We start from the raw sequence: 61,510 nt of genomic DNA on the forward strand, positions 1-61,510 counted from the left end.
TAGTAGTTAGTGTTGGTAGATAACTTTTTGAATGTTAAAAGCAGTACACAGGAACTATTTTTGTAATCCTAGCATTCAGACCATGGTATTCCCGATCTCTACGTATGGGTGTGAAAGTTGGACAGTGAAAAAAGCTGAGAGGAGAAAAATCAACTCATTTGAAATGTAGTGTTGGAGGAGAGCTTTGCACATACCATGGACTGTGAAAAAGACAAATAATTGGGTGTTAGAACAAATTAAACTAGAACTGTCACTAGAAGCTATAATGATGAGACTGAGGTTATCATACTCGCTGGATCATCACCTTGTAGTGGTGAGTGGGCTTGTGTGTTCCAATGAACCCTATGAAGCAATGCTGTCGAGAGTCATGTACTCCCATCAGGGTCATCCACGATGGTAAGGTCAAAGGGGAGGAACCAGACAAAGAACAATCCAAGAATGTCCTCAATGGCAGAACAGGTGGAGGATAACAATGTGTATGTTACAACGGCTGTGAAGGCGGATAAAGGCTGCAGCAGATAAAAGACTTCCAATCGTCGTGGTATCCATGCCATTGGATCAAAGCCTTTTTTCTGTCAAGATTGTGGGTTGATCGTGGTGCACAAATCTCCCCACATAAAACAAATTCACGCACAGACATCTTCCAACCAAAACAAAACAAAACAAAAGCCCCATGGCAATCGGCGAATGGCAACAGGGGCAGGACTGTGAAATCCGAAAGCCCTAGTCATGGACCAGCACATGGGTGGTGGATACAGACTCAGTCATCCTGGCTCAAGGACCGAGGCAGTTGAGTAGTTTGGCAGCTATATTCATCACTGAGCAGTCCTATTCAGGAACCACTCTGCTCACCCCATATGGGGAGGGGGCTAGAAAAGGTGCCCTAAACATAGTCTGCCTCATCTCTCTCCCTGACGGGACCACCACGTCCAGTGGGATCACCACTTAGTGGTCGCAAAAGACAAATGAACTTTGGAACGTGGAATATACGGACATTGCTGGACAATACAGATAGTGAACGTCCTGAACGCAGGACTGTCATCATTGTGAAGGAGTTGAGACATTTTAATACTGACATAGCAGCACTCCAAGAAACTCGAAGAGCAGGAGAGGGACAACTGAAGGAAGAAAAAGGAGGTTACACTTTCTTCTGGGAAGGACTGCCTGAACAAGAACGACGAATACATGGAGTAGGCTTTGCTATTAAAAATGATCTTGTGAAGCTCTTGTCAGAAGTTCCTACTGGCATTAAAGAACTCCTCTCAACTCTCCGATTAAAACTCGCCAAAAACCAGCAGGCAACTATTCTAAGTGCTTATGCACTAACATTAGATGCTGATGAAGACATCAAGGAAATTTTTTATACCCAGCTGGACACCATCTTATCAGAGATACCTAAGGAGGATAAAATTATCCTCCTGGGTGATTTCAATGCAAGAGTTGGGCGTGATTGGGAAAGGAATTGGCAATAGCAACCTGAATGGCATTCTACTTCTGACTAAATGTGCAGAGCATAATCTTGTTATTACAAACACACTCTTTCACCAGAAAGATAAATTTAAAACATCATGAAAGCACCCTCGGTGGAAGCACTGGCATCTCCTGGATTACGTAATTGTCCGTCCCAGAGATCATTGTGATGTACTCCTCACTCTGGCCATGACTAGTGCCAATGACTGCTGGACAGATCACTGATTAATTCGATCCACTATGGCCATTAATATTGTTCCTCAACGTAGGCTCCAAAGAAGAAAATCAAGGTGTAAAATGAACATCCACACCCTTCAAGATCCTATTAAGCGAGCCTGCTTTCAAACAACTCTCAAGAAACATCTACCTACGGAACTCCCTGAAAACGTCAAAGAACACTGGAGTAAACTGAAGACTTCACATTATTGCACCATGTGAACAAACTATTGGATACCCAACTAAGAAACATCAGGACTGGTTTGATGAGAATGATAGTGAGATTGAACATATCATTGACAAGAAAAGGAAAGCCTTCTAGATATGGCAAAAAGACATTAACTGTGCTGCTAAGAAAAAAATATATGCCAGTGCAAAGGCTGAGGTCCAAAGAAGAACTAGAGAACTTAAGAACGCCTGATGGATAAAGAAAGCTCAAGAAATCCAGCATTTTGCAGATGCTCATGATGCACGGGACTTTTTTAATGCCACAAAGGCCATCTATGGACCAACAAATTATGGTACAAATCCCTTAAGTTCAATAGATGGTACCAAACTTCTAAAGGACAAACAGTCTATTGCACTGCGTTGGAAACAGCATTACCACGACCTCCTTAATCATAACTCTTATGTGGCTGGTGAGGTCTTCTCGCAAATCCCACAACAACAAATTAGAGATGAGCTTGCAGTATCCCCTAATTTGGATGAAGTCAGTAAAGCCATTAATCAAATGAAGAATAACAAAGCTAGTGGTCCTGATGGGATTCCTGCTGAAGTCTTTAAAGAAGGTGGGCCTGAATTTACACAACTTAAAAAGCTCATCGAAAAAATCTGGATGGAGGAGATCCCGGAAGACTTTAGGGATGCCATAATTATCACTCTTTTCAAGAAGGATAGAACAGATTGTGGGAATTACCAAGGCATCTCTCTTCTAGCTACTGCAGGTAAAATCCTTGCAAGGATCCTCGCAAATCGCCTCCTACCTATCTCAGAAGACATCCTCCCTGAATCCCAAAATGGTTTCTGCCCTTCCATGGGGACAGTGGACATGATCTTCACTGCATGACAGCTTCAAGAAAAATGCAGGGAGCAAAACTGACCTCTGTATATGGCGTTTATTGATCTGACTAAGGCCGTTGATACTGTAAATCAAACTGCTCTCTGGACCATCCTTCTGAAAATTGGATGCCCTGATAAATTTGTGAATATTTTGCGACTCCTCCATGACAACATGATGGCGACAATTTTGGATAACAATGACTCTCAAAGTGATCCATTCAAAGTGGGATCAGGCGTCAAATAGGGATGTGTCATTGCTCCCACCTTATTTGCTATTTTCATTGCCATGATTCTACACCTTGTTGAGGGGAAACTTCCCACTGGTGTGGAAATCACATATCAAACAGATGGAAAGCTTTTTAATCTCAGTAGACTAAAAGCAAAAAGTAAGGTAATTACAGCCTCCGTCGTAGAACTTCAATATGCCGATGATAATGTAGTCTCCGCACATTCAGAGGAAGATCTTCAAACTATCCTAAATGTCTTTGCAGAAACATATGAACAGCTTGGCCTCTCGCTTAACATCAAAAAACCCAAAGTGCTTCATCAGCAAATGTGAACCAATCCCTCTGTAGCACCATCAAACCAGCTTAATGGTGTGACGGAGAATGTCAATCACTTTTCTTATCTTGGCAGCCATCTCTCTGTAAAAGCTGACATCGACACTGAAATTCAGCATCGTGTGAGCTCTGCAAGTGCCGCATTCTCCCGAATGAAGCATAGAACATTCGAGGATTGGGATATTTGCAGGGAGACCAAAATGCTTATTTACAAAGACATTGTACTACCGACTTTACTGTATGCCTGTGAAACATGGACCATTATAAACGCCACTCCCAACTTCTTGAAACATTCCACCAACGCTGCCTCCGGAAAATTCTGCAAATTACTTGGGAAGATAGGCAGACTAATGTTAGCATATTGGAAGAAGCAAAGACCACCAGTGTTGAAACAATGATCCTCCAACATCAACTTCACTGGGCTGGCCATGTTGTTCGAATGCCTGATCACCGTCTTCCAAACCAGCTACTTTACTCCCAACTTAAGGATGGAAAACGGAATATCGGTGGACAGCAAAAGAGGTTTAAAGATGTTCTCAAAGCTAATCTAAAAAAATGTAACGTGAGCATCAAGAACTGGGAAGCCTTGGCCCATGAGCGTCCCAATTGGAGGTCAGCCGTTATCAAAGGTGCTATGGACTTTGAAGAAGCACGAGTACAGGGCAAAAGGGACAAACGAGCTAAGCAGAAGGCATGTTAAGCAAATCCTCATCATGACCATAGTCCATCTGGAAACCTATGTCCTCATTGTGGGAGGCTGTGTGGATCCAGAATTGGCCTCCACAGTCACTTACGGACCCACTGTTAAAGACCTTACCCTGGAAGACAATCTTACTCGGCCACAAGTGATTGCCAATGAATGAAAATATGACTCTGGACACATGAGAAGACATGATTCACTAGAAAAGACAATGCTGGGAAAAACAGAAGGGAGTAGAAAAAGAGGAAGACCAAAAAAAGATGGATTGATTCCATAAAGGAAGCCACAGACGTGAACTTACAAGATCTGAACAGGGTGGTTCACGACAGATGCTATTGGAGGTCACTGATTCATAGGGTCGCTGCAAGTCTAAATCAACTTGCAGGCATGTAACAATAACAAAGCAACCACTCTGAAAAGCAGGGGTGGTTAACTTTTTGCCTTCCAGATGTTGGATTACAGCTCCCATCATCTCTGACCTTTGGCCATGCTGGCTGGGTCTGCTGGAAGCTGGAGACCAACAATATCTGGAGGGTGGGTGGGCACAAGGAACAGAAGTGCTGATACTGTGAAATGTTCTCCCTAGAGAGGTCTCATCCCTATGCTTTCCAGGGCCTGGTGAAGACCTGGCTCTGAAAAGGGGGGGGTTGTGCTGAACCAATAGTCTCTTCTCACTTCTGATTCAATTTTTATATTTTCTATTATGTCGTTCTTGATACTATTAGTATGCTTACCCCACTTCTCCAAGTGATGAGAGGTTAGAGGGGTGCAGTGCTTACACAGGTTTGGTTTTCTTTAGAAAGTTAATGGAGTCTTATTGGCTTTCTGTTATATTTACAAATGTACAGGTTGAACACAGGTGGACACAGAGCTTAAACACTCCAACAGACAACTGAAGTTTACTGGTTTTTACAACAGATCTTCAGGGAGACAAGGCAGCCCCTCCAAAGAATGCTTTTAGTGTACAGTCCAAAACTCAGCTGTCTTCCATCTTACTGCACACCAACACCTGGATAACCAAAACACATGGAGACTTAGTGAAAGCCAGCGTGATGTAGTGGTTAAGAGTATTGGACTAGGAACTTGGGAGACCAGGTTCAAATCCCTGTTTGGCCATGAAGATCACTGGATGACCCTGGGCCAGTCACTGCCTCAGCCTAACCCACCTCACAGGGTTGTTGTGATGATAAAATCGATAGGGAGAGAACCATGTTTGTATGCCACCTTGAGCTGCTTGGAGGAAAGGTGGGATATAAAAATAAAAATAACATTAAAAATAACATACTTATCTGGGCGGGGAGGCCTGGCTTCTGTCCCCTTACATGCAACTCGTAGCCACTCATGAAAATGATATAACAATTTGTTCCCCTAGAAACACATGATGGAACATCAGGACTATCAATGGACTTTGTCAAATCTAAGTTGGTTAGATATTAATTCATAGCAACCCAAAGGGATGGACCTACTCACAGAAATCTGACAGGAAACCCTTAACAATGCTGTCTTGTTTTCTATTTTTATGTTGTTAGCCCTAGTGAAAGAAATGCTGGATATAAACTTTACAAATAAATAAAAATTCAAAACCATTATCCCCTTCTTGCTGAGGCCAAGGTGATAGGGCTTTGCCTAAGGACACTTTGTGAGTTCATGACAAAGGACAGATTTCAACAAGGGATTTTCTGGCTCAAGCTCTTAGTCACAATCTCCGTCATTGCTTCTCAATCCATAAGTTATTGTCTTTCTCTGGTAACAAAAGATTCAAACAAGTCTATGTCAGTGAAAGGAATTCTCGAACACTTAGGAGTTACATGCCTGTCTACTCACATGACTCAAAATCTGGGAGAAAAAATGGCTATTTTTCATCACAGTTTCTCCAAGAGTACAACGCCCCCCATTTTTAGGTTTCCCCCTACTAGATATCGCCACTCACCATTGCCTAAAATACCAATATCAGGATTTGCCTAAAATACCAATATCAGGATTTTTTTTTTAAAAAAAATGTCCTTTGGCAGGGTAAGCTTGCAGCCTGGCAGTAGACTTCTGACAATGGCTCCCTCTTGTGAGAAAACTGTTATATTGCAATGGACATCAGAGGATGCTGGGTCCAGAGAAGATGAAATGTCAGCTGTGTGGCTTGTGTTTCACTCTGCCCTGTGTTGTCCTAGCATAAAAGTCTCTCTTTGGTCCTGTGCTAGACTTTTGTAGTTCTCAGTTGTCCACAGAAAGACAGAGACCAATGTTGGAATTAATGCTAACAGGACCCAAGCATTTAATCACAGAACATCTAATGTCGCTCTACATCACCTCAGTGTCCTCTAGCCAACCATATTGCTATGATTACCACCACTAAATCACCAAATGAAATATAGTAGCACATAAAATCAGGAAAATTGCAATGAGGTAACTTTAACAAAGATATAACAGCAGCTCAGAATGGACTGATATGAAATGAGAATGAAATGGCAGAGAAGACTATTCTGGTTCATGCTCCAAGCAGATGATCACATTTTTAATGCTCCCCAACATTTTTTTAATAAAAAAAGCTCTCTTCAAGATGAGAAGAGGCTAGGTTATAGCCACGCTCTGTCCAATGCACTAGTCTTTCTTGCTTTGTTTTCTTCTAGCACGGAGGATTTTTAAATGGGGGCAAACCTTTTTAAAAAATGACATTCCTTTCACCTTCAGCTTGAAATGGTAAAATCCACTCTAGCACTTCATTATTTGATCATTTCATTTTGCTGCATGTGTAGATTGGATCATGGAGAAAACTGAACCCCACAGAAATGGTGCTAAGATAATTAATGGTTGGTATATTTGTCTTAGATGTTAAAATGTGTAAGGTTATATTTATTTTTCCATCTACTGGCCTTTTTTCATCCATCCTTGGAGCCTGTTTACATGATCAGTTATGCTAGGATTGCAACCTCATGACTCACTTCAGTTCCCTGATCTGTTTATACACTGAAGGAATGACTCAAATGCTGAAAGGGAGGGAAGCCTTTTTAAAAAATTAAGGGTTCCTGATTCATCTCCTATCCAGGAATAATCAAGTCATGGAAGTACAAAATTACTATCTCCGGTATGCACAGATGGCTGGATTGTGGAGCTATCTAGAAACATAATGAAGCATGAATATGGTGGGATAATCAGCAAGGCTACATAGTGGAACTTTCTGAAAGAAACCCTTTTCTGTTGTTACACTCACCCCATGTCTTCTGACTTGTGAGAAGTTCCATAGGCGCAACACTTACCCGGGCTAGTTTCCCTTAGAAGGACATCATGGAGGCTTACTGGTATTTGGCAATATTTGAGTTTATTTACAAATATACAGGTTGAGCATAGGTGGAGACACAACAGTGAAAGCACTCCTGCAAGAAGCCACAGCCACTGTTCCATACCAGATCTTCAGATAGTGGCAGCTCCCACTTTCCAGAGCTTGCTCTCTCCCTGTGGCTCACTCAAAAAATGGTCTCCTAAAACATTTCTATCGCTTTCCTCACTCACATCTTTCATTGGGTCATCTTCTTTAACCATCTGCTCATCTTCCTGGGCCATTAGCTTAATTTCACTAAAAGAAGATGTGCCTGACAAATTTGCCACTATTACTGAACATCTGCAACCATTCTGGCCCTCTCCTGGCTATTCCCTGCCCAAACTCACAACGAAAGGTAAACAGCACCATAAAGGTTTAATTAAAGCTGAATTTTCTTTTAGGTAAAGGATTTTCCAGGCTGGCTACACCTAGCAACTGGATGTTCAGTGGGATGGATTTCTTTCCTAGCAGAACATTGTTAGAAAGATTCAGTGGATGGATCTTATTCGCTCAGGGTCTGACCAATCACTTACATTCCTTCTTTTGCCCACCCCCATCCTCCTTTTCATGAAGGATGCCCCTGCAAAGCTCTGCACCCGATGTGTTACCCAACTTTTATTTTGCTATCACATCTGGTGTGAGAGGTCATGTAACCATCGCTTGTTTTGAGTTTCATTGACAAGGTCATGAAACCACAAACTGTTGTGATTTCATGACACAGTCACAAGAAGACAGAAGAAACTACAAATAAGGCAACATTCCACAAATATTTCTTAAAGCTGATTAAGAATAGCTTCATAAATGAGAGCTAGGTGATAGATGAATGTGGTGCACTTGGTTCAAATTTCTACTTGCCTAAGAAGCTTCCTGGGTGATCCTGGGCCATTCACTATTTCTCAGTTTACCCAACCTAAAGGTTGTACAGTCAAAATACAGTACAGCAGAATATAAATGTGGCAAATAAATATTCAGGCAACTGTTAGCGACCCTTGTTCCACTCTTCCTTCAGCTGCCCCTGACCTCTCCCAGGCTACCCTTTTAAAGCAGGGATGGGGAAACTGTGGCCTTCTGGATTATGTTGGACTCCAACTCCCACCAGTTTAAGCCAGTCCAGCATGGCCGATGGTCAGTGATGGTGGGAGCTAGAGTCCAATGACATCATATGGAAGACCACAGACTTCCCTCCTTTGCTTTAAGGTAAGATTCTGAAGGAGCAACCACCATGGAGCTAAGTTCCTTTGTTCCTAGGCACAACAGTGTGAGCAGCCCTCTGTTCATCAGCTGCTACTCACCACAGACCAGTGGCAAAAGTGCTTGCATGCTGCAGTATATCAGAAATATTAACATTATTTCTATTAAAGACCAAGTGTTCAGTGAATGGAACAGCTGTGACTCATTTTTTAAAAAAATTAAGAATTTTCAGGTTAATGAATTAATTAAATTAAAAAATAGTTACAGAGCAAGTCTTTGGGGTCTCAATATAAAAATAAATAAACCAAAAATATTTCCCTCATACATTTTCTATATGACTATCGTCTACAACAAATACACATTGTCTCTTGAATGTTCTGACTCTTTATCCTTTATTGTGCAGGCAAAAGGAAGACCGCCAAGACCTCAGACTCCATCATCAGGAAATGGATAGCCAAATCTGAGCAAAGAATATCAAATAGACTTTGTCTTCATGGAACTAGTCTCTCTCCTTGCCCTGCACAAACATTTTAAACATAACTTCTTTGTTTAAATCTCCTTGCAAACAGGAGAGCCTGTTTGCCAGTCACCTATGCAGAGGGTAAATTCCTACATGCACCTGTCTAGATGCACACAGCCTCTGGATTTCAGATACTATATACACAAATCTTAAGAACAGCAAGTACTCATCACCTGGAAAGAGGGTCCTCTGTGACATTTCAAAGCAATAGGTAGACAATTGGTGGCAAAGCAACAGGTAGGACTGATCATGCTGTGTACTTTTCATCCCCTTGTTTTAGAGCTTTGTGGTAGTGAGTGTAATCATGATACAGTTCCTTGAAAACTTCTCTCACTCCCACTGGTAGAGATACATTTAAAAATTTGATATCGCGTTCCAAACAAAGATCTAGGATGTGATAAATCCCCTCAGTTAGATGTTTCTTGACAGCTGGGTGCAACGTTACCTAGAAAGAACACAAATGACTTATTAAAGCTTGTTACCAGGTTATTCTCACACACACACATCATGCAGAAGTGCTGAGATGATGCATTCGCTTATTATCCCTCCTGCTGTAAGACACAGATCACCTGGAGTACAAACACATCGCCCCTAATATTGGGTTGTCTTCAACGCAGTGCTAGGTTAGTAGTTCTGTCAGCGTGAGGATTTCTCCTTGTTCAATGGAACTTTCCTTTCTTCCACCGGTGCCCCCCAAACCTGTTCTAGGGCTTCCCCCAATGCTCTGGAGCAGATTTGGAGAGGACACAGGGTGTGTGCTGGGGGAGGAGAGGAAAAGGTCCTGTTGTACTAATGGTAATCCTTGTGCTGATAGGACAAGTTAGTTTTGTAAGACTACTGAATTTTTCAGCCAATCTCTATATAGTAGGGCCCTGCTTTACAGAGCTTCGCTTTAGGGCGCTTCGCTCATGCGGCGGTCTCAATTAGACGCAATTGGACTAAAGCCCCACTCATACGGTGCTTGTTCCACTTTTACGGAGGTTTTCTGGCATCGCGCACCATTATTCAATGAGTTCCGCTTTTCAGCGGTTTTTGCTTTTCGGCGGGGGTCCGGAACGTAACCCGCCATATGAGTGGGGCCCTACTGTACTCAAATGTAGTACATTTTTATTGTTAAGTGTTTTGTTGTCATGAAATTTTAATTTGTTTTTATTCCTCATTGTAAATCACTCTGACAACTTCGCTATAGGGCAGCATATAAATATAGTACATACATACATGCAGCTATATATATTAATGCCTATCCTTTTAATCAGGGGTGGGGAACCTGTGGCAAGTCAAACATGGTCTGGAGCCCTTACTTTGTTTGCCACAGTCCGTTTGATTTTAATGCTTGAAGCAATCCCTATAAATCCATTAATCATTTGTGATAATTAGATTTAGTAGGGGAGGAGTTAAAAAAAGCTTTTTGTAAAAACAATTAAGTTTAAAAAAAGAAAGATGTGTAAAAAAGTGATACAATCCCATTCCAAACAAACCACAGTGAAAGTACTCCAAATGGTCCACTCTGAAAATACTACTTAGTCATTTTTGAAATCATCCTTTCATTTCAAGACAATATATCCAACGCAAGCAGTTCATCATTATATACCACAATGCTATAAAAATTAAGAACAAGTTCCACACTGATGAACGTGGCAGAAGACACAGAAGAGACCATACATTTTATTGGACCAACTTTGCTTTAACAAAATTCCAGCACTGAAAATGATGCCTGCACACGCACGCACACTTTTCTACCTTCATCTCCTCAGGCAGGATGTGCATTCATACATTATCCTCTTAAACGAAAAAAACTAAGCCCACCAACAATAAAAACCTTCCCCCAAAACATTGACTATTTTCTTCCAACAATTCCTTCCAGGTTTCCCACAATCTCTACTGCCAAATGTCACCCTGGCAGCATCTTACTGCTGAGGCTACTAGCTTCTAGAGGGGACAATGTTATTTTTGTCACAAAAAGATTCTCTTTCTCCTTCTCTCCGTGTGCCGAATGCCTGAATTAGCCTCATGCTTACAGACCTGTTGTACTAAGTACCTAGCATAACAGCAATTAAACTAGAGGCTGTCCTTAAAATCCCAGCTTTCCTTCTCTTCCTCAGGCAAGTAATAAACTCTTTTCTAATGAAGTGAACTTCTAATGGCTGTGACAGTGCATGCAATACAGTGGTGGAGGACAAGAGGAAGCTGAAGAATAATATGATTTACACTCATCATCCAAGGTGACCAATAAAACACGATTACTGAGGAAATGGTTCATCTTTATATGGACCTTATTTATGGGGTTCCAGCAGCCAACAACTGACCTCAATTTTGCACTGTAAGAACTACTACAAAGTTTCTCCTCAAGCTGAAAACATTGCGGCAAACTCAAACAGCTGCCATGCTGGTACTAAACATTTGTAGAGTAGACAAACAGCAAGAAAAAAATTATTCTGATATCTTGGGTGTCAAAGGCCAGGCAGTAATCCAGTCTTGAGATTTTATTTGTTATTGTTATGTGCCTTCAAGTCGATTACGACTTATGGTGACCCTATGAATCAGCTACCTCCAATAGCATCTGTCGTGAACCACCCTGTTCAGATCTTGTAAGTTCAGGTCTGTGGCTTTCTTTATGGAATCAATTCATCTCTTGTTTGGCCTTCCTCTTTTTCTATTCCCTTCTGTTTTTCCCAGCATTATTGTCTTTTCTAGTGAATCATGTCTTCTCATTATGTGTCCAAAGTATGATAACTTCAGTTTCATCATTTTAGCTTCTAGTGATAGTTCTGGTTTAATTTGTTCTGACACCCAATTATTTTTTCGCAGTCCGTGGTATGCACAAACCTCTCCTCCAACACCACATTTCAAACGAGTTGATTTTTCTCTTTTCCGCTTTTTTCACTGTCCATCTTTCACATCCATACGTAGAGATCGGGAATACCATGGTCTGAATGATCCTGACTTTAGTGTTCAGTGATACATCTTTGCATTTGGGGACCTTTTCTAGTTCTCTCATAGCTGCCCTCCCCAGTCCTAGCCTTCTTCCAATTTCGTGACTATTGTCTCCATTTTGGTTAATGACTGTGCCAAGGTTTTGATAATCCTTGACAAGTTCAATGTCCTCATTGTCAACTTTAAAGTTACATAACTCTTCTGTTGTCATTACTTTAGTCTTCTTGACATTCAGCTGTAATCCTGCTTTTGCGCTTTCCTCTTTAACTTTCATCAGCATTCGTTTCAAATCATTACTGGTTTTTGCTAAAAGTATGGTATTGTCTGCATATCTTAAATTATTGATATTTCTCCCTCCAATTTTCACACCTCCATCTTGGTCCAATCCTGCTTTCCGTATATGTTCTGCATGTAGATTAAATAAATATAAAGGTAAAGGTGTCCCCGCACTTATAGTGCAAGTCGTTTCTGACTCTTAGGGTGACGTCCTGCGACATTTACAAGGCAGACCGTATGTATGGGGTGGGATTGCCAGTTCCATCCCTGGCCTTTCTTTACACCCCAGCCTGAGCTTGGAAAAGTTACTTTTTTGAACTACAACTCCCATCAGCCCAATCCAGTGGCCATGCTGGCTGAGGCTGATGGGAGTTGTAGTTCAAAAAAGTAACTTTTCCAAGCTGTGACCCCAGCATATGCCGGGTACTCATTTTACCGACCACGGATGGATGGAAGGCTGAGTGGACCTCGACTCCTTTTACCGGAGATTCGACTTCCTCCTTTCGTTGGAATCGAACTCCAGCCGTGAGCAGAGCTTCGACTGTGTTACCACCGCTTACCACTCTGCTCCATGGAGTATCTTAGATTAAATAAATAGGGTAATAAAATACACCTGTCTCACACCCTTGCAGATGGGGAACCAGTCAGTTTCTCCATATTCTGTCCTTACAGTAGCCTTTTGTCCAGAGTATAGGTTGGGCATCAGGACAATCAGATGCTGTGGCACCCCCATTTCTTTTAAAGCATTCCATAGTTTTTCATGATCTACACAATCAAAGGCTTTGCTGTAATCTAGAAAGCACAGGGTGAATTCAAACCCCCTCACCACGTTAAGGTGTGCATCCTAGAGGGAGATATTTTATTTACTTTTTTAAAATGTTTATAAACAGCACTAGAAGGGGTACGTATCCAAAGTAGCACTAAGTCAGGGTCTCATCAGCACCAGGATTTCCGCTTGCGCAACAGGGCTCCCCCCTCCCATATTTCCCCTAAATCTGTTATAAAGGTTCCCCTAACCCTCCAGAGCAGATTTGGGGAGGGTGCAATGGGAGGATGGGGTAAATCTTGCTGCTCCAGAGGAAATCCTGGCACTAATGAGACACATTAGTTAGATATTATCCCTATGATCGTAATAGTGAAAACATCACCCAACGCCTTTGACTGTAATTTGTTTTCAGTTTTTAATATTGTATTTTGAATTGCTGTACCCCACCCTGAGGCCTTACAGCGAAAGGCAAGTAAGAAATCGAATGGATAATGATAATATGTGCCATGTGTGGGCTACCCTTAAAGCTGGTTCAGGATCTGGAACTAGTGCAGAGCACAGTGTTTAGGTTGCCGAGTGGGGTGACTACCCCAAGCACCTGACATGCTTTTGAAAGAATTACACTGGCTGCCAGTTTGTTATTGAGGCAAACTTTACGTTCTTATGTTAACATATAGAGGCCTAAACAACTTGGGACTTTGATATCCGAAGGAACTCCTCCTGTACAGACCTACCCATATGCCAAGAACTTTAAATAGGGCCCTTCTGGCTGCACGGCAACTTGCTGATGGTCCATCTTGCAACAACCCAGAGGACAGCCTTTGCTGTTGTGGCCTCCAGCTTATAGAACTGCCTCCTGCCAGAAATAAAGCAAGCACCGACCTTGATACTCTTTCTATGATTGCTAAAGGCATTTCGTTCATCCAGGCATTTGTGGGTTATTAATACTGATATTGGACTGGTGTACTGTAGATTGCAATGTATTTCATTGTATTTAATAAGTTGATATTATTGGAATTGTATTGTATTGCTGTAGATATGCTAGTATCATTGAAAAAGGGCAGTACAGAAATGTTTTAACTAAAAATAAAATAAATATTTTTTAAAATAAAAACAAATGAGAATAATAATTTGTACATTTGGGGGTGGGCTTACTCCCATTTACAATTCTCCCTCCGCTTATTATTCTCGGAACTGGAAAAATGAGTGCTGGGATTAATATATAAAGTAGGGACTAAATGATTAATAAACTTTGCATTAAAAGGGGTTTGTTTGGAGGGGCAAACGGAGAGAGAGAAAGACAGCAACAGATATGCAAAGAGAAAAACTGGAGTACAGGTAGTTTGCTTAGAAGTAAATAGTTCAAGATCCAAAGGCAGCAAAGACACAGGTTCAGATGTAAGGAACATGCTTCAGGCTTGCACACTCCTCCTTCCCTCCCTCCTGCACCGTCCGATTCATTGTAACCACACTTTGCCAAGGTGCCTGAATCAGGCAAACTATGGTTGCCACACAGCGTAGGTCACCTCCAAACCAGAACTGGAACCCCCACTTTAAACAGAGATTTCAGAGTATAAGAAAAGCCCTGCTGGATCAGGCCAAAGGCCTATCTAGTTCGGCATCCTGCTCTTGTCCTGGCCAACCAGATCCAACTAGTAGCTAGTTTCCAATGTGGACATCATGACAAACTATGGCTGTTGAAAGTGAGGAAGTGAAAGAGGGAGGTCTCACTATGTGAAGGAAGGATGAAACATGCAAGTCTGAAGTACATTCTCAAAAGCCAAACCATGGCCAAGATGTCTGAACTGAACCACTGTTTGAAATTCCCAATGTAGAAGAAAACGTGTAAGCTGGGAAACTTTGCAAGAGGTAGGTTAAAATGCAGAATTGCTATGCAGTTTATTTTCTCTTTTAAATAGCCCCTTAACTGCCCCCCTACAAGATTCCAGATGGTTGATGAGGAATTTGAAAAGGAAGATCATTAGGACTTCCTTCTGAATAAATATGCATAGGATACTGCCGTTATTGACAAAGAAGTAAAAATCTCAATTACAATCAAGGACAGGGAGGCAACCATGACAATTTACTTCCAAGCAAGGAGGACTGTAATATCTCAGTTATCTTCCTGTAGGTTAAGGCAATATTTAAGAGCCTAATAATGATAAAACTAGGTGTGCTGCGGCAGCCAAAGACATCCAAACCCTAAGAAATATTAATCTTGATTGCAAGCATCTCTTAACATTCCAGAATCTTTTTGCTGTCTCTTTATGGCATTTGTCACGTAAGAAACATAACATTGTTCCCACCCCACCCCAGCTGCCCATGTCATTTCATTATTGTCTGCTCTTTCCTGTTTTTACAAATAAATAATAAACAGCTGCTTATTACCTTCTGCAGTTCAATTACATACTGGGCCACAATGAAGGGAGATAACATAGTGAACTCTTTAGTTTTTGCAGCAATGTAAGTATACATCCGCTCCACCAAGTGGACACACTTCAGTACAACTTCAAATTCATCTGTGGTCCCTTCAAAAACAAAGATTAAAGTTTGAGATTACGCTTTTTAAAAAGTGCTTTTAAGAATAATTCCCTGAAAAATGCAGGAACAAACCAAAATCAGCACAACAGTCTCTGCAGTTTGCTAAACTGTACATGAAGTGAGGCAAATAAAAGGGATGAATAGAAATTATGCATACGAGTTGAGAACATATGAACATAAGAAGAACCTGCTGGATCAGGCCAATGACCCATCTAGTCCAGCATCCTGTTGTCACAGTGGCCAACCATATGCCTATAGGAAGCCTGCAAGCAGGACCTGAATGTAAGAGCACTGTCCCCTCCAAGTTTCCAGAAACTGGGATTTGGAAACATACTGCCTCCGCTTATGAAGGCAGAGCATAGTCATCATGGCTAGTAGCCACTGACAGCCTTATCCTTCATGAATTTGTCTAATCCTCTTTTAAAGTCATCCAAATTGGTGGCTGTCACTGCCTGTTCTGGGAGGAAATTCTATAGTTTAACTGTGTGAAGTACTTTCCTTTGTCTGTCCTGAAACTTCCAACATTCAGCTTCATTGAGTGTTCACAAGTTCTAGTGTTATGAGGGAGAAAAACTTCTCTATCCACTTTCTTCATGCCATGCATAATTTTATACACTTCTATCATGTCTCCTCTGGCTTGCTTTTTCTTTAAACTAAAAGCCCCAAATGCTGCAACCTTACCTCATAGGTGAGTCAGTCACTCCTCCCCTTGATCATTTTGGTCGCCCTTTTCTGAACCTTTTCCAACTCTACAATATACTTTTTGAGGTAAGGTGACCAAAATTGAACACAGAAGAATGAGATGGTGCAACATTAACTCTCTCCTGACGGGCAAACTTTAACCCCATTAAGGAGAAACAAACCAACATGACCCTGCATGGTGCTCGAAGGACTTAGCTTACAATCCCATATACCAGAAGTAGTAGGCAATCCTTTTTTTTTTCTTCCTAAGTAGGGCCTTTGCCCCATATGAAAAGCTAGTTAAGAGGCCACAGCCAATGGTGGGCACACAACCCTTTCTCTCTCCTGTGGTTGTCAGGATATGTCCCTGCCCCAAGGAGTGGGGTCTTCTCCTGGACCTCATGCTTCATCTTTGAAATGCAGCATAAAGTTGCAGGCAAAAAGAAGCACCTCCATCGCCCCTCCAGCCCAAAGCTGATGCTCAAATGGGGGTAGAGGTCACTGCGCCTGCCAAAGGGTCCAGCCCTGACCCCCTGGCAGGGGCAGAGACAAGCTTCCCTGCCTCTGCCATTCTCCTCCTGCTTCAACTACCAGGTGTGTGCTTCCCTCAACCAAGATTTTCCCCAAGGTGGATGAGAGCCCTGGATGCCACTTCCCGAAGGCATATGGAGCACCTGCAGGAAGTGCAGGAAGGAATGCGGGAAGTGGCATTAAGTGCTCCCTTCCGCCCAATCTTTCTCAGGGAACCAGGAAACTTACTTTTCAATTGTCATGTATGTTATTGTACTGTACAGTAAATGGGACTGCAGAGAAACAAGACATTTTACAGTGATTGCATCCAGCTAATTAGTGTTATCAGTAAAACCTTCCAAATGAATAAAACCCCTGCTTGAAGAACAGAAACTTTGCTCCTCCTGAATATTATACACTAGAAGCAAATTAAAGGCACAGGTTTCTATATCCAAATATACACAGGAGCTTCAATATATTCAAGTGGAGCTGTTCCATAGCTTTTAACATGCCTAGGCACTAAGATCTTCAAAGGAGCCCTCCTGTTGGTGCCACAACTTGCCTTGACCTATCTGGGATCAACCAGGGATGGGTACTCTCTGAAGTGGTGCCTGCATTGTGGAACAGTCTACCCATGGAGATCTAGAGGACACCTTCAGTAATGTGGTTCTGCCGGCAATTAAAAACATTGCTGCTCACCCAGGAATTTTGGCTTGCTTACTCTGTTCACTGTGTTTATCGTACGATTTATGCTCTGTCTATTTTGCTTTAATGAAGCTTATGCTATTGTTTTAATATTGAAGTACGTGCTTTGGTATGCTATGTGAAAAGCAGTGTAAAAATATTTTGAAAAATGAATTAATTCAGAGTGCTGTATTTGACCTATAAAGCCTTACGTGGCTCAGGACACCTATACCTCATGGACTGGCTTTTTCCATATGAACCTACGGGGACCCTATCGTTATCATCCAGGTGCCACCTCCAAGAGAAATTTGGAGGATGGCAATGAGAAAACAAATCTTTTCAGCAGTAGCCCCCATCCCATCCCCATTTGTGGAACACTCTCCCCAGGGAGGCTCACCTGGTACTGACATCATCTTTTCAGCACCAGGTAAATATCATATTTTTATCCCAGGCATTTGGGCATTGATAATGTACTGCTGTTGCGACCTTTTTCTGACAGCAGTTGGTGTTTACCCTACTGGTGGGTGGGAAAGGATTATTCTCTTTTGTGACTGATTATTGTGGGTGGGTGAACTTTTTAGAGTATTTTTAAATTGCTGTATTTTCTACATGTTGTATTGTTGGTATCATTGCTGCTGGGAGTCACTTTGGGACTTCTTTGTTTATGGGAATTGACAAATAAATCAAATCTATTATATATCTTGGAAAGTTGTTTGTCAATTCCTTATCCACCTGGACACCTCTTAAGATATCATAATCAAATTTTGCATGATGGCTCCTGAGATCAAGGAGCAGATTTTCGTCTACATTTGGATACAATTGGAAACCATTCTGAATCAAGATAGCAAGCTGAATCTTTCAAAACTGCTCTGATTTTAACCACTTATTTCAAAACTGCACTATTTTTTAGGTTTCTTAGAATTTCCATACAATGCTGGGTAGGAGCCTGCAAGTTTATAATAAAAACCTCTTGCTTGGTAGACTTCTCCACTCACTTAAGGGTTGGAAATATGTTCCCGTCACTGTTCACAGAAGAACTCCAGGTCATCTATGCATCGGTTGCAATCCAAAGCACACTTACTAATGAGTAAGCCCAGTTGAGCAAAAGTGGGACTTATTTTACAGTAAACATTTTTATGGCTACACATATTACATATAGGCTGTTGCATTACGCAGAAGCATTTTGCCCACAGGATAGGATAGGATCATAGCACAGGATCAGAACGGGATACAAAAATAATAAATATCAGACCTCTGTCTCCTTTCTGTCTCCCCTCATGCATAGCTGAAATAACCAGTCTGTGGAAACTGTTCAGGAAAGATGCAGCTGCTTTAAGCATCACCTGCAAACCAATTAAATATGACTTTAAAGCACCAGGACAAAGGATAATCTGTATATTAACGTTAACACATATTCATTCACTTGCAAAATTTATCACCTTTCATCATAAAATGATCACAGGGGTGACTTCCGGGAAGGGTGACTTAGCCTGTGCCTGCTTTTGAGACGGGCTCCTGCCTCAAAAGAAGCTTATTCAGATATATCAGTCAGATTTTTTTTTTTTTTGACTGATTAAACTTCTCCCGGGTAGGGAGAAACGAAGAGATTAACCTCAAAGCCTATTTTTGTTGGGACGACCAGATCTCATTAATTTATGGGACGAGGTCCAGCCGACGAAGGTGGGACGGATTTTCAACAACAAGCTCTATCTGATAAAGCGAACGTTCATCTTATCTTCTAAGAGAGAACGCACTAACAGGCAAGCACCCTTCTTTCTATATTTTTCTTTTACTTGACTTAAATTGTTGCTGTTTAAAAGAGATTTGCCAGATTGATCGGTTTTTGACATCTCACTGGGGAGCCATAACTTCTCTCTGCTACTCACTAATTAATAGCTTATCTCTGTTTTTGTTGCAAAAAGCTGTCCTGGATTTGCATTCTAAAGATATACACAGAAGAGGGATTTCTATTCCAGATTTTTATTTTGAAGAATATTATATTGTCTGAGACTACTCTCTTTTTGGTCTATTTTATTTTGACGAATCTGTTTCCTGACGACCGCCATTAATTGTTTCGATCCTGGGAACTGCATTTTGTTTACTTAAGCATGGAGAGATAAGGCTGTCTGCTCTGTTTATACTGTGATGTCACCAAGTTTGGAGTATTAACCCAATTGTTGCTGAAATAAGAAGTGGTTTTCCTATATTTTTCTTTTAAAATGGCAATTAAGAAAGTGGCTGAGAATCTGGAAATAACTATGTTTCAGAAAATAATGGATGAGATTGAGATAACGAAACAAAACCTGCGACAGGGTTGTAAGGAGCTGAAAATTGAATTGAGTAAAATGAAGCAGGAGATTAAAGATATAGGGGTCCCTGTGAGAGAGGTGACCCTGGAAGGGGTCCCTGTGAGAGAGGAGACCCCGGAGATTGGAACAAACGTGGAACAGGAAAAAGATTTGGAGTCTATGGACTTTAGAAACAAAATCTATTGTTTGGAGACACAGGAGATTAAAGACATAGGGGTCCTTGTGAGAGAGGAGACCCTGGAGACTGGAACAGGGGTCCCTGTGAGAGAGGAGACCCTGGAGACTGGAACAGGGGTCCCTGTGAGAGAGGAGATCCCGGAGATTGGAACAAACGTGGAACAGGAACAAGATTTGGAGTCTATGGACTTTAGAAATAAAATCTATTGTTTGGAACTCAATGTTATCTCTGAAGAAATTAATGAAGATTCTAGAGATAAAGTTATCAATGGCATGGATAATCTTCTGGACTGGAATGATGTGATGGAGCCCAATATAGAGAAAATCTATGGAATTAACTGCAGCCATGTGACAATGGAAAAACTTTCAAGAGATGACCCAGTGTATTTTGAAAAAAAGAACAGAGATATGATTTTACAGCAGTATTTCAGCAACCTATTCAGAATGGATGGCAAGAAAATATTTGGGATAGAGGTAATTCCCATCAGACTCTTACTATATGACTATGGCTTTGACAGCAAGATTATTATGGAATACTGATAATGGAAGATTGGATACTGAAATTATTGGACTTAACAAGACTACTGAAGATGGAAGATGGAAAATGGAACTAATAGGGATAATAGAACAATGGCTACTGAAATTACTGAATCTAACAGATTCTGATGTGATGGATTAATTGAAATGTTTATTTTGACTATGGTTATGACAATAAGATTATCATAATTAGTAATGAGATGGATTAATCGATATGCTTATCTGGAAAAAAAAAATTGATAGATATATTTCTTAAAGAATTGAAACCTCTCTTTGACTTTTTGTGGAAAGAATAAAGTAATGTTTATGAGATTTGATGATTAAGTAAGATAACTACTGGAGGAAAGTGATTTTATAATATGACTTAAGAGACAGGATTGTTATATATTATAGACTTATAACTGATTTGATCTTTGACAAATGGGAAGTCAATATTTTACTCTTTATTTTTTATTTTTGTTTTTTTTTTCTTTTTTTTTTTTTGTTTAACTATTTTTGATTTTGTTTTTTGTCTTTGAATGTTTTATGATTTCGTCTTGTATGTTTTATGAAAATCTGAATAAAAATTATTGAAAAAAAAAAAATAAAATGATCACAGGGTGGGCCACAACATATCAAACTATGTAAAAAAAACACCATAAACATATTTAAAGCACCTGAAATTCACAATCCAGTTTTGAACACAGCATCCCTCTGCAGGATTATTATTATATCACAAACTTACAGTTCAAATTTAGAAGTTTAAAAATCCTTCAAAATACTCAAGGGACTGGTGTCAAAGCTCAAAGTTACCTAACTCTGAAGTCTACAATAAACTACCATGAGTAGAGGCAAAGGAATTGGGTCCAGCAGTCGTGTACGGAAGCAGAAATAATCCAGAATTGGTTCTAATAACAAATTCAAGTAACTGAACACCTATCAATTTGACAGCTAAACTGAGCCAACCAAAAATAAAACAGTGGCTTCTATACACTTGTGGGGGGACTCTCTAGGTACACAATAGTATAGAAATTTGTAAATTAAAAAGAAAACTTTTTGTTGAAGAAAATCCCAAACACCTTCGAGCCTGTGAGATGCATGGAACGTTGAGGTATCAATTGAGGAGGATGAAGAGAAGAAACTGGCTCAAGTCCCTTATAGCAACTATCATCAATCTGATGTCCTTCAGATGTTTTGGACTAAAGCTCCCATCAGCTCCAGCTGGAATACACTTTCCCCTTCTGTTCATGTACAAAACAGCTAGACTCAAATCCCTTGCCTATACTGTTTAATACAGACAGTTGTAAATCCTGGACTTCAGAGTAGTGTATTTTTTAAAAAGCTATACACATACATAACCCTAGCCTTGAGGCTTGTGATAAGAAAAAAATGTGACATCAGAAACAGCTCTCTACTTGTCTTTGTTTGCTTTTTGCCCCAATACAAATTTAGTCATCCAAGATCAGACCAAGAAGTGGGGAGGGCATAATACATATAAAGCATGCACTCAAACACTGATCTCATAGTCCCTCCAAATAGAAAGATATTTGTGTAAAGGCTGCTTTGTTGGGGCCAATAGCAATCACTTCAGAACCATAAGATTGCAGGGAAGACAGCGGACAGAAGACATAAGGCCCTCTAGATGTGCCTGGACTCCATCAACCCCCGCTAGCGTGGACAATGGTCAGATGATGGGAGCTGTTGTCCAGCAACGTCTGGAGGGCCACAGGTTCCCCAACTGGATCTTACTAAAAAACAAAAAAGTAAGAAAAGAATGCCCCCCTTCATTACCTTAGGGTGACACTGCAATATGGAAAAGAGAACTTCATGAATTCCCAAGAAGATGTTACCATAGACCCTTGGGTCAAGAGGGACAGTCAGAAGAATGCTGAATACAAGTGCAACATGATGAGGATTGGAGAGAATCCCTTCTCCTTGCCTTAGAAGGACTGCCAGCGTCTCCAGGATAGGTACAATGAGGGTGGGAATCAGCACCGGATCTTGAGAAGCCTCTTTCGTTTGCATCTGAGTCAGAAGGAAAAAAAAAAAGTAGAAAAGGATGTGTGCACATGTTTCTCCATTTCCATCCCCAGCAATCAGACAATGAAACAGGGCTTCCAGAAACATATATTCTTTCTCACAAGCGTAGTAATACTGGTAAATGGTGACAGCCAGTGTGGTGTAGTGGTTAGAGTGTCAGACTGGAACCTGGGAGACCAGAGTTCAAATTTCCACTCAGCCATGAAGCTCACTAGGTGACCTTGGGCCAGTCTCAATCTCCCAGCCTAATCTATCTCACAGGGTTGTTGTCAGAATAAAATTGGAAGGGGGACAGCCATGTTGTACTCCACCTTGTGCTCCTTGGAGGAAAGGTGGAATATAAAAGTGATAATAAACAAATAAATAAATGCATAGCCACTGACCTATACCTAAGACACCTGAAATCTGACTTTGTAAAAGCTTATGTATGTTTTTGACATAAGGTCACACCAAGCAGTATAGGTAGGAAACCTGTACTGAAGATATTTAACTTTTTATCTCAATAGAAGTTACACATTTGTGGCACACATTCCAAGTATCTCAAGGTCTCTGCTGCTGGGATACTCCATTTTCTTAACACTGGATAAGTTATATTTTGTACTCGGGAAAGAATACATTTCCCCAAAAAGTACATTCATTGCTCCTGCACTTACCATTTTAACATGCATCACAGAAACCTACTGAATGTTGTTTCTGATGTGACCAGCAATTTAATTCCCTTCACACCATTTTGTAAATATGCATTTTTTCATTTTTGCTTTATGTTATATTGGTGGCTATGCATTCCTCCAGTGTGGTACCTTACTGCTGCAGCACGCACTCAATTTGATTTTTTTAAAAAATGTGAAAAGAAGCAAGGCTACTCAAATTACCCACTGCATTTTTTAAACAAATGTAACACTGGCTGCTTATATGCTTCTGAGCCAAATTCAATGTGCTGATTTTTACTTATAAAGCCCAATATTTTCTGGAATGCCTCTCCCAATATGAAGCTACCCAGACCCTTAGATTGTCTTCTGAAGCCCTTCTCCAAGTTCCCTCCTCTGAGAGAAGCTCGGAGGGTGGTGACAAGGGAGGGGGCCTTCTCAGTTGCGGCTCCCCATCAGTGAAATGCATTCCCCAGTGAAGTACACCTGGCGCCTTTATTGACATCTTTTTCAGCACCAGGTAAAACCTTTCTTTTTTTCCAGGCATTTGATAGACTATGATGTTTTAAGTATGCTGTCAAAGCTTCCTGTAGCTGTTATGAGGATTGTTCTTGTTGTATTGTTTTGTTTTTATTGTATGATATGCACTGTATTTATTTGGGTTTTTAACAATGTTGTAAGTCACTTGGGGACCGTCGAGTAACAAGAGACTAACAAATCTAACAAATAATAAAAATAACAGCAGCAACCCTAGTGCTAGAACATGCATCCAACAGATTATGTAAAAGCTGCAGAGTAGCAAGGCTATTCCATCCCCCATACACCTACATTTTGTGCACAATATTCCCCGCCTTTATGATTCTTTGAAAGTGGAGTGCTACCTCTCCCCTGTAGTGGAGCGCAAATCTATCCATGTTACAAAACAGAAGGGGGGATGAGCAGGAATGGCAACGACAAGTGTAGCTTCTCCATTTCCATCCACTAAGTAGGGATTAGATCAAGGTGGGGAACAAGTGGCCTTCCAGATGCTGTCGGGCACAACTGCCACCAACTCCATCCAGCTTGGCCAATGGCATGGAATGATGGGAGTTGGAGTCCAACAACATCTGGAGGGCCACAGGTTCCCCATCACTAGATTTGATATTATGTCACTGGCACTGGAAAGGAACTTGTGGCAGTGTCATACCCTCACTAATAATTAAAATAAAATCATGGGAGCCTGTTTATTTTCAGTAGCATGGAAAGGCCCTAAGCGACCACAGTTCTGACTGCAGAGATACTCACAACTAAAGCAGTGATTATCTGTGGACTGGAAAGCCAGAAAGCTTTCTCTTTCTCTCCACTTAAAGGGCAGCCAAGTAGCACTTTGACTAGAGTAACCGCTGACAACACTTCCTGCATAAAACAAAAACAAGAGACAGTGACAAAACGTAAATCTTATCCAATAGGAGAAGCAAAAGATGATTGAAGGTGAAGGATGAAACCCAGGGAAAGTTAGGTGCACCAAGATTTCATGGAAATTAACGAAACTTAAGCACACAAAAACATGCAAGGACTGCTTTACACCAGTGGTTCTTAACCTTTTTTGGGTCACCGACCTCTTTGAGAATCTGATAAAAGTTATAGAACCCCATAAATAAATACAATTTATATTATTGCATTGGAAATTGATGCAACAATTTGTGGACCCCCTGAAGCTCATTCACTGACCTCCTAGGGTTAAGAACCCCTGCTTTATGCATTGTTTTTCCCCTACAATGCATCTCTTCCTCTGACCTCCTTTTTCCATTCACCCTATTCTCCCACCCAATTCCTGTCCCTGGATTTCAGGTTTTTCCCTCTCTACAGTAGTCAGAATGCCACAGGCATTGAGCACATTCAGTCCTTACTGGGCTTTTGGGGGGATCCCCCCAAGACTTAGGAGGGTTCTGCAAACATCCCAAGTCTGCTGATACTTTCCCCTTGTGCATGGGTAGTGTGGCTTTCATAACATAAGCACTAGCATTTCAAGACTTGAGATCAGCATTAGCGTATAGATAAAGGAGGAGCTGGACTAGAGAGACTTGGGTCCAATTCCCCACTTTGGGTATTTACACATGAACAGCTAAAGCATTTTTGTAAAGAGACACAGCTCCAAGAGCAGAATATATGCATTGTACTGGAAGGTTCCAGGTTCAATTTGCAGCATCTCCAAAGAAAACAAACATCAGGCAGCAGAGCTTGGAAGGACTTCTACCTGAGATCTTGGAGAGCCAGTGCCAGGAAGAATAGGCAACATTGGTTAGATCCGCAACTGGTAACCTATGCTTCCCCCAGACAACTTCCATCATCCCTGACCACTGGTCATGCTGGCTAGAAATGAGGGGAGCTGGGAGTCCAACAACATCTGGAGGGCCACAGATTCTTATCACCGGGTTAGATAATTTAATTCAGCCTAAGGTGCTCAACCACAGCTGGTATAGCACAGTGGGGAGGACAGCCTGGCTGGGAGTCCAGAGTCTGTGAGTTCAAATCCCCGCTCGTGTCTCCTGGGTGTAAAGGGCCAGCTAAAGATCACCCCTACAGTGAGTGGCTCAGGGGTTACATGCCCTGCCACCTGTGCAGCCGTGGGCAAGCTGCAGTCCCAAGGAGCTCAGTTGCCCCCCAGCTGGCAGTTGCGGACAAGGAAGGGGCTGGCTTGTGCAGCTGTGGCAAGCTGAGCAGGCCCTAGCCAACTGGGGAGGAGTAGCCTCAGAGGAAGGCAATGGTAAACCCCCCCTGAATACCGCTTACCATGAAAACCCTATTCATAGGGTAGCCATAAGTCAGGATCGACTTGAAGGCAGTCCATTTCCATTTTTCAAGATGCTCAGACATGTCAATTTCAATGCTGTGCATTGTGATATCTCTTCTCCACATATGCAAGGAAGTGCTTGCTATTATATGGTAGCAATGTAATATAAGACCAGGAAACAGGATAGGAGTGGGGGCTGAGCAGCACTGATCAACATGAGAAGTTTAAAAGTTAAGTCAATAAAGTAAATTCCTGCCTACTTCATGATTTTGTTTCCAAATGTTGCAAACATCTAATCCCTCAAGCACCATCCTCAACATGGCATAGAAATCATCAGTCGTACAATTAGCCACCAGCTGGGCCATCAGTTCTGTCAGCTGGACTTCTAGTTCTTGAATCACTTGGACTGTGACTCCAGGACCTGCAATAATTCAAGACAAAACTATCATCTATACTGTTTAGGTCCACAGATGGCTGTTGGAATCTGAATCATTTTAAGAACAAATTTAAAAATAGGCTTGCATGAATCACAATGCTTTTCAAGCAAAGAACATTGTCCCTCACTCTCACCACAAAGAGCTCCACTGAAGAAGCACTCAAATAATTTGTATCTTTCATCACACACATGCACACACAAGCTTTCACCAAACTGAACAAGTGCTTTCTTATCTGGACAGGAGCCCTATTCCTTATCAAAGACCTGAAGTTAAGGAGAAGAATGGAAGGTCCAGCTTCTCCTGCCACAGGACCTTCCTGCTGAAATCTCCAATGGTTCCCATCAACATGATTTTTCTCACTTAGCACAACAAAGAGATGGAATCTTGCAAAGTGCAGTGGCTACAGAACAGGGCAGGAAGTACAATGCATTGCTGTAAGGGAGGCTATGTTTTCCATTTGTCTTCATAATGATATTAAAGCAGCAGCTATCAGCCAGACGAGGGTTGGGAAAGCCTGTGGCCCTTCAGATGTTGCTGGACTTGAACTCCCACCATAACTAACTGTTGGCCATGCTGGTTGGGACTGAGGGAAGTTGTAGCCCAACAACATTTGGAAGGCCACAGGTCCACACAGCCATCCTCTGCCTCCCTCTGCTTCTACCTCAGCCAGTATGAAGCCTGTTCTGGGAAAGAGGAAGGGAGAGGGGGAGAATGGAAATAAATATTCTACACAGCCACATGCTCTCCTTCTAAGAAAAGTAGAAACCTATAGAGAAATGCAACCAAACGGCATCTCCAGAGCTCAGGTAGCTCTGAGGTAGCTCTGTTGGACAGCCAAGTGAGAAATCAGAGCTAGCTGTGGCCCATAGGTTAATAGCAATTGAACATCTTCTTAAAAATATATATATTAACCGCATATTGACCTGAAGCTGACAATCCTACTAAAATATAGATGTGAAGGCCTGGGAAAAACAGAAAAAAATTGGGAAAAAGACACTTTCACTCCAAATTTTTCCAGTTTTTTTCCAGGCCTTCACATTTCTACTAAAATATCCACAATTCTGTGGCATGATTTTGGCAACATGGGCCTAGTATTTAGTTCAATTGTTTCCTTACTTTGGGTAAATTTTGTCATGGCAGAAAGAATTGGGCCTCAACGATCTGGGGCTGAAGTAACAGTTGGGTGACATGTAGTTAAAGGGATATTATTATTTAGAAAACACGAGAAGTTGAGTGAAGAACTGCCACTCCTTGCCTGCTTGAAGACTAGCCACGTTCCCTCTCATTGGCGAGTATTTAACAGAAGCCAGCCATGTCTCTTCTGTGTTGCTGAACAACCATGAGGAATGGGAACTCATTGTATAATCGCTTCATTTTATGAACGACTTATTTGCAAATTCATGCATTTATGGAGTTTGAGGCCTCTGAGCAGCTCCAAGTTTCTGTATTAGTTGACATAACCTGCACTCTCTCATGAGACTGTAATCGTACCGATTTTTAGACAGCTGGGCTACAGGTGCAGGTTTCAGGAAGGCTTCCACAAGGTAGGCATGATTAACAAAAGGGCAAACAAAACAATTGGGGGGCTGGGGCAACCCCTCTGAGGAAAGGTTACAATATTTGGGACTTTTTAGTTTTAGGAAAAAGGCAAGTAAGTGGGGATGTGATATAGGTAAAATTATCCATGGTGTGGAGAAAGTGGATAAGGAGGAGTTTTTCCCTGTCTCTCATAATACTACAACTTGGGGCCATCCAATGAAACTGAATGGTGAGAGAATCAAGACAGATGCAAGGGAGTACTTCTTCATGCAGTGGATAGTTAAGCTATGGGATTTGCTATTACAAACTGGTCCAATTCATGCATAACATTAAACCATTGTTTAAAATAAACTATAGTTTAATGCAAATGAGAAGCGTGCTTGCGCATGCTGCTCAAAAGCCCCCACATCACTCCTTCCCACTTCTGCCTGTGCCCAACTTGGAGGAAACAAACCAAAGCACTTGCTTAGCATCATGTGCAATTCAGCATTTACAGTTTGTTTCTCTCCAAACAAACCATAAGCAGAAGCCAAGGTTTGTTCTTGGCTTATCACTTGTGGGTGGTTTGTAGGAAACAAACTATAAGCACCGGTTTGCACATAGTGCTAAGCTGGCAATGTAGTTCTTTCCCTCCAAACGCAGAACAGGGACCAAAGCTGGGACTTCTGAGCAGCAAGCTGCTCGTTTGTGTTAAGCCACAGTTCATATTAAAACTATGGTTTAACATTACATGCAGATCAGCTCAATGTGGTGATGTCCACCAACTTGGATGGCTTTGAGAGGAGATTAGGCAAATTCACAGAATATAAGGCTATCAACAGCTACCAGTCACACTGGCTACATTCTACCTCCAGGATCAGAAGTTGTATGCCTCTTAATGCGAGTCTGAAGAACAAAAGCAGGAATGTGCGGTTGTGCTCACGTCCTGCTTGTAGACTTCCCATAGGCATCTGGTTGGCACTATAAGAAGAGAATGCTGGATCCAGCAGGGCTCTTATATTCTAAGACAAGCCAGTGTTGCCCGTCTAATCACTTCAGCACTATCTGTTTAGTACCTTCCATGCCAGCTCCCTTAAACTGCTTAAACACTTCCATATTTAACAAAAGGTTGAGAGGGTAGAAAAGATTACAATTCCTTACCTGCAAGTAGTTTTCTGATGGAGTGAAATGCAGCAACCGACGTTGGTTGTGCAGGATACAATTCTGGCGTTGAACAGAATAGAGTTATGTACTGCAATGCTGAGTGAAGGAACTGGACATTGCCATTAGCCAAGTCAAGTTCTCTCAATATCTGAACATAAAAACTTTGGTACAATTCACTGTGAGAAAGCTGCTGGCATTTACTTGGCTTCGGAGGGCTTCTTTGCACATTCTCCCCAGTCACAAGGCCCACTGAATGTGCACAAGACAAATCTGCTTTCAGAAGGGTAGTAATGCACGGTATGAATGCTAAAGGCAAGGGCTGGTCTTTTGTGCTGTTCCTAATGCAGAGCTGGATCGCTGCTCCTGTCTGCAGCACTGCCTGTTCCAGCAAAATAGGCAGGATTCCTGAAGCCTGCCGGTTTTCACGCTGCTGCTGCTGCTGCAAGTACAAAGTCAGAACGTGACACTGTGCAGTTAGTGCCACTAACAGGATCTGGTCAGCTGCAGGGCTCCAATTCTCAGAGTGTTTATTACTGGCTGCACACGGCTTGCAAGTTGCTAGGAAAGACATGAATTTTTCCAGATTCAGTTTCACACTTTGCCTCCTTTCAAGTATCACCTGAAGATAGCGTTCCAAAAATATTTGGGTCCCATGAAGAAATCTGTCCCAAGGACCAGCCACCCAAACATTGGCTATTGTCTTGCACGCTACAAACATGGAGGTTAGGACAGCTTCGAGAACATCACTGGCATGGAAAACTTTGAAGGACGAATTTGCATTTCTGCCAGTCTGCAGGCATGCTAGGAGGTGGAAGCAGGTTGTCGTGAACTGCAAAGATAAGGTGGCCCCGCTGCAAGCAATGTTTGCCGTGGTATTGACAGCCAAAGAGAACAGCAAAAGGAAGCACCGTGTGTGATCCAAAGGAAAGAGGCTGTCCAGATGCAATGCTGAAATTATCTCTAGTAAATCCAAAAGCCTTTTGATATGCTCTTCTTCCAAGGTAACCCAAAATCTCCCTTTCACTAATGATAGTATATTCTGAGCAACTTTCTCCATTGCTGTCCAGCACACAAACATAGGACCTTCATTGCTAGGTCCTATGCTGGCAACACGATCAGAAGGGTCAAATTCACACCATGGGATATCTTCTGCAGACAACTGTTGAACAGGCTGACTGGCAACAATGCTAGCACAATGTTGAACTATGTGGCTTAGGAAAGAAGAGTGCAGCACCTGCATTTCTGGAAGAAGAGGACCAAGCAGCAAATCTCTAGACAGCTTTCCTACTGTGATTAAGGAATCATCATCATCATCATCAGGAGCTGCCTGTGTTTGGTTCGCCAACAGTATCTTTAAGAGCACGCCTGCAACATACAAAGTATCATTCATGGAAAGATAGGGAGCCAGGACTGGAAGATTGGAGACTACAAGGTGCCAATGTGCAGTAGGGTAAGTGAAACTAGTTATGGTGCCTGCATTTCCATCCCAGGGTTCAGGCTCCTCTCCATTCATGGAAGATCTTCCAGACTGAAGGATAAAAGCTCCAGCACACTGCAAAGCTTGATGCAATGATTCTGTCTGAGAGCTGACATGCATCAACATCTTCTTCATTGTCTGAAGCACCAGCCATTCTGTGCAATATCTACTCCCTGAGCAAGAACAACTTAGAAGCTTAGTAATCTTCTCCCAGCATGGTGCATCCAAACCAGAGAGGACAGCTGAGAAGTCCCAGTTGTCTACAGTGGAATCAGGAACAGCAAAGACTGTTTTGGCTAATGGGGAGGCATACTGTCGGCAATTTAAATGGAAAAGAGTATCAACCGCTACCCAGGTGCAAGCGAGGAGGAGAGCCGAGTCACCAACTTTCTCTGTCCAAAGCTCCAGCTCTGTTTCTTCTGCCTGGCAATCCTTCAGCAGGTCGAACAAAGCTTGGATTACCTCTCTCTGCATTGTCTCCAACAGACTCTGAGTTCGACGCACAACAGGCAACGGGGTGGAATCATCTAAGCTCCTCATATGGAACAGAACAGAGTGCAGCAACGTACTCATGGACTGGAGTTTCAAGGCCACGTCAGAATCACCTCTGACATCAGGAATAATGAAAGTCTGATATTTCTCCAATATGAGCGACACAATGTCCAGTATCTGATTGGGCGGAAGATCCAGAAGGCACTCACAGAGCTTGGCCCTGATGCCTACAGGCAGAATTGGGCGTCTCAATTCTTCTGCAGCAGGGCGGCAGATGACAGACAGAACTTCTTCAAAGAGTTTTTGGAACTGCCGCAACTTGGCATAAGTGTGGAAGACAGCAGCCAAGAGAGCCTCCTGAGCCTTTTTTGTACGCAGCTCAGAGACTTCTGCATCAATCCAAGCTGAGGCTATCAAGTCATCCAAGTCAGGCTCCACAATCAAATGATTTAATGAGATCAAGACCTTGAGACACCTAAACCATGCAGGTATGGCAGCCTGAGAATGACTCACCAACATTTGTGCCAACTGGCGATAAAAGTGAAACTGGACCTCCTTATGCCGAATCCTATCAGCAGCAACATTATAGATGCCGCTACTCAGCACTGAGTTCAGAAGCTGCTCCACTGCAAGAAGCTCTGTGATCCAGTCTGATGGAGAAAGCTGCTTGTTCCAAAGATCCCCTTGCAGGCAGGAAATCCTTAGGCAGCCAACAAGTCTGGTGAGCATGTGAAAACACAGAAGATGGTTTTCTGCCTTATTATAAGACTCTAGGAAGTGCTTAAAGAGCAGAGGCACTGAGTTTGCTACCACTTTCCCATGAAGGGCCGGTTGACAAAAACTAGCATCTTTTAATCTAGTCTGGATTGTGCTGGCTGGCTGCAGGAGATTTTTCAAGCCCCTTTTCTTTATTGTGTGGGGATCCTTCTCAGCCAACAACTCTTCACTGTAGGAGGACAAGAGTTCTGGCTGAAAAACACCAGCTGTCAGCAAAGTCTCTATGCTATTTCGGATCTCCTTGTTCAGATGCTGACGTATGCGGACACCATCTGTGTGTGTCCACACGCTGGCTGTGAGCAAATGTCTCAGGAGCAGGCATGGCTGCAGCAGATGTTTGGTCACTTGTCCAAAGACACGATTGGCGTTCACTTGCTGCCTCTGAATCAGGAGGCACTGCCTGAAGCTCAAAATGAGGACTTCGAACAACTGAGAGGACACAGCATCTTCTGACGACAACTGCCAACATGCTAACCAGGACAACTTACTTAGAAGATCCACCAGGAGCTCAAATTTTGCAGTGTAGACTATTGACAGAGGAGGCATAGAAAGGATGCCACTACAACAACTTAGAACTGTGCCAATGTTCCTCAAGGTTTTTTGAGTGTAAGAAACAGAAAGTTTTTCATTTATGACCTGAAGGTTAAACAAGAAGAGAAAAAATTCATGGTCAATGTTCCACAGAGAAATTACACTCTTAAGTACAGCTGGGGGACCTGGTGCCCTCCAAATGTTGTTAGGTTCCACCTCCCATCAGCCCCAGCCAACATGTCCAATGGTCAGGGATGGAGGGAGCTGGTGTCCAATAATGATTCTAGAAGGGCCACAGGCACCCTATCCCTCCTCTACCGGGCAGGGTCTTCTTGCATGATTTTTGGTAAAGGGTTATTTGTTGCAGCTTATATGCTATGTGCCAAATCACCTAGTGTATGTCTCATTTTCTTTCCCTGTCTTCTTGCCATCAGTATTGTTTTCCTTCCAAAACTAGCATACCCAAATAATCCACTGAGGCTCTTTGTAAGAGGAGTACTGATGAGAATGCAGCTAGATCTTAAGGACACAGGGACCAGGACATGCCAACAGACAAAGTGAAGACCCCTTCATGTGAATGTAGGGGATAAGGAAGGATCCAGCCTTTCTGAAAGTCAAATCTGGCACCAACTCTAATAACAAAGCTGCATAGTGCTTCTGCAGAATGAAAAATTCTCTTCTCTCCTTGGCATGATCTAGGCCAGCCTTTCCCAACCGGTGTGCCTCCAGATGTTGTTGGACCACAATTCTCATCAACCTCAGCCATTGGCAATGCTGGCTGAGGCTGATGGGAGTTGTGGTCCAACAACACCTGGAGGCACACTGGTTGGGAAAAGCTGATCTAGGCTGCTCTGTAGCAAATCCTGTCTCAGTGACTGTTTAGTCTTGGTTCTTCAAAAGTGTTCAAAAATGTCATTATAAAAACAATACATGTTATTTATGCCCTAAAATCAAGCTCAAAAACTTCTTAAAAACTTACAACACCAACTTTCCTATGTGACTGCAGAATTTATGGGGTAAGAAAATACTAAGAGCTCAATCCTAACCATGTCTACTCAGAAGTAAGCCCTATAGTCTTCAATGGGACTTGCTTCTAGGTAAGTGGGGTTAGGATTGTTCTAAGACAAAAATCCTAAGACTACTTATTTGAGAGTTAAACTCAGTTGTATTTAGTGGGATTTACTTCTGAATAAAAATGAGCAAATTCAGGCTCTGAACAATTTTAGCCAGATGAGTCTGTTATTCTTGAGGTAGCAAAGCACAAAAACCTTGGTTTGTGATATATTTTACATCGATTCCCATTCTCAGCTAGCATCTAACTTATGGATGAAAACAAATGTTAATAAAAAATATAGTATAGACACAAATATCTCCTACAAAAGTGACATTCAGTTCAACAGCCGGACACGTGGGGTCAACCAGATAACCTGCCAAACTGTACCGCTCCTATGAAACTTCTGCCAGGGCCTCTGCGAGGATCACCACACCTTGTTATACCTCACAGTCACATATATATGAAGTGCATACAAACAGCTGCCAACACATGCACATCTGGCAATCAACACATTTACAATATTAAGAGGAACATAGCTGCCAGGGGGCAAACAGGAAACAGAAGTTAGCAGAGAAAAATACAGGGGAAATGATGGAAGGGGAAAAGGCAGAGGCTCAGTGGGATAGTCAGAAAAACTTGGCCCAGTACGACCTGTATGCTACCCACTGAGAAACAGGGTTATACTGCCCTGTCAATCAAGTTACCTGTGCAATTGAAAAACGTAGGGTGATTGTCTTCCCATCCTTGAAGAAACTCTGTAGTCTCCTGCTATGAAGGATGTTGTCCAGGTATATCCAAAGCTTCTCAATAACATCATCTGGCAATTCAAGTTTATTGTTGTAACATGAAACCAGGGTATGGCACACCCAATCCAGCAAGACCTGTGTTCCCAAATATATTTATAAATTAATAGTAGCTATTTTAGATAGCAAAACAGGGGGAAGGAGAAAGAGGTTTGAGGGCACATTATGCAGTTCTACAGTGAAAGTCTGTACACTACCTGGATGGAAGACTGGCTAGTAAGTCTGTGTGCAAGCTGCTCCACGTTTGAGGGATGGAAACATATATATTACATAAAAATCAATGCAATTTCATATTGGGTTTGAGAATATTATTGAGAAGCTCAGTTCAACTGGAGCTCTGCACATGCCCTGGAACTGCATGTCTGCTTTTGCTTTGCTCTGGGTAACAAGCATGGTACAAATGCCAAGGAATCAGAGGAAACCATAGTGGTATAAGCCAAACCTCCTTCCTTAGCAGCAGCCATGTAGGACTTTGAACCTTCACATTGTCTACAACCTGAACGCGACCCTAATTAGTCCTCAAAACATTTACCATTATTCAGCTATTAATTAACTCTAGCAAAGAAATAAAGAAGGCTTCCACCAATTGGATTAAGGTCTGAATTTAAATTTCCTGGTAAACATCTCCTTTCCCCACAAGGGACAACTCAGCGATGTGGGAGTTCTGATTGGCCAGTCCTGCCCTTCACCCACCCATGCAACATTCTTTGATCATCAGCAGAGGGCTTCTAAAGGCATCAATGGAAAGGCCAAATATACATCTAATTGAAAATATACACATGTTTTATCAGCAGCAGGTTTCAGTTAAGGTGTAGTACCCTGCTTTGCACATCATATTAAGCTAAGCCATGATTTAGCATGAACATGCATACTCTTGAAGAGACGCTCGCAGCTGCTTGCTTCACCCTGATCCTTTTTGTTGCTGCATCACAGTCGGGTAAACCAAGGTTTAGCTGCCGTGTAGCTGGTCTTGGTTGTAGCTTGTGATTAGTTTGGAGAGAGTTTAACCATGCGCCCAGGTTCATACAACACGCTAAGCCAAACCTGAGCTTAGCTCAGCATGACATGGCAGCAATAAAGATCAGTGAGGAGCAAAGAGGTTGTAAGATCCTCTCTGGAAGCCTGCATGTTCACGTTAATCCATGATTTGGCTTAGCATGCTGTGCAAGCCAGGCTGCGGTATACTATTGTAAGGTAGAGTGGCATCATTCAGCCTTGCAAATAAATGTAACAGATTGCCTGCCTGCCTGCCTGCCTACACATACTGCTATTAGTTGTTTGTGGTATATGACAGCCTGGGAAGAAAAAGAGATCAACTCTCATCCAAAATTTAAAAAAACCTCCCCTGCTGTCAGCCAAAGTTAAGTCTCACTCACTACAGGTGAGCAGGCAAGTAACTATGTAATTTTTAAATTTTATTTTTATAGTTTAGAATGTTTATAATCATAGAATAAAAAGAGGCATCCCAACCCCCAACATAAATGTTTGGTATGTTATACCAGTTATTGTTTATTTTGTTCCATAACTATGGAATGATTGCTAAATGAATGATTGGATGGCTCTCAATAGCTCAATGCAGCTTTGTCTCTCAACACTAGTTCTACTTTAAATGTGACACTTAATCCAAGAGGTCTATCCATAAAGAACCATGACTTCCCAGTGATGAAATTCTTCCTCTTTGCTTATTAATATATGTAATGAATCCAAGCCACTGTGATGCAGTCATTGTCATAATAATTGTTTCAGGTGACTATTTATAAGACATCTACGAGGGTTCAGAGATCCTGATGTCTTAGGCATTCAGCAGCAGTAAAGCACTTAAGTCCCACTAATTTCAGTGCAAGACAGATCAGCATGTGCTTAACTCTCTCCCGACACTAATAGTACCATTAGAAGTGCTTAACAGTGGCTCAACTGAGGCTTTGAAGAAATAAAATAGCAATCAATGCATTTAGACACTAATCCAAGTGCAATTGTTCTGAATAGAGAATACTATTGTATAACAATCTGGCCTCCATCCTGTTATGTAAGAAACATTTTTAGGAAAAACAAGACAGTAGAGTTCCTACAAAAGCTAGTGAAAACAGTACTAGTTATTTATGGAAACCCATGTCTCCTTAAAGAATACAAGCATTTAGAGGACAGTAGTAAAAATTGTCTTCTTATCATATAAACAGCCTCGTACAAAAAACAGAGCAATATGAAATTTGTTTCATGCAAATAATTGCTCAAATACCAAAGTAAAAACATAAGAACAGCTTGCTGGATCAGATGAAAGACCCATCTAGTCCAGCATCTTGTTCTCACAGTGGCCAACCAGATGCCTACGGGAAGTCTGCATATAGGACCTCAGTGCAACAGCACTCTCCCCTGCTATGGCTTCCAGCAAATGGTATTCAGAAGCATGCTGCCTCCGACTGTGGAGGCAGAGTAGCCATTGACAGCATAATCCTCCATGTAAAGTATTCCCCAGCCACTTTCAGATGGAGCTGGATATTAACTAGAACTGAAAAAAACGGCCTGAATAACATTATCTCTATTGGCTCAAGTCTTCCAAATACAAAAACAATATGGAACAACATTTGAGGAAAAACATTTAGGAAAATACATTACTTGTTCTTTGTTTGGAAGAAAGCATTGATGAGAAATCCATGCAAACTGAGCCAGCTTGAGTTTGTCTTCCCATGGTGTCTTTGTACTTTTTAACTTCCGATGAATGCCAGAGTAAATTGCAGCCATGGAGATAATATCTAAAATAAAATAAATTTAGGAGGTTCATTTGAAATATGTTTTAATTGTGCTACAAATCCACAATTATTCTTATCACAGGAGCACTTCCTTAAAACCGTTCTGGGTATCCATTCTGGTTTGTGGTATCGACAAAGAGCTAATGTAGGAGTTAAGAGTGTGAGCTGTAATCTATAAAGTCCCTATTTCAAGTCACTTTCTTCTGTGAGCTCACTTAGGTGTGCTTAGGCAAGGCTGCCTCAAGGCCCCCCTCCTGCAAACTGTAGTATTAGAATAAAAATAAATAACAATGATCTACCTTAAAGGATTGTTGTAAGAATTACTGAGATAATGTATGTCAAGTACTCTGAACACTCAAAAGGTTCTGTATAAATGCTAATTATCATCATCATGGAGTTAAACTTGGAACTAACAAGAGCAACTGCCAATGAAAAAAAGAGGGGACATTGACGCTGCATTAAAAGAGGCTTAGACCACAACCTTATAAGCATACCAACAGAACAAGAGGATTAACAAACGAACTAGTAAGAGACCATCTAATCCAGCACTCAGTTTTCAGAGCGACCAACCAGATGTCCAAGGGAAGCCCACAAGCAGAACCACACCTGTGATTCTTAGCAACTGCCACTTAGAGGCATGCAGCCTCTAACCGTAGGGGGAGCATGTGACGCCCTTCCCTGGCTCTCCCTGTCAGGTTCCTACCTGCTCGTGGCTACTGCCTGTCACTAGGCACCACCAGGGACTCCACCAGTCCGGACTGTCCTTTTTTATGGTTTCTCTCTCCGCTCTAGCACAGATCTCACCAGATCCCCCTGCTAGACAGCACCACCAGTCACGTCCTATAACCAGTATTCCCAGAGACTCTGCCTGAGTCTCTCTCAATCAGGTTACCTCTGTGACTGCGTGCTTAAGCTGTCCCAATCCCTTTGATCTATATAGAATGCATATAATTCTGGTTTGCTCTGGATACTTGTGGTGTTATATTCTTCCCTTCACCGCTGCCACCAATTGTTACAGTTTCCCTTCAGCCTTGGTAAGTACCTTGCCCTCCCCTCTGGTCTGTATATTCCCCAGCCAAGGATCAGGCCTCCGGTAAACCAAAATAGTGTTTATTAAATATTAGAAATAACAAGATTACTTTATAAAGTCACATAAGCATATGGTTTCATCTATTCCTGTGATACTTGTCTTAGTATTAATCCGAACTCCACACTCTCCCCACATCCACCAACTCTCCACACAATCTCCTCTCAAAAACCCCACCAAACACCTCTCAAACAACCCACTAACGTCCACCCAGATTCAACTGTCATTCTTCCTTTTATACGCTCAGCCATTCTAACACTCAGCCAATCATCCAGCATTCTACTGCTCATTTACTCCCCCCTCCTCTTTCATTCCACTTACCACATATCTTCTATACAAACAGCACTTACCATATATACATTAATACAGGAACATCACAGAGCACATAGCCATTACGGCTAGTAGCCTTATCCTCTCATGAATTTCCCTAATCCTCTTTTAAAGCCATCCAAGTGGTGGCCATCACTAGCTCTTGCGGGAGGATAATTTGAAGAATCTCCCTAAACTTAGCAAGATCATAGTATAAGGGGGCCTATGTAGTTTTAGAGAAACAAATTGGCTCACTCTGCACATTTGATCCCAGCAAGCCATATAACACCTACAGTGTCAGTCTATGACAGCCTGCAACCTCACACCCCCATTTTCACTGCAATTGAGAACAATGAAAGCAGCAATGACAGCACAGCCCGCACTAAACATGGTGCATCACCATGAGGTATTCCCATTCTTTTTCAAGATTCTTCTTCCTATATTTCTAATTTAGTACTAAATCAGGAGCGTGGAACACTGCTGTACAGACAGTTCCTAAGCCTTAGTCCAAAATAATGCAGGAAGATGCAGTCAGCAAGTGCTGCCCTCAAGCACTGCTCAGGCTGACAAAACATCTCACCCCCACATTCAGGAGCATGCACCAGAGTTTGCTTTTACTCTGCATGTCCAGTTTCATTCTCACTCCAGCAGCCAATTACTCTCATACGTAGGAATTTTTGAGTTCAAATGAGCAGATTTGAATCTCTTGGTCACTAAAGGCAGTATCTTCTCCAAACATAGAAACTTCAACCCTAGCAAGATTGCTGTGCATTTTCCAAACTCACAGAGGCAACACTCCAAACAGGTCTGAGACTTTTTATAGTTTTCACAGGAGCTCATTTAGCAACTGCAGCTGTACATACAGCAGATGCAGCTCGGTGGTAGAACATCTAGGTCCCAAGTTCAATCCCTATCATCTCCAGACAGGACTAGGAGAGACTCCTGCCTGAAATCCTGGAGAGCTGCTGCCAGCAATTGTAGACAATACTAAGCTAGATGAACCAATGACCTGACTCAATATAAGACAGCTTCCTATGCTCCTATGTGAGAAAACTTTGGTCCTCCAGATATTGCTGAGCTGTAACTCCCATCAGTCCCAGCAAGCATGGTCAAGGCCAGGGATCATGAGATCTGTAGTTCATCAGCTACTGGAGGGCCAAAGGTTCTCTGCACCTGGTTCATAAACACCCACCCCTGGGGCAATATTAACATCAGGGCTTCAGTGCAGATTTGGCCCTTGAACATGAGTGCCTTCCCATCACCACCGAGCAGCCAAATCCTGCCCATGCTGCATTAAGAATCAAGGTGCAGGAGTTTCAAAGCTGATGATAGGACTTCTAAGGAAGCTTGAGGTTTGCAACCTCTCAGTTAAAAGAAATTAAGTGTTTTGATACAGATCCCTCATAATCAAGAGTCTCATGGCTATTAAGGTTACATACTTACTTGACAGTAAAGCCCGTTCAATAATAGTTGCAGACTATTATTCATAAAATATTGCTGTGGGCGAAAATACATGTAACTTGCGATCGCTATTATAACCTGATCTGTACCTCTTCCCTTGCCCTTTGCACTTTATAGTATTGCTAATAATAAAAATTATGTTTAATAATAATAATAAGAAGAAGAAGAACTCATTGAACTGATGAGACTCGATTATGGAAAAACACACATAGGATCGGGCTATAGTATCAGCCGTAGGTTTATTCCTGTCCTGTCGTCTCCGTTAATTCACACACCACACACATCTGGACCATCCATCGATTACACCAAAAGGCCCTCCCCGCATCCATGCCCGACTCACGCGGCGACGACGACGCCTCTCATTCACAGCTCCACACTCTTGCTCCGGCCTCGCCCCCTTTCCCGGTCCCTCCGCGCACGTGCTTCTTCTTCCGGCACATCCTCATTTTCTTTTCCCTTCTCCGGCGTCACCTTCACCCGAACCAGCGAGTTGGAGGAGCGGGGGTGGAAGGAAGAGAAAGAGATCCGCAGACATTTCTAGCCGAATGTCGAGAGGGTCAGCCTTCTCATTGGCTGGCAGGCTGCGCCTGCGCGGTCGCCTTCCTCCCCGGCCTCGCTCTCCTCCTTCTCTGTGTCAGTGCCGTCAGTCATGGAGTGGCTGCTTCGAGCCGCGGTGGCAGCACTAGTCAAAACAGAAGCAATACCAGCGCTTGCAGCCCGGGACGTCCAAGTCTGTCTTGTTGGCCGAAGACCCAGTAACGAGAAGTGGCTGCACGCGCGCGCGCCGGGGTCCGCACGAGTGGCTGGAGCAGTACTAACATTAGCGGCGGCGTCTCGCGCCACTGGGCTCAGTGACTGACGGCGCGAGTCCAGGAATTTCGTCTCGTGCCTGCACTAGAAGTCACACACGCATACGCAGCGTCCCTCTCTCTCTTCCTCCTCCTTGCCTGCGATGCTCTAGTGAGTGCCTCTCTTTCTCTCCCCCCCTCCCTTTGGCATGCAGCAACAGCAGCAGCTCCTTTTCCCGGGCGGGTGGAGCGGCGGGACGAGCTAAGCCAAGTGTGGCGCGCGTAAGGGCCCGCCCTAGGTAGAGGCGGGTAGTCGTCCTCTCTCCCCCCCGCCTCCGTTTCTGCCCTTCAGCTGTGAGGCTATATGTTGGGTTTATTCATTTGCTTTACTGTTGTTGTGCCATCGATTAAATAGCAATGATTTACAGAATAACATAATTTTTAAAAAAAACCAAAGGCAGGTGTGTTGGTCCGTAAGAAAAAAAATGTATAAAACCACAGTTGAGCAATATCTGTATTTGGACAAACCAAAGTGCCATGAAAATGAGTAAGCTTTTGAGTTCTTCAGAACGCTTTATCAGGCTGGATAAGCAAGATAGATTTATTTATTTATTTACTGGATTTATTAGTCGCTCATCTGGGAGGATATCCAACTACTCTGGGTGACATACAATCAAAAATATAAAATTACAATGAACAATAAAGATAAAATCATTAATACATTAATAGATACAGTAATAGATACTTGCTATGAGGAGCTTGCAATCGAAACAACCATGTTATTGGCAGTTAGTAGTAGTTATGACTAGTAGTATTATAAGTAGTTGTTAGTAGTAGTTCTAACTACTAAGTTGCGTGAGCAAATGTTGTACCACTTTTGAATAGTACACAACCACTATATAGTTTTAGAATATAATATTAATAAGTACACGACCAAGTTGTTATCCCATCTCTCTGAGGAAGAATGTCCCCAGCCAGTCCCACTGATTTGTCCCTGATGGCTTGCCTCTGGTACTAATTAGGAAGAGCTATAACTTTCCTGGTTGGATGCATGCAAATCCATGGACATAAATTTTTGTTTTACATTTTCCAAATTACACATATATTTTTCAAATCCTCAAAAACAGATTGCATTTCTTGAATCTTAAATCTGGGGAAGGAATCTCTCTTTTTTTGTCAGCTATGCTGAGGTAGCTGTCAACGGGAGTGCTGAAGGCATAATTTTCCCAATTACAAGTTCCCCCCCAATAAGAAATATAGTAGAGTAGTAAATGATTTGTGTTGAAGAATAGTGATCATTAGAACTATGCAGGTGCTGCCTTAATTGATTTGCCTTAAAAGCCTCAAGGAGCCACATGAGGGTGATATTTCTAAAATATGTTAGCAAGGTCAACCTGTAAAAAAAGGAATTGAATGTAAGTTATTTAAGTGAAACAGCTGGTATAGCACAGTGGGGAGGAGAGCCTGGCTGGGAGTCCAGAGTCTGAGTTCAAATCCCAGCTTGTGTCTCCTGGGTGTCAAGGGCCAGCTAAAGATCAACCCCACAGCGAGTGGCTCAGGGGTTACGTGCCCTGCCACCTGTGCAGCCGTGGGCAAGCTGCATAGTCCCAGTTGCCCCCCCCACCAGTTGTGGACAAGGAAGGGGTGGCTTGTGCAGCTGTGGCAAGCTGAGCAGGCCCTAGCCAGCTGGGGAGGACTAGCCCCAGAGGGAGGCAATGTTAAACCCCTCTGAATACCGCTTACCATGAAAACCCTATTCATAGGGTAGCCATAAGCCACAAGACAATCCATTTCCATTTTATGTCAGTGAGACTTCAGCCTCGTTCAATAATATTTTATGGGATATTAGTTGAAATCAGATTTGCTTCCAATGGGCTTATATATTCCAATGAAGTAATATATGGCAAACCCTCAGCATTTTTGTGTTGTCATCTTTTGCATAAGAGCCAGTCTCAGGGGCACATAATGTAGCAGCCTTTTTGAAATTAAGCAGATTTGATCTTGAATGGGATGCTGTATTGGTCTTCCTGAGGAAAGGCAGGATATACATGTAATAAATCACTGTGGGTGAGCAGAGACTTCAATAGGTAATACCCAGAATGTTTTTCTGTTTCACATATCTAATGCACTTTTCTGTCTGCCCGTATTGTTTACTGTTAAGTTTTATGTTATACCTTTCAACCATTTTGAGGCAAAAAATTACTTAAGTTCTGAGTTCATGTACAGTAGGGCTCCGCTTTACGGCATTCTGCTTTAAGGCATTCCGCTAATGCGGCGGTTTTCATTTTCAATTTTAAAGGTATTTTTTGCGCTGTTTTCGCACAACGCGGCCCATTATAGTGAATGGGGTTCCGCTTTATGGCTATTTCCGCTTTACGGCAGGGGTCCGGAACAGAACCTGCCGTATAAGCGGGGCCCACCTGTACTAGTCAAAAGGAATGACACCTGTTATACGCTATTAGGTATAAAAGTGGGGGTAAAATATGAAATAAAATAATAATCTGGAAATGGAAGCCTTTAAGTGAGATGGCACTTGACAGCTATGAAACCAAAGAAGTATACTCTAGTAAAAGTGAAACTGAAACAAAACTGAAACTAACTTTAGTTTTGTCATATGGATGACTGAGAAAATAGTATTAATAGTGCAGAATAGAGTTTTATAAAATTGCATCTGTTTATTAACCACAGTGTGCCTATCACTAATGCACAGAACTCCAAGGTGGCATAGTCCCTCTCCTGTGGATGTATAGTGTAGCTAAGGCATTAAAAATGCTCCTATTGAGGCTTCTGAATTAAAGTAAAAAAGGTGAAGGAAAACATCAACACCTATGACAAGCCTGAAGTTGTCATTAATGATGCCTGCACCCAAACATCCACATTTCTAAAATCCTAAATGAACCCCAGTCCTCTTAGTCTTCTGTGCTTAGTGCTTTTGAGATCTAAGGTATCAACATCCAGTGATACATGGCTATTTCAGTGTGTAGGTAAGGCATACATTTTATGCTGTATCCACTTTTGGAGTGGATAATGAGTGTCTGTTTCCCACAGGTTTCTAACTCAGCAACCATGTGTTTTTCCAGAGAAATTGCTGCACTCTTTGTGATTGGAAATATGTTTCCTTTTCTTTTGGAGGTCATGAAACGTGTACGTGCAGAACAGATTCAGATGGCAGTTTCCTGCTACCTCAAACGCAGGCAATATGTAGACTCGGAAGGTCCTCTGAAACAAGGGCTTCGCTTAAGCCAGACTGCAGAAGAAATGGCAGCTAATCTAACAGGTACCTAGTAAGCTTTTCTTATGGGTGTATAGCAGGGGCAGCCAACATTGTGCCCTGCAGATGTTGTGGACTACAACTCCCATCATGCCTAAGAGTTTGGGGCTGTAGTCCAATATTTGTAAGACCATCCCACTGGCTACCTGTGATTTATAGTAGAGTCCAAAATCTCTCTTTTTAACTAGTGTGAAACTTCTAATTGGGAAAGGACTGCCCCATGAATGATCACATGATTCCCTAACACCCAGGTGTGTCAAAAGGCTGGAAAGCTATGAAAGAAACTTGGAGAGGGAGTGGTCTCCAATCTGTGGCAGTTTCCCAAAAAAGACAAATCAAAATGAAATGCATAGTAGGAATGCTGCCATTCCCAAATATTCAGAAATTACTCAGCTGACAAATACATTTTAAGTTATAAAATCTGGGAAGAACACATTTTCACTAAGATGGAGCTAAAGGATTTAGATCTTCTCTAGCTCATACCTGTCACAAGATAAACAGAATTTATTACTGCTAAATAGTGGATTCAACTTTCGTTTATAAAATTTATTGGCCTGATACTTTTTTGGTTGTTGTAAATGTTTTACACTAAGCATCAGAGCAATGTGTAATTGTCATCAACTGCTTTTTTCATCTAGTTGAAAGCCTATTTAAAGTTAATCAGTTCAGGAGAGAAATTACTGAGTTGTTTGGAAGTTAATAAAAATATAAGCAGTGATGTTCTAATTTAGAGGTGGCTAACATTCCAAAGCATAAGAATTTAACATTGAAGAGCCAAGGCAGAAATCTTATACCCATTTACCTGGGAGTTATAGTTCAGCAACATCTGGAGGGCCACAGGCTCCTCACCCCTGCATAATAAGGGTAATAACAAGGATGGATGAAGGAGGAATGTGGAGGCTATAGAGGCAAAACACCCTACGTACAGCTAAAAAAAATTAGGAATGAGAACATAATTCACAGCTAATAAACAGTGCTTTAAAAATTGGGTAATTCTGGTCACATGGACAAGGTTACTTATTCCCTTATTTCTAGCTAATTTGTGAATATTTGCCTGTAGGAATAGGGGTGCACTCTCCTCTTCGGTTTAACTCATGAAGGAACAGATTTGAAAAACTAAGCCTTCCTTTTAAATGTTATTTATGATTTTACTGACAGGATAAATTGTGTGAGCCCATGCAAAATATTGGCTATATTGATGCAAATTGTAATATTCTAACTGACCTATCGAATGCAATCCTCAAATTTGAATTTGTAATGCAAGTTACTAATAGCAGGTTAATTTGTAGTATGCTTTAAGTCTTTTTTGTTGTTGCCAGCTATCAAGCAACTTTGCTTCAAAAGCTCACTTTAGAATCCCTTATTGTGAGATCCCTAGAATACTGGTGGCTAACAGTGAAATTGGGCAACCACTCCAGACCTCTAGAGCTTAATTGACTGTGAATCCCCCAATGTCAATGGTGATGCTGGACTGTGATTGTATTCTTACTGCGAAGTCTTCTGCACAGTCTAGAAAAAGGTACAGGTGTGAGAGAAACATCACAATTATGAGAAGTATTCTTTGCTGGATCTTTTTTTAAAGTGTGAAGGACTGATTCACGCCTGTCAGTGCCTTTGTTTGGAAAATGGAAAATGAACTGCCTTCAAGTCAATCCCGACTTATGGCGACCCTATGAATAGGGTTTTCATAGTAAGCGGTATTCAGAGGTGGCTTACCATTGCCTTCCTCTTTGTTTAATTACTCCTTAATCAGTGACTCTCTCTTCACAGGACTTGTAAATGAACTAAATTGAAAAAATTCTTTGTAGTGATGTCAGGTGATTCAAAGTCTCTGTGGGGTTAGTTTGTGATAGCTGCTTCAGACACTGAAATCTGCAGTTCATGCTGCATATTCAGTCTGGTTCGATGTGTGAATTCACCCTGCAAGTAATGAATTCACTCGTGAAACAACCAAATGCAAGCAGATTGGCAACGTGTTCACTAATTTCCAGTGGCAGTTTCAAAAGGCAGATTTTAAAAAACCAAAAAACATTTTGTTATTTATGAACATAACATATCTGAACTGGTCTAGTCCTATTGCGATGAACATATCCCATATTCATTAATAGTATTTTTAGTGACCTTACAAATCTTGTCTTGAATATAAAAATAAGTGGGCAGCAAGCGTACTGGATTATTTTAGTCAATAGCTTAGAGCAATAATTTTGTTTGCTTTGTGATAATCTTGGTGATTTTTTTTACTACTAATTTGTCAAAACACTTTGTATGTATATTCCACAATGAGAACAGTAGTGTGTTGTGTTGCAGCTTTCCGTGCCTTTTAGAAACTAATTTCCTTAACCTTGTTTATTTCCTTAGTTCAGTCTGAATCAGGTTGTGCCAACATTATCTCTGCTGCACCTTGCCTAGCAGAGCCACAACAATATGAAGTACAATTTGGGCGTTTACGCAACTTTCTTACAGGTGAGTTTCAGCTTGATAGGATGTGCTTTTCAAGTGAGAAATTAATAGACATATGTGCCAGTTTTGGCCACTAAACCTGGCACTTACATGTCTAAGTTACACACACACACACACACACACTTACAGTGGTTTGTAGGGAGGTCTCCCCTGCCCCTCACTGGGTCTTTTCAAATGGCATCAGTTCTGAAGCTACAAATTCTGCATCCTTGGCACACGTAACATTGGGAGAGAGGCTAGTTGGTGTGGCCCCATTCCCATTTTGTGAATATAATGCGTGAAGAGGGCTCTAGTGAATGGATTATGGTGGCCCTGATAATTAACTGGGTAGCATAGGAAAATGGCTCCAGGAATGTGGTAGAATATGATAGGGTGGTTTTGCAGATTGCTCTATTCTAACAGAACAGTGTATTCTAATGAGAGGTACTCTTGAAATTACTGTTGGGATTCAGTTTGGCCGAGAGACAGAAAACAAGCAAGCTAAGACAGCAGTAAAGTTCTGAAGCATAGCGTTTAAAATTGCTAATGTGTGTGTTTCTCCTGTCTCAGGTCAGCGCCATATCCATAAGTGCATGTGTCTCTAAGTGCACTAACAATACTGGGTTAATTGTATTCTTAAACTCTTTGATGGGGAGCTGCGTATCTAATTAAAACTAAAATATGACTAGCAGCACATATGAGGGCTCTTATGAATTTTAGAGCAGCTGGGTATCCATTGAAGAGCTGAAAACTTTGCTGAATGGCATGTTATGTGCATTTTAAAAACACAAACAAAAGACAGTCCACAAGTGCCGTAGAAGATGACTTGTTTTGCTTTCATAATAATCCCTACTGAGTAAGATAAAGTGATACTTCTTTTCTGTGTGTCTAGATTCAGATTCCCAGCACAGCCATGAAGTGATGCCTCTTCTATATCCTCTCTTTGTCTACCTCCATCTTAACATGGTCCAAAATGGCCTAAAGAGCACAGTGGACAGCTTCTATAGTCGCTTTCGTGGAATGTTCTTGCAGAATGCCAGCCAGAAGGATATCATTGAGCAGTTACAGACCACACTAACGATTCAAGACATCCTGTCCAACTTTAAGCTCCGGGCGTTTCTTGACAACAAGTATGTCGTCCGCCTTCAAGAAGACAGCTATAATTTCCTACTTCGCTACCTCCAAAGTGATGATAACAATGCCCTTTGCAAAGTTCTCTCCTTGCACATTCACTTAGATGTGCAGCCAGCCAAGAGGATGGACTACCAGCTATATGCTAGTGGTGGCTCTTCACGCAGTGAAAGCAATGGCCTAGAATCCACTGACATGCCTGCTTCCATCCTGCAGAATGAGGCAGCCTTGGACATCCTGCAGGATAGCATTAAAAGAGTCAAAGATGGGCCACCTTCACTCACCACAATATGTTTCTATGCTTTCTATAACACTGAACAGTTGCTGAACACTGCAGAGATCTCACCGGATAGCAAGCTGCTTGCAGCTGGCTTTGACAATTCCTGTGTAAAGCTGTGGAGCTTGCGGTCCAAGAAGCTGAAATCTGAGCCTCATCTGGTAGATGTATCCCGAATCCGCCTGGCATGTGATATCTTGGATGAGGAGGTCAGAGTGGCTTGCTATCATTATACGTTTGGGTGGAATGCTTTACTGAATTGAAATGCTTTATATGAGGGATTCTCAAAGCTTGTCATAGCCTCCCCAGCCAGGAAAAACCAAACTGCCTCAGTGGTGCTTTTCTTCTGGTCATCAGTTGTAACTGCCAGATGGGTGGAAAGCGATGAGGAACAGCAGCTTTTATTGGGTGAAGATTTAAGTGATGGTTAGCTGCCCAACTCTGTTGCATTGACCGCAGTGTGACAGATCAACTCTCTGTTGTTTGTTCCTGTCAAAACATCTTTGCTAGGAATTGCCCAGACCTTTATATGGAGGTCTGTTTCATCCTTCACGTGCATGTGCATTAATGCATCACAACTTCAAAGGCATGTAATGGCATGGTTCAAGCTACGTGAGGCAAAGACATGGAGATGATGCTTTGATTGTTCATCTTTTATAAGATTTTTACAAGGAATATATATTTTAAGATATCATCTCTTGCATAAAGTTGAGGGAAGGACTTAGGAGAGACACAGTTCAGTAGATGCCTGGCTAACCCAGCTATTGTGTCTTGCTGCTACTATACTTGGTTTAGCTGCCCAAGCAAAAGCCCCCATTCCTAAGGCCATCTTGTGTGAATAATGCTGGAGGTGCACTAGAGAAATAAGCAGACAATGGAAGGATCAAGGGAAAAACCTGGAAAGTAAAAGAAAAAAAGAGTAAAGAAACAGGCTTGTATCCAGAGCAGCACCAGCAGAGTTCCACTGGCACAGTGGCACTTTTTCCTCTCCTCCCTCCACATCCTCCTAAATCTTCTCTGGAGGGGGTCTCAACCCTCTGGATCTGATTTTGAGGGGAGGGCTGCAGGGGACAAGAGGGAATCATTCTGTTCTATCAACATACATCTTTTGTGCTGGGAGTACAGGAGCATGGGATACCACCTACGGTCTGTGGAAGGAGATAATGGAAAAGTCTAAATGTTATAAGGAATGTTTAGAGATGCCATGTAGAGTGTTACAGGTGGAATGCAATTAGTTCCTGTTTGCTTGTGGAAGGGCTTGTGATCCAGTGGATGCCTCTGCAAACGAGAGAAGAGGGGAGGCACTTTTTGCTGATTCCCCTATCCCCTGCTGCCCCCCGTACCCCCCCAAAAAAGCTTCAGGATTCTGGGACCCTTTGAAATGAGGTAAAAGGTGGCTTGGGGAGCTAAAGAAGATGCAACGGGGTGAAAGGTAGCCTGGGAGTAAAAATGCCTCCTTTCCTCTTTGGTTAGCAGAGGTGTCTGCTGGATCAAAAGCCCTTCCATGAATGCAAGGATACTAGTTAGATTCTACCTTGTGAATTGTTTTTAGTGGAATTTAAGGGAAAGCCCATGGCTGAAATTATTAGGACAGCCATAATATTGAAGTGATGGTAAATCATGAAAATCTCTGCCCGTGTTAAGTGTAGAAACCTGGCAGAGAATTACTTTTATTTTATTCAGTATTTTAGGGAAGAATGGATATTCCTTGCCTTTAGATGCCATCATTTCTGATTGAATTTCTTGCAGGACAATACCTAGCTGACTTTGTACACTCCAGTGTGAGGCTTTTTTGCTTTCCTCTTTTAACCATATTTAGTTTTTCCATTAACACATAAGAGCCCTGCTAGATCAGACCAAAGACCCATCTAGTCCAGCATCCTGTTCTCACAGTGGCCAGCCACATGCCTATGGGAAGCCTGTAAGCAGGACGTGAGTGCATAGTGCCTCCAACAGTAGAGGCAGAGCACAGCCATTATGGCTAGTGGCGATTGATAGCCTATCCTCCGTTAAAAAGCCACCCAAGTTGGACTTGTCATCTTATACCTTTCCAATTTTAAAATGCATATAGATTTTAGAAAACATCAGAATGGTATATTAAACCAAACCTATCTGTTCTGAAACCAAGAAAAGTAACTAAGCTACAGTAACTATAAAAGGCAGGTTTTCTTAATATTCAGTCATAATGCTGTTTTTCCACTGGTTATATATAGCATCTCTTTTGAAAAATGACTGAAGTTAAAGGAGATTGTGCTCTGACTACTGCATAAGTTTTGATTAGTTGTTGCTTTCACTGCTATAAATCTCATCCTTAAAATATGAAACTGCAGAAAATGTGACATAGTATTTCCAGCCTGAGACTTCAAAGCGATGTCTCAAACCTGTTACCAGTGTGAGTGTAATTTAATGTCTATCTAGCTGCTGATCAAATCTAGGAGCAGAATTTTAGTTGCTTATTGCTTTTTATGTGCACTGTTTTCAGTTAATGCCAGCTGCAATTTTTGTGGCTGAAATAAGAATGCTACAGCAGTTAGATATATTTTTAAAACTTTTTAAACAAGATTTTTAGAGCAAGGATGTTAATAGTAAAGCAGGCTATAATCACGGATTTTAGGTTCTTCTAAAATTGCTCACATTGCTGGGGCCAGCAAGCCCTCCATTCCCATAAAATTAATTTGATCTTACCAGAGTTCTTGTCCTATTGTTCCTCCCTTTCCCCAAATCAGGAGCCTCTAGAATAGTCCTAGCAGATATGATCATCCACATTAGCTTCTCTACATCTCCAGCAGTTGTCACGTTGCATAATTTACATTCTCAGTTTTAACTGGTTTCTTGTGCTGTCTATACAATTTTGAAATGGTTTGCCTTAAATTCATTGCAAGGCAATATTGCATTTCTTGGGTAACTATCTAAATCTAAATATTACAATACCAGTCTGTTTTCTGCTCAGATCTAAATACCTGTTCAACAGAAGCATAGGTCTCTAGGAAGATAGTAAAGTTTGGCCTGTAAACTTTCAGTTCAAATTACTATACATTTTTTTCAAAGGTATACCCTTTTCCCGCTGACGCATACTAATACAAAATGTGTCTCATCCAAATTTATATTCCAAGAAGTAGGCCACACGTTAGGTTGTCCTCTTTATTTATTTATTTATTTATTTATTTATTTCATTCCATTTCTATACCGCCCTTAGCCAATGGCTCTCTGGGCAGTTCACAGCAAGGAATAAAATACAATACAGTAAAAATCAGATAAAATCCCTAAAACAGACAACTTAAGCATTTAACAACATGAAATAAAGTAACTAACATAACACAATTAAAATGCCTGGGAGAATAAAAAGGTTTTGACCTGGCGCCGAAAAGATAGAAGAGTAGGCGCCAGGTGCACCTTATCGGGGAGACTATTCCATAATTCGGGGGCCACTACTGAAAAGGCCCTAGATCTAGTAACAGCCCTCCGAGCTTCCGCATGAGACGGGACTCGGAGGAGGGCCTTAGATGTTGAACGTAGTGAGCGGGTAGGTTCATAGCGAGAGAGGCGTTCCGCAAGGTATTGTGGTCCCGCACCGTGTAAGGCTTTATAAGTCAAAACTAGCACTTTGAATCTGGCCCGGAAACAAATAGGTAGCCAGTGCAAACGCGCCAAGACAAGTGTTATATGTGCTGACCGTCTGGTCCTCGTCAGCAGTCTAGCTGCTGCGTTTTGCACTAGCTGTAGTTTCCGAATCGTCTTCAAAGGCAGCCCCACGTAGAGTGCATTGCAGTAGTCCAATCTCGAGGTTACCAGAGCATGGACAACTGAGGCGAGGTCAACATTATCCAGATAGGGGCGCAGCTGGGCTACCAACCGAAGATGGTAGAACGCATTCCGTGCCACCGAGGCCACTTGAGCCTCAAGAGACAGGAATGGATCGAGAAGGACCCCCAAGCTACGAACCTGTTCCTTCAGGGGGAGCGTAACCCCATCCAGAACAGGTTGAACATCCACCACCTGGGTCGAGAAGGCACCCACCAACAGCGTCTCAGTCTTGTCAGGATTGAGCTTCAGTTTGTTAGCTCTCATCCAGTCCATTAAACTTGGCAAGGCCAGAAAACCTCTTTAAATGTAGATGTCCTCTTCTCAGTGTCTAAGCCACCAGGTTAGGAGGACAGAGGAGGACAGCAAAAGAGCCCTTCCACACTCTCACTGAAGCTGATTAAAAAGAAAGATGAGAGATGGTGCAGTCCCATGAGCTAAAGAGATTAACGTTTGCTGATCTATATAACATGGAGGTGAGACCTGCTGCATGCTATATATCCCACATAGCAGTGGTTCACTGGGCTAAAGATAAGTTCTGCATACAAAAGCCTGTACGTTTCTAATCCAGTTTCTTCTCTCCTGCTTTCTTCTGCCTCCCCCTGCAAAACAAAAAAAAGGTTCAAAAAACAAAGCTATGAAAGCCATTGGTTTGAGATGTTTTTAGAATCCCTCACTGTCTCAAACTAAAGGAGGGGTATAATAAATTTGTTTCTAAAATTTCTAATGAAACTGTGGGTGAAAAGTGCTGAAGAACTTCATTGAAGGCTGTTCTTCAGAATATTAAAGCCTGAGAAATGTATAATACTGAATGACGTAAGCAACCTTGTTAATATGCTCAATGTTCTGTGTGTTGTTAAAAATGAGACATCTGAAAGTCTTGAAGTCCTCCTGGTTTGCTGTTGGGGTTATAGGAGATTTTTTTTCCTGCAGAGATCTTAGGCAGTCCAGATACAAAATTGTATTGTATTGGCAACCAATTAGTGTATACAACTGTGGCTAATCTATTTTGGCCTGAGGGCTGTATTCACCCTTGGCCCAACCCTCTGGGCGCTGCATGCCAGCAATAAGTATGGCCACCCCACCCACTCTCATGTGCACACGCATATTGCCCTCTCCTCAGCTGATCCATGCAGATCAGTTGGGGGTGGGTGCATTTGCCTCCTCCCTGCTCATCAAATGATCAAACTGATGACTGAGGTGAGACTATTTGTATCCTGATCAGGACGCTGGACTGGGTAGAGAGATTTAAACGTCTGTGCACTGTCTATGTTCTGTTTTATAGATGTTTTTAGTGTTCTGTTGTTTGTTTGCTGTCCTGGGCACCTTCTGGGAGGAAGGGCATGATATAAATTTAATAGTTAATAAGAATACTTTTAATTTTTCTTTCCTTTTGCCACTTCCATTAAAATTACTGAAGTCTTGGGGGCTCAGAAATTTTCCCTCCATTGCACAAAAGACTGCTCTTCTGTTGCTTCACATATTGGATGACGAAACCTTTCTTGAATGTGGACCTCAAATTTTCACCAGTTCTTTGAACAAATTGACAAACTGCCTTCTTTATTCCTCCTTGTAGGATGATGATGATAATGTGGGTACAGAAATGAAGATACTAAGGGGGCACTGCGGACCCGTGTATAGCACAAGGTTCCTGTCAGACAGTTCAGGACTGTTGTCGTGCTCCGAAGACACATCCATCAGATACTGGGACCTTGGATGTTTTACAAACACTGTTTTGTACCAAGGGCATGCCTACCCTGTGTGGGATCTGGACATTAGTCCTTGTAGCTTGTACTTTGCCAGCGGTTCCCATGACCGCACAGCAAGACTCTGGTCATTTGATCGGACGTACCCACTGAGGATATATGCAGGCCATTTGGCAGATGTGGACTGCATTAAGTTTCACCCCAATTCTAACTACTTGGCAACAGGATCTACAGACAAAACAGTGCGGCTCTGGAGTACACAGCAAGGAAATACAGTGCGTCTGTTTACAGGTCACCGGGGCCCTGTGTTGTCACTTGCATTTTCTCCAAATGGTAAGTATTTGGCTTCAGCAGGTGAAGACCAGCGTTTAAAGCTATGGGACTTGGCATCTGGCACACTTTACAAAGAACTGAGAGGGCACACAGATAATATCACCAGCCTTACTTTTAGTCCGGACAGTAGCTTGATTGCTTCTGCATCAATGGACAATTCTGTTCGGGTTTGGGATATTCGAAACACTTACTGCAATGCTCCCATAGATGGCTCTTCCAGTGAACTAGTTGGTGTATATACTGGACAGATAAATAATGTACTGAGTGTACAGTTCATGGCCTGTAACCTTCTTTTAGTGACTGGAATTGCACAAGAGAATCAGGAACATTAACCTTTTTTAAAAATGGGTGTGGTGTTAAAAGCCAGAGTCTATTATAAACTGAGATTATATATAATTGACTGTGAAAAAAATGTTTTCTTTCCCATTGGTGGACATGTCCAGAATGATGGAAATACTGTACTTGAAGATGTCTTGTATTGTTGCAAAAAATATAGGAAAGGGAAAGCAACAGGAGAACTTCATTTTAATTTTATGTTAGCAGTGCAATGGCAGGAAGCAATGAGAGGAAGGAAACCAACAACACATAATATTTTGATGAAGGTGGATAGTCCAAACCCAGTCCAGGCAACTGAAGTCATCAACCTGAATATGTTGCATGAATGGACAAATCCTACTTAAAAGTTATTGGAGATTTTTGTGTCTGTACTGCAGCTATTTAGCTCAATTGACTGTTTTCCCCACTGAAGTTTCTATGGCACAAGAATCCTTGCTATCACCTTGGAAAGAAAAATGTATTTTGTCATAGGGATGCTCCCCAAACCATAAGTAACATTACAATAATGTTTAAGATAACATTAAGTAAGGTTTCCAGCTTGCTAATATAAAAGGCATAGTATTTTTATTTTTATCTTCAAATTATAAACAGGTGATTTGAATATGTCAATGGCTGTCCCTACAGTAAGATACAATTTGGATTTGGTACTTTACATTAACTATAATTGTAGCTGTTCCTTGATCAAAACTTTGAGATTTTCCCAAATCTGGTTGAATTGTGATGGTGATACAGAATACTAGATGACTGGGATAATAGGTAGATTGCCTGCTGAAAAAAACTAGCAAAACATGGCTGAATTTATAGTAGCATGTTTGGACTTCTCATAGAAAGGGGCATATTTCACCTCACCAAAAATCTTTTCTGCAAATAAATTTGAGCAAAGGTATGCAGAAGATGGAGAAATAGTATTACTAAATTATTGTGAGAAGATGCAGCTTTGCCAGCTTCTGATGTTTTCCACTGAATACTGAAATACAAGTTTCATGAAGTTTTCATAAAAGAGCATGAGTATGCAAAAGGTTGGAAAAAGCAAACTTTGATTTTGTCATTCTAAGAAGATTGAATATTTCTGCTTTCAGGAAAGATTTTGTATTTTTGTTTTTTCTATTAAAGCATTTAGTTTAAAAAGGTTTGGTATCTCTGTGTGGAGCTGAATGGGCTTTATAACAGATAAAAGTATTTTGCCTTGTGGGTTGCATCTGTATACTGCTTCAGCCAGGGAGGTGAGCTCTTCTGCAGGTGCATGATACTGAAAGGATATTAATGTCAGTAACCTGGCTTTACAGAGCAGTGTGTAGATAGCAGGTAACATGATTCATGAGACTTCCATCAAAGATAATTAGTAAGTGGTACTCTTAACAATGGAATGTGTTAGAGCCAGACATTTTAATCCCTTTTCTTAGCACATAAAGGCCAAACTGTCCCGGGACAGCACCAATAAAACTTAGTGGACTAGAAATTTCTGTTCCAAATCAAACACTGATCAAATGGTCTACATTTATTGTATTTACATACATTAAAATGTATATCTTGTCCTTCTAGTGCCTATGCCGTACTTGGGGTGACTCACAAAAATATAAAATCACAGTATCACGAAAAAGTACATTGAGTTAAAATGCAAAATCAAACGCCAGATGCAGACACCACAGACAAAACACAACTTTTAAATCAGGGATGGGGAAACCCACAGACCTATTCAGGCCATGGCCGCTTCCTCATCAGATGTGCACGCACGTCCACACACGCCAGTTCAAGTAGGGAGCAGTCTCCCTAATTGTGCATGGAGTGGGGAGGTTTAGACTTCCATGCCCAGTGTGCCATGATGAGGATAAAAATAACCCAGCTCGTCACCAAGCTCTTTAACAGTAAAATTAGCTAGGATTGTGTTAGTGTTTTCCTTTCCTATTTGGCACTGGGAAGCAAGATGTTTCTAAAAGTTGATTTCTTTATTGTAAATCTCATAAGATGCTCATAACATTTTTAAAAACTTCTTTGGCTGCTGGCTTTAAGAAAGCAACACTATAAACTGCATCAAGTCATTACTAACTTTTAACAGAAGGGGTCATACAAAAATTACTGGGCTGTATCCCATGGGGTTGCTGTGCTGACGGAAGGCTTCTAATTAGCGGAAAGGAGAGGGAGGCCCTTCTCAGTGTTTCTCTCTCCCGGCTGCAGCTTCCCATGATTCCCCCTAAAACTGCTCCTGCAGGTCAGACCACCACTTGTGACATTTCCAAATTACTCACTGATATTAAACTTAAGGCTGTGTGTCTGTGTATAGTCCATGTATTGTCACATTTTAGACAAATCTTTTTTGTGGTATTGAGATGCATGTTCTGATTCTTGGAGAAAACATGCTCAAAGTGCTTAGGGCCTAACTCCACTCCACTACAGATGGATTATTACAGCTGGGTTTCTTTAAAGCACATGAAATGGCTGCCTTTGTCTTGGATGTCACATAGCTTGTACTGAGCCAAGCTCTAAAACTGTACTATTACTGAACTCCTGTGTGGCAGTGTCATTAAATGCATAAATAAGGTCTGCCAATGTTTGTCCCATCGGGCTACTCTTCAGCTGCAATTTAAAAAAAATTGGATGGAAGCCACACATAGTGGAAATGTATGTCACCTTACTCACCAATTAATAGCCCTCCAGGTGCAGAACCTCTCTTTAATAGTTGAGGTTGACCATATTTATATCTCTGAGGAATTTTAAATAGAACATAAGTCATGACTTATGACTCATGATCATGATTGCTGACCATGTTTTGCATAGAAATCTAAATGCATATCCCTTTTGCATGTGGAGATTTGTGGATTAAGGTAAGCATTTTGCCGTAGGTCTTGTAGGGAAAAAATTGATTTCCTTTCCCTTGTAAAGAACAAATTTATGAAACTATAATTATGGGGTGGGGAGCCCCCAGGCCATGGCCAAATCTTGACCCACTAGGGGGTCCAAATTGGCCCATGAGGCAATTTTCCCAAAACCACACCCACCTATCAGTCGGCTGGTGTCACTTAGATCAGTGGGTGATTTCAGTGGATGGGTGTAGTTCTGGTGCATTGGCTGCACACGTTTGTGCCCAGCAGGGGAACTGGAGCCTGCAGCCAAAGCAGTGGATTTAAATGCCTGCTCAGTTTGGCTGCGTGCACTGGTTCCCCTGCGGGGAATAGGCAGATGCAGTCAACACAACAGGATTTCACACACCCTCATGATGAGTGAGGTGTGTATGTTAAATTCTGCTCAGACCCTTGCTTTTCTCAGTAGCCAGCTATTGAACCGTTTGTTTTTCATCTAAAATAACTTTCAAGCACAAGAGAACAGAAATGCTAAGCTAAAGGTCATCTTAATTTCCTCAGAGCTGTAGGCTATATTTTTCTTTGCTTTAAAAGTTTTTCCCAGAGATGTCACAATTGTGTGCTGTACCCTCACAGTACAATCCTGTGCAGTCTAACCTGAGATGCCATTGAACTCGTTAGGACTTCTAAGTAAACACAGTAGAGGCCTTGCTACAAAGGCATTGAATGTAGTCATACTGAGCAACATTCTCGTACAGCGAGCAACATTTCTGCATAATGCTTCTAACGAAACTGAAAGTACTGTGCACATACATGATAAATACAATTAGATTTATTATAATATACAAGGCCTTGTAGAATCTGCTTGGAGGTAGCTGGCTTAGAGGTTTACTGTTGTTACCTTCATACAATTCCCAACAACCAAACCTCAGGGCCAACCTACACTGAATACTTATAACTCATACATCTTTGCATAATTGTTTTAACCTAGCCTGGTGACAGTATTTTTTAGTGTTGCAGAATTTTTAATTTGCAAGATTTCTTTGGGGCCAGTTAACGTTCTTGCAGTAGACAAAGTAGAAGTTGTTAAGTAGCCAGAATTTTACAGCCACTGCTAAAACTTTGCTAACTTTGCTGGTTTTCAAAATTAGAAGATGCAACACACATAGCCACCAAAATTGAAGCCAAGCTGTTTGTGTGAATGTGCTGTCATAGGACATTAACATGGATAGGGATGAAGGTTGGGTTTATTATAGATACTTCATACCCTGCTAAAGATCCACCCCTTAACAAAAAGTATGCAACTGTGCTTTCAGAATGACAGAGTATGTGCTGTTACCGCTGACATACAGAAAAGCCAAGCCAGACTATAGTACCAACCTTTCTGCCCCCTAAAAAAAACCCTTGAGAATATCCTCTATGTGAGGCAGTTGAATTTCATCCATTCCAGTGTTTAGTTTGGGTGCAAGACACTGTTAAGCATTAGGAGTGACCCCAAGGTTGTTGTGGGGTGCACACTCCTAGTTCCTTCATTCCTACCCTAATTGGCTATTATTGGCATGGGGGCATTATGCTTGGCCATGTCTTGTGCCCAAACAAGGTATTGGGCCAACATGAATCTTAAGACAAGATTATGAAAGTGATTTCTCAACATCAACAGGTGTAAATGCTGATATAGCAAAGCAAATTTCCAAAATGACTGATTTTTTAAAAATGTACTTTTTTTAATGGGAGTAACAGAATAGCCCTAATGGGCTTCCATAAATTGATGGTTGCACTGAGGGTGAGCTACATGATTCTTGAAGTTTGTAAGACCCTTTTGTTTGGAAAAACTGTTCCCCATGGAGTGAAAATTTGTACATGCTCAGAAGACAAACAGCGCATTGAAATAAACACCCAATTGTTTACAACTAAGTGCACAAAATACCCTCCTTAAGACCACAGAAGGAGAAAGCTGGGAATGCTGTATTCAAAATTACCTGTCAATGATAAAATACTAGTTTTCCTTTTCCCCAGAGGAGCCTAATCTAATGCCTCCTTCCACAGAGTCTTATCCTTTATTACAGAGATACTGGAAATATTTAAGAGAGAAAAGGAGGGTGCCAGATTTTAAGTATGTCCCTTTTACAGCCCTGTAGGCAGCCTTTGTTGTTAGGTGGGACATTGGGGGGGGGGGGAGGAGAGATGCATAGCACCAGCCAATCCCTCCTTCCACACATTGGTAGAGAGGATGTGAGGGCCAGGACAGGAGAAAGGAAAGGTACTGATCTTCTCCTTCACTCCTCCATTTATGTAAGTTAACACACACTCTTGATGAAGTTTAATCTGTTGAATTGTCTCACCCTTTTCTGAGAGATCCCTAGGAATACCAGATTCAAAAGCTTGACTTTGCCTACAGCTACAGTTCTCTTTGAGAGCCAGTGTGGCATAGTGGTTAAGGTGCTGGACTACGACCTGGGAGACCCTGGTTTGAATCCCCACACAGCCATGAAAACTCACTGGGTGACCTTGGGCCAGTCACTGCCTCTCAGCCTCATGAAAACCCTATTCATAGGGTCGCCATAAGTCGGAATTGACTTGAAGGCAGTACATTTACATTTACAGTCCGCTTTCACGTGTGGTCCGTCCCTGTGTTCTGATTCTTCCATGAACTGAACTTCTTTGGTAATGATAGTGAGCTCCTGAGATTGGCTTTGATGCTCTGTTGGGTATCTGTTACAGATTTCACCCAAAAAAACAAACTTGTCCATACTATAGGGAAGGGCAGAGAGAAAATAAATGCTGTAGGGTGTGTTTAACTACTCCTTGAGAATCCCTCCTCTTAGTCTTGTTCCTGACCTTTAGATTTTCCTTCCTGTAGGACAGCAATTCCCTTTGAGTACGGGACTCCCTTTGTAACCCCCCAAAATGCCCCTCATACTAATTGTAATTTTAGTCTGTTAACTGAAAAAATACCAGAAGGGATTTTACCAGAAGGTCCCAAGGCAGGTTACAGTAATGTAAACAACTTTTAACAAAATATGAAGGAAATGAAAGGAAGGAGATAAAAGCAAACCACCCGGAGGTGAACAGAGCCAGGTTGATGCCAGGGCATTTGGACTCTGGTTCTAAGTGTTCCATCTGTATACATCAATACTCATCTTTAGCATTTGGCTCAAGAAGCTACATATGACAAGGGCTTGGGCAGAATGCTGGCACTGACAGAATGATCTCCTGTGCTTGGTAAACATTTCTCCTCCTTAGGGAGATATGCTGGCAAAGACAAATGAAGACTGAGATTGGAGCAGGAAAAGATACCAGTTTTCCCCTAGATGTGTACTGGATGTGTTTTAAAATGGATCTGCCCAGATAATCACTTCTGAAACTCACAATGTGAAGAAGAGTGAAGCAAGAATGTTCAGGTGACCAAATGATTAAGTGTTGTCAGCCTTTTAAAATCAGACTCACCCACTCATGCTATAACTAAGTTAATGAGATGGCTGGTGCTGTTTTGCAGCTGTCAGGGATTAGAAGTCTGGTAGAAATGATGTAAATTTCAACCTTAAATCTGTTTCCACATCTAGCGTGTTTCAGTATTTTGATTTCAATGCAACAAGTGCAGAAAACCCACTTTCACAAACATATGTTGTAGGAAAATGCATCAGGTACTTTAAAGCCTTATCAGAGAGTTCTGGGTACTGGGAATGAACATGTAGCCAGAAATCAGACAGGTGTTTCTGTGAAGAGAAAGCCAACTGATTTCTGTATGTAGAAGCAGTTGTTGGTGATCACTGCCCAACCCCTCACATAGAACTGCAAAAATTCTTGAACTTAAAGGGTGGGCCTTAATGAAATTAACAGTTTTCACAGATTCACTAAACAGTCTTGAGCTCAGAGGACATTTTATTTATTTATTTATTTAATTTATATACTGCCCCATAGCCGAAGCTCTTTGGGTGGTTTACAGCAATTTTCTTCATTACTAGTGTTTCCTTGTAGATGTAGTAGTGAATAAATGACACAGCATCTGTCATTTGCATCTGATGACACAGCTTTTACACGAGCGACAACACCATTATACCAGCTTGTCACAGTTCGGACCCCATCACTACTAATTCCAACACATTTTGACCAGTCAGTATTGCTCTCCTTTATGAAGTTACTCAAAATTCCAAAAATGGTATCCGAAGTTGCCCATGTATGCAATGAACTGCAAAAGTTCCTTATTCATACTTTCATTGCATTCATATCTAACAAATGTCAGAATACTGGCTAGGTTTGAAATGTCTGTGGATTCATCAAGTTGAACAGCATAAAAGCAACTATTGTGTACTTTTGTTATCAACTGTTCCTTAATGTTCTTGGCCATCTCTCCAATTCTGCATTGAACTGTATTATTTGATAGCGAGACAGCATTCAATTCTTTGCATGCCTTCTCTCCTAGCACCGTACTCACCATTTTCTTCGCTGCTGGTAATATTAATTGTTCTTCAGTTGTATGTGGTTTTCCTGCCTTTTCTATCAGAAAAGCTGCTTGATAAGAAGCTTCCACTGCATTTGAATTATCAGAACTTGCCGCTATATGCTGCAGCACTTTACTACTTTTATTTAGATCTACGGGTTCCCTTTGAAAAAAATCCACTGGCATGCCTACACCATTAGTGTTTGGTTTCTAAATGTTGCCTAAGTTTCTTGGGTTTTAAGCTTTCATTTGAGAGCACTTTAAAACAAATCACGCAGAATGGTCTTTGGTCATTTTAAGACCCAGTCCATGTAAAACCCATATTCAGAAAGCGGTTGCAATATTTCTGCACTTTGTGTTTAATTTGTCTGTGCTGCAGAGTTTAACTACTTTCACTTTGTTCTTTTCATTGTGCCTGTTTTCAACCACCGATCCACTATTGAAGTTTG

The 61,510-nt window shown here is 41.7% G+C and overlaps 2 protein-coding genes across 3 annotated transcripts; one reads left to right on the plus strand and one right to left on the minus strand.

Annotated features, from left to right (window-relative positions):
* Positions 1–7,299: 7,299 nt before the first annotated feature.
* URB2 (URB2 ribosome biogenesis homolog) lies at positions 7,300–40,789 on the minus strand. 2 transcript variants are annotated; one of them, XM_061624476.1, is made up of 10 exons: positions 40,081–40,789; positions 36,750–36,886; positions 34,038–34,214; positions 29,000–32,384; positions 26,144–26,304; positions 24,395–24,505; positions 22,215–22,448; positions 18,674–18,764; positions 15,394–15,533; positions 7,300–9,474 (listed from the first exon to the last, which is right to left on the minus strand). In XM_061624476.1, the coding sequence occupies exons 2-10, from the start codon at positions 36,873–36,875 to the stop codon at positions 9,277–9,279; spliced, it is 4,623 nt and encodes a 1,540-aa protein (XP_061480460.1). In that variant the 5' UTR covers positions 36,876–36,886; positions 40,081–40,789; the 3' UTR covers positions 7,300–9,276. The 2 variants fall into 2 exon arrangements, with proteins under 2 accessions (XP_061480460.1, XP_061480461.1); XM_061624477.1 differs by lacking the exon at positions 40,081–40,789 and adding an exon at positions 39,949–40,051.
* Positions 40,170–54,300, plus strand: TAF5L (TATA-box binding protein associated factor 5 like). Its single transcript, XM_061624478.1, has 5 exons — positions 40,170–40,700; positions 43,661–43,805; positions 46,158–46,262; positions 47,131–47,855; positions 53,024–54,300. Exons 2-5 carry the CDS (start codon positions 43,664–43,666, stop codon positions 53,816–53,818), a joined length of 1,767 nt encoding a protein of 588 aa, XP_061480462.1. The 5' UTR covers positions 40,170–40,700; positions 43,661–43,663; the 3' UTR covers positions 53,819–54,300.
* Positions 54,301–61,510: the final 7,210 nt, after the last annotated feature.

The sequence above is a fragment of the Rhineura floridana genome, chromosome 4 (assembly GCF_030035675.1).
Source record: "Rhineura floridana isolate rRhiFlo1 chromosome 4, rRhiFlo1.hap2, whole genome shotgun sequence".
Lineage (NCBI taxonomy): Eukaryota > Metazoa > Chordata > Lepidosauria > Squamata > Rhineuridae > Rhineura > Rhineura floridana.

Coding starts and splice junctions, on each gene's coding strand:
- URB2 (XM_061624476.1), bottom strand. CDS start 36,875: ATGGCTGCAATTTACTCTGGCATTCATCGGAAGTTAAAAAGTACAAAG. Junction 34,215..36,749: donor TTCTTCCAAACAAAGAACAA/GTAATGTATTTT, acceptor TTGGGAACACAG/GTCTTGCTGGATTGGGTGTG. Junction 18,765..22,214: donor TATTGCAGTGTCACCCTAAG/GTAATGAAGGGG, acceptor ATTGGTTTGCAG/GTGATGCTTAAAGCAGCTGC.
- TAF5L (XM_061624478.1), top strand. CDS start 43,664: ATGAAACGTGTACGTGCAGAACAGATTCAGATGGCAGTTTCCTGCTAC. Junction 43,806..46,157: donor AATGGCAGCTAATCTAACAG/GTACCTAGTAAG, acceptor TTATTTCCTTAG/TTCAGTCTGAATCAGGTTGT. Junction 47,856..53,023: donor GTGATATCTTGGATGAGGAG/GTCAGAGTGGCT, acceptor TCCTCCTTGTAG/GATGATGATGATAATGTGGG.